This window comes from Sciurus vulgaris (genome assembly GCF_902686455.1).
Source record: "Sciurus vulgaris genome assembly, chromosome: 17".
Lineage (NCBI taxonomy): Eukaryota > Metazoa > Chordata > Mammalia > Rodentia > Sciuridae > Sciurus > Sciurus vulgaris.
Window position 1 is genome coordinate 73,375,588 of NC_136478.1, and position 71,591 is coordinate 73,447,178.

A 71,591-nucleotide genomic window follows, 5' to 3' on the forward strand; every position below is an offset into this window, starting at 1 on the left:
ACTATGAAACAACCCCAAGGCTTCCTTGCAGATGGCAGATCATTGGAATTGTCACCCTCCATAGTTGCATGAGCCAGTTCCTTATAATAAATAAACTTTCACAAACATACACAGAGTCTCACACATGATTGGCTCTGTTTCCCTTGGGAAGGTTGACTGATATGTACGCCTTTTCACTTGCTCCTTCCATTGTCTTTTTCTCCCCAAGTTAAAGCACAGCCTCTGGAACTGTTAATCATGGTGTATGAACAGTGTGCATTTCCCAGTGACATGTCCTATTGAAATAAGCAAAGCAGAAACTTTAGAGTGGATGAACCCAGGAAATAGCAGCTGAAGCAAGTGACCAAGGTAACGTCAGCAGTCCTACATATCAGCACCTTGTCTTTCCAAGATGGTCCACTGGGAAAGGTACATTTCTTCTGGGGCATTCTGAAAAATGTGCACAACATCAATATAACCATGAGAAAGTGTCATGTATCCCAACTTGAAGGACCTTCTACAAATTATTGAACCATTTTGCTTCAAAAGCATGAGAAGTGAAAGTGTCTTAAATTCAATGAAAATCAACAAACTGTCACAGACTTGAGACTAAGGAGTATGGCAACAAACACAGAATAGCATCCTGGTTGGATTCTGGACCAGAAAAAGGACATTAGTAGAAACCTGGGGAACTCCAAAGAGAGTTCAGAGTTTATGTCAAGTATGGTATCAAGACTAATTGCCTACTTCTGATGATCGTGTTATAGCACATAAAATATTATCTTTAGGGTAAACTGGTGATGTGCAGACAAAGTCTCTGCACTGTATCTTGCAACTTTTCTATGTCTAAAATTCTTTCAAATTGTAACAAATACCATAAAAAATGAGAGATAAGTAGGTGATGGATATAATAATTAGCTTGTTTTAAACATATGATATACATATATAGCAACAAATCATGTTGTAACCCATAAGTGTGTACACTGATTAGCCAATCAGTAGTGTCAATGATAAGATTTGTTTTCAAAATTCTAATTAATTTGAAAATGAGAAAATATAACATATAATGATCAACACACAGGTCATGGGAATAACATAGACAGTCCAGAAGTAGATCAGATCCATGCACACATGAACTCATGGATTATTAAGATATCAGCATAATTTATGTAAAAATGTGCTGAGATAATCTGAAATCCACAAGTGAAAACTGGACTTTTCCTTTAAAAATTAGAAGTATTCTAGACTTATTGTAAGAGCTATACTGTATGATAGTCAAAGAAAAACGAGGAGAAACTTTCTTATATCTTGGGTTAGTGATTCTTTCCTAGACAGAACTAGGAAATGGCACTATAAAATAATATTGATATACATTAAATTTTATGAGCAATTAAAATTTTTCTCTTCCTGAGAGTTTCAACACAATGATAAATTTAACCATTTTGGGGAGAAAAAATTTTCAAATCATACTACTGACAATTTGAGTTGTCTAAAGAATATGTAAAGAGCATGTGCACACACAGTTAACTTAAAATGGCAAAAGATGCAGATGCTCAGGAGGCTGAAGCAGGAGGATTCCAAGTTTCAGTCCAGCCTTAGCAATTTGGTGAGACCTTGTCTAAAGAAAAAAAACATTTTATAAAGTGCTAGTGCTGTAGCTCAGTGGTAGAGTTCAATCCCCACCAAATAGTAAAAGTTCAGGAGATAGGAACATATTCATATATTCATATCCAAGGATGTTCTTAAATTTCCAAATGGCAAATAGCACATGAATATATGCTCAACATCATTATTCAAGAATTCACATTAAAGCCACAGCAGGATACTATGATGTGCTCACCAGCACATGCAAAATGAGGGAAAAGACTGACAATACTAGCTGGTGCAGATGTGGGGAACTAAAGCAGTCAAACATTGCTGGCTGAAGAAAGAATCTATGCATCCAATTTACAAGAGGAACTGTGCCTTCCTTGCACAGGCAAATACATACCTACCATATGATGCTGCCGTTTCACCACTAGACTCTTACCCTTAAGAAATAACAATCATTAGTCAAGGCAAGTTGGTCCCAAGGTATTTCTTCAATTTTTGTAGAGAACCATATTTAATATTAATTGCTTTTGGTGCTTTGCACAATGTTGTTTTCCAAAGACGATCTCAAGTCCCTCTGCAGAAGTTTATTGCCATTGCAGTCACAGGTGAGATGCTAATTGCTTTTTTGGTAAGCAGAGATCATGGAGTCTCATTCGCTTATTACAGATTCAGAAGCCCCTCTCACTCCTTCAGGGACGCTGTGCTGGCACCCTCTGCCTAAACCTCCAATGCCATTCGGTAAGTATCTGTATTTTTTTCAGGTGTTCAATTTACAGGAGAATTATATCACAGAAAATCCCCAGGAATAAAGAACAAGTGTATGTGTGTGGTGTGGTGTGTATAGTGTGGTTTGTGGTTTGTTCATTGTGTGGCTTGGGCATTGGTGTGTGTGTAGTTTATGGTGTGTGGTGTGAGGTGTGTATGTGATAACTGTGTATAGTGTGTAGTTTGTGTATGCTCTGTTTTGTGGTGTGTTTCATGTGTGTGAGTTGTTCTGTGAGAGACACAGGCATATTTCTGTAAACAGTGAGAAAACTCTTTCCGAGGGTAGCTGGTGCTCACTGGTCCTTTCCTGCCTGCTTCATCCTGGTCTCTCCCATCTCCTCACTATCACTGCTTCTGAGTCTCAGTGCCCCTAGTGAAGAAGCTAGACCTCAACCCTGACTCTGAAGACCCCACACGGCAGACATTTGCTCAGCTGTTCAGTGCTGCTGAGAGCTCCCAGTTGGAAAGAGCTGCGTGGGGTGTGTGAGCTGCTCCTGTGCATACGTGGCTGCACTGCACTCCCTGAACCTGTGATGCTAAGGCGCATCTGTGAGGTTCCTCTGGAATCCCAAGATTGGCATCCTATTCAGAGAACGGATGGGGTCCTGTCATCCCCATCTCAGGAGAAGTCCTTATTAAAGGACAGCATGGCGAAGGAGGGTTCAGGAAGGAATGTTCAGGGACATCATGGCCTTAAGGTACTGGTCTGGGTATGTTACTACCCAGGCATGTAATCAGATCCAAGCTGCCTTGCTGTTCTCATTCTCCTGTGAACCTCCTGCTCTTTCTCCTCTCATCCCAAAACACATTAAGAAGAAAATCAAACCAAAAGGGTAAAGATAAAAACAACAAAAATTATGATTGGAGAACTTATTTGATGGATGTCACATTTCTCTCTGTGAAAGTAGAGTCACTTGATTTAAATCATCCCTGTTTCCAAATATTCTATGATAAAGGAGATAGGAGGCTTAATCTACGTTGTATTTCAAGCGGTTCTATGCTCATGCAATTCAGAGATTTGTAGGTTGCTATGTGTTTTAACCCTGAGAAACATGAATTTCCACACCAGGCCTTCATACTTGAGCAGACTTAAATTCATTTCATGAAGTCTTTTTCTCATTACTCCTATAGTTTACCTTTTACCCTTTTCTTAGTTTACTTTACTGTTCTAATTTCATTACCTATTTTTAATTCCATTTATTGCGTCCCAGATCTCTTTTCAATATGCACTTGAATTTCAAATGTTTTACAAAATGTTAAATTTGAATCTGCAAGCTAAGATTTTACTATAAAATTGTTGAGAAATCAACACAGGTATGAATGTGAGGTGCATGTTCATTCAAATACCTTTTCCCACCTCTGTACCTCTTGCTAGTCAGAGAGGTCACACTGCTTTTTTATTGGGGACCTTCCCCACAACTTCACGTTCACCATGAAGTCTGTTGTAGCTCCCATCTCCCTAGATGAATTTGGCAGACTGAATTTGGCTCTGTCTTCTCTTGTGAGATAAGCTAATCACTGTCCAGGGAGTATGAGAGATGATCACTCAAAGACGTGTTCTCTCAGTACCCATGCCTCCCCTGGTCCTATTATCACTAGTGTAGTCCTTGACCAAAAGTGATGTCTCCCTGACACTCACCCATAAACTCCACTCTCTATTCCAATTGTTGAGATGTGATTGTGATATTTTTGCAAAGGATTTAAATTTCTCAATTTTAAATTGCAGGATTTTCTGTAAACCAATTTAGCAAAATATATAAAATTTCATGTATTGGCATTCTGAGTGATCGTCAAAAAAAAACCCTCTAGTATGCAAATGTTTTATTTTTTTCCACAGGACAACCAGTTGCAGCCACAAGACAGGACACTGGAGAGGTACAAGTTAACTGTACTCACACAGGTCCTAGAGAGACAGTCACTGCATGCACAAGGGCCCACACTGGGTGAGTTCCATGGGAGGGGCATTGACTGAAGAGGTGGGAGAGGGAGGAGAAACTTTTGTATTAAAAAAAAAAAGTACAAATATCACCAGGTATGGTGGTGCATGCCTGTGATCCAAGCAATGGTGGAGGCTGAGGCAGGAGGATCGTAAGTTCCAGGCCAGTCTGGGCAACTCAGCAAGGCCTTAAGGAACTTAGCAAGACCCTGTCTGAAAATAAAAAATAAAAAGGATTGGGGATGTAGCCCAGTGGTAAAGCACCTCTGAGTTCAATTCCCAGTATCAAGGAAAAAAATTTACAAATACAAAAACACCAAAAAGTTTTGAGACAGCAGGTTTGATACACGGTTAGTAATACTTTGCTAAGACAAAATCATGAAAAAATACTGTGGCATTTTATCTAAGAGATTTAACATTATCTATATTTATATCAGGCATTTATTAGTTCTCTTCTAAGATTAAGGCAATAACTATATCTCTAAGATCTTAAAGCTCCACATACTTTAATGGGGCTTCTTGAACAAGCCATTTCTCCCAAGTCATCATTCACTTTAACCGTGTGTAAGTTCTTTCTGAAGCCCTCTTATGTAGATATCTGCAAGCATAAGTCATTTCAAGTTCAGTTACATTTTTCCAGTAGCAAACTATAACTATTATTATACTTTACATATAGGTAAGTTCTTTTCATTAAACTGATTTTTAAATTTTTTGTACTTTTGATATTAATAGAGGAAATTCAGAAATATCAACATTTTCATTGACATCTTATTCAATAAGATACGTATTAGTGTGCTTTGAATTACTATATTGGAAAGACTTCTACCTAGAACAAGTTTTCTTCGCTACTATTTAAGTTCTATGATTTTTTAAATACCATTTTTGGTTGTCAATGTTTCCTTTCCATTATTTTATCATTTCCCCCCAAAATCTCCTTTTTTTCACTGATGTATTGTTGTAAGTTTAAGATTGTTGCCTACACAGAAGAAAAATTTCAACTGTCTTGATTTGTGACTCTTCTAGATGATATTATTGACCTTAATAACATTTCCTGTTTCTAGAATGTTTCTCAAATGTGTATTTCAATTCTCAGTCATAGATGTGGACATTCATCTCACAGCTGTGGTTTCTGTGGTAGAAATGACCATTCCAGAAGATGACAACTCAACAAGGCACTGTCCAACATGGTAGTTTTGTTTCTTCTCAACTTCAAACATCCTCATACTTCACCACCCAACAATGAAGATTCAGAGCTTTTGGAAGAAGGGATTGTTCTGAGGAAGGCTCTCCTCAATGTTGTTGCTATTATTTTGATTTACATATGATAGTAAATGTTTTGAAGTGACAAATATCTCACCCAAATCAGAAATTTCTTAACATGAAATAGAATCTACACAGCTATAGATAGGATAAACCCTCCATTGGTTTTCAGAAGAATCTGTTTTCCAAACATCTTCCAGCATAAACCTTAGCAATTACTGTTACATCACTTCTACCATATACAACTAGGTTATATGCATTAATCCTTCAGAGTGATTGTTACATAATTTTCTGCAATGGTAGTTCCTTCCTGTGGCCCTGCAAGTGCTTCAGGTGAACTCAGCATTCTCTATTTCTTTGAATCCCTTATTTAACATTTTCCAAGAGAATCTTAGAAAGTTTCTGCTCTAGATCTGAAATAAACTACCTCCATCCCCAAAGACACTGCTTTCTTATACTGAGAAATTGTACTAAGACACCAAAACCTGGCTGCTAGAAATAGGCATCGATATTTGGTTGTCCATAATTTCTACAGTTTTTCAATGTAGAAAGGAAGTATATATTTTATGGATTTATTTACATATTGATATATGTGTGTGTGTTTGTGTGTTTTAGGGGCTGAGAGTGTAGCTCAGAGCAAATGAGAGTCCCTGAGTTTGCTCCCTAGTACCAAAACATTTTCTTAAATATCAAATAAGTTAATATTGATTGTTCCTCTCAAGTGGAGGTTTTAGAGTTTTATTTTAAATTATCTTTATATTATCACTCACTTTCTCTTACATAGAAAGTCTTATTTTCCACTTATATTAATATATGTTTCAAAAATATGTCAATACTTCATACAATATATAAACAAAGTTTAAGCTGTATTGACAGTTTTGCCTCTAGGGCACGCAGTTTCAATTCACTTGAAGAATTTCCTTTTCACACTCATTTTTTAACTTTAATTTTGAATTTTTAAAACACCTAATTTGATTCAACAATGTTTACTAATTATGTAAAATATTTGTATTTGTGAAAACAAAGCCACTATTTTAGAAGATTTTCTTCTAAAATCTATCTCTATGTATTTGGTTCCTGTATTTTTTTTCCTCTGCATACTTGGAAAAACTTTGGTATAGGCCATACAGTTCTTCACCTGGCTTTGCATTCCAGAAAGCAACCAGTTGGTAAATCAGTATAAAGATCTTCCTCACTCAGTTTATATGTATGGAACACAATGCTATGCAGATGAACAATAATTCATCTGCTTCCTGTGGGTAGACATTTTAAACTGTTTCCAACTTTCAAGAATACCTTCTGAATCCACAAGCACACAAACTTAATGTCCACTTAAACAGAGAAAATATGTATTAGGTTTAGAAGTAAAATTACTGGGCATGGTGATGGTAATTTTTTTTTTTTTTTGGTTGTTGAACTACCCATTCCTTTTGTTCCAATCAAATGACCCAGGAATGCTGATGTGATGGCTATTGTCAAGTTGGAAATTGGGGTTATCTTCCTTATTCAGATGGGAGTGGGAATCCTTGGAAATTTCTCCCTCCTTAGGCTTTATACATTCACTTTGCTCACTGGACAAAATGTGAGACCTACAGACATGGTCCTCAACCAGCTCGTCTTAGCCAATTCCTTTGTACTTCTCTCTAGAGGGATCCCTCAGACGCTGGCAGCTTTTGGACTGAACTACTTCCTGAATGAAGCTGAATGTAAACTTCTCTTCTATTTTCACAGAGTGGCCAGAGGAGTTTCCCTCAGCACCACCTGCTTCCTTAGTGGTTTCCAGGCCATAAAACTTTACCCCAATTTGTCTAAGTGGCTGGAGCTCAGAATGAGATCCCCAAAGTGCGTTAGCTTCAGTTGTTTCCTCTTCTGGATCCTGCATCTGTTGGTAAATATCTTTGTTCCTATGAAAGTGACTGGTCCAATGAACAGCAAAAATTTAAGCGTGAAAATAAATTATGGATACTGTTCCTCACTTAATCCAGATAGATTTAAAAGGTTTCTAGTTGCATTCTTATTCTTCACAATTGACTTCATGTGTTTGGGACTCATGGCCTGGGCCAGTGGCTTTATGGTCCTTTTCCTGCACAGACAACAAACAGCGAGTCCAACACATTTACATCAACAGTCATACCTCTAGACCTTCCCATGAAGGCAAAGCTACATGCACCATTTTGATCCTTGTGAGCTCCTTTGTCTCTTTTACTCATTCTCTTCTGTGTTGCATGTTTGGATGACTCTTTCTGTAATCCCAGGGCAGTGGCTGGTAAATACCTCTATGATTTTGTCTTCATGTTTCCCAGCACTCAGCCCCCTTGTGCTCATTCATAGTGATACTCGTTTCTCAAGTTTCATTTGACCTGCTAAAAAAAGGATGCAAATTTTCCCTAGTTTGGTGATGACCATATTCTCTCCAGCTATTTCAATCATTCCTTCTATCATATTTTAATATTTTAGATAAATTTCTCATTCTTGATAGAAATGTGTCACTCCATGTAGAATGGGATGGTTCAGTCCTAGACATAAGTCCTATACGAGGCCCTAAAATAACTTTGTGTGCGTAACAAACACTACTCAGACTGCTTTAGCTTCAAGAAGTGATTCATGAATGTGAAATAGTATGATAGAGGAAAAGTATTGTTTGGGATTTGGAGAAAATCTCCCACCTTGGCTTTTGTACACAGTGGTAAATGACATGTAAAATGCACCATTTTAATAAATTTCAGGTGTACAATTCAATAATGTTAAGTAAATGTGATGTTGTGAATCTACCATTACTATTTCCAAAACTTTTTTAAAATCAACCCAAACAGAAAAAGTATGTACGTTAAGCTATAACTTCTCATTCCCTCTGCCTCCAGCCTTGGGTATCCTCTGACTCACTGTCTCCATGAGTTAGCCTATTCGAGATATTTTGTAAAAGTGGAATAATAAAATATTTGTTATTTTGTATGTGGCTTACCTCATTACATTTTTCAAAGTTCATCTTTGTTAAGTGTAACTTTCTTTTATGACTGAATACTATTCCATTGTATGAATGTATCATTTTTTAAAATTCACAAATGTTTGATGGATATTTAGGTTGTTTCCACCTTTCAGACACTGAGACTAATGTTACCATGACCGTGAGTGTACAGGTACCTGAGTTCATGATTTCAGTTCTTTAGAATATGTAACCAGGAGTGGAACTGTGGTGTCAGATGGCAGGTTCTATACTGTGAGGAACTGCCAGACTCCTTTCCACAGTGAGTGTACTATTTCACATTCCCACTGCCAGTATACAAGCGTTCCACTTTCTCTGCATCCTTGCTGCTGTTGTTTTAGTACCATCCTGATAGATGTGCAGAGCACCACTGTGGTTTGATTATCCCTTAATGATTATGGTGACATTTTATGGTTACATGCTATTCTCAATATTCCCTTTCCTCTATCGATTTGCCCCTCTCTTCTCACCTCCCATCAGTGTACAAACATGGACTTACACCTACTTTCTCAAAAGGAAAACTTGCTTGCCTCCATCACCTTCTTAAGGCCTATTCCATTGCCAGAGGTGCCAGACTTGTGAGTCAGACTTGCAGCCCACCTGTTAACTCCCTTCTCCAACTGTCTCTCTTCTATTCCCTGGATGATGTTAGGGAAATCCAGATTTCTTTCAGTAAGCAAACTCCACATAGCAAGCTGAATCTTCAACAGGAAAATGGAAATATGCTAGTTTTTCAAAGTAATATATGACTTGAGTCTGTCACTGGAGGATTTTCTTCTCCCTTTATTCGGATCACAAAATAATTTCCCTAAACAGGTTTGACGTTAAGTGCTGTTTTGTCAATTTTCATGTATTGAGGGCTGAGAAGGAAGCTGGAATTCATCTGTCATGCTGATGATGTTGGCGATGCAGAGCAGCAACCTCAAAAAGCTGCAAGGGGTCACCAGGATGTTTGGCAGGAAACTGTTGGCAGGGGCTACTAGAGAATGGCTGTGGGCAGAAGACTGGCAGAAGCCAGGGGGACAGCATGGGCCTCTTTGCAGTGATGTCACAATCCCCACAGCCAGTGACAAGTCACCCTCTGACCAGCCTAGCAGTCAGTGGAGACCCCGGAAAGGCTCCCTCAGCAGCCCCAGGGCAGCGTGGAGAGCAGCATGGCAGGTTTAAGGCCCGGATGTAGCTCTCCTGGCCACTAGTGAGGCCAGGGCAAAAGGACAGTCAGTGTACATAGCGAATGACTGGTCAGGAAGATGGGAGCTGATTCAAAGGAAATAAAATGCTAATACCTCCAGACCACTTCCCCCTCCTCCAACCTGTTGCCACGGTCACCTGCCTCCAGGGATCCTTCCTCCCAACAAGGAGTTGCTAATGAGCAGCCCTGGGTGGCCCCCTTGCTGCTTTCCTGGGCAGCTCCTCTCCGGGCTTTTGGTCACTGGTCCAGTAGGCGAATAAGAGGAGGAGTGGGCATGAGAAGAAGGCAATGTTAAATTCTATAAAAGGGGCAGGCCGCCCCCACTCCCTCGGATACCAGCTCTGGATTCCCCTCTCCCTGGGGAGAAGCCAGTCTCTGTTCTGCGCTGGCCTCGCGCGTCTCCGTGTTCAATCTTGGCCAGCAGAACGGGCCGGCTCCTGATTTGTCCTCAACACCGGGCCCTCCCGGGGCTCACGGGGGCGTCTCCCAGTACTTCACAGCGTCCTCCTTGGTGTCTGCAGGCCAGCGTCTCAGGAGCAGGTCACTTCTGCCCCGGGATGAGCTTAGCAGTGCACGCCAGGCCTGCTGCACCACGAGCGGCCCCGGCCCTTGTCCCTACTCCTGGACCAAGTCGCCGAGACCCCCCAGGGGCGCCGCAGTGCCAGCTAACGGCCGCTCTTCCGAGCGCGAGGCGGACCCGCCTCTTGAGGATGGATCTGCGTCCACGTGCACAGATGACTCAGCCAGGGCGGCCGCGGTTCCTTTAAGAAGCGCGAAGCCCCGCCCCGCTCTCCTAGGGCGGTGACGCCATCTCCCAGCGCCCAGAGGGGCTGCTGGGCGGCAGTTCCCAGACGCCACGCCGGCGTCCCTGCGGCGCGTGGGAACTACACTACCCAGAAGTCCAGGCCAAGGCCCGACCAATGGGCGCTCGGCAGCGCGCGCTGAGGCGTTTGTTCCGTATTCGGGGCGGGACTTCCGGCGTCACTCCCAGGTCGGTCGCAGTGGTCGCCTCTCCAGTTCCGCACGCTCGGCTTTGGGGGTCCTGGGTGGTTCCCGCCGCTCAACGGCGGACCGAGGCGCGGCGGCTGCGGCCCGCCCGGCCCCGCGGCGCTCGCGGAGTCCGATGGCGGTGGCCGCGCCGCAGGACCCAGGCGGGGTAAGCGCCGCGCCGTCCGGGAGCCCGAGGGGCTACGCGCGGCCCCCTGTGTCACAGCCCGTTCCAGGTCCCTGTGCCCCGAGCCGCGCGGGGTGGGGGGGGTCCCCAGCCCGAAGCTGTCCGGGGCGCGGCCGCGTGGCCGCCGAAGGGACCGGTGGTTGGTTCTGTGGACGGGGCGCCGCAGCACCGAGGCCCGAACCCCGCAGAGGCACGAGGGGCCGCAGAGGCACGAGGGGCGTTCAGGGCCTCGGAGCTCGCGAACGCAGCGGGGACCGGAGCAGCTTGAGAGGGCCGGCGCCGAGGCGCAGCAGAGCCGCGGTCCCCGTGCAGGTTCGCGGAGTTACAGCACCGGGCTGGAGCACCGAGGCCGCCCAGCGTGCGGTCATCCGCCGGCCGCTCGCTCCGGGGCTGGGCCGGGGGGAAAGGAGGCCGAGTCCGCGGAGCCCCGCCGTGGTCACCTGTCTCTCCTCCTCTTCTCACAGGCCCGCCCGACTGCAGAAACCCGAGTGGACCTCGCACAGGTGAGTGGAGGGTGCGCCAGGACTCCGTAGTTCCGACCCCACCCTGGCACTCCGTATTTTTGTGTTCAGGGACTCTCCTCGTGTCACTGCCCCCGCTCTTGGACCCTGAGCAACAACACCAGGCCCAGGAATCACACCTCTGGACCAGGGGCTCTCTGAAGCGCTTTCTGTTGCTGGAAACTGGTGCAGTAAGGTGTGGAAGGTTGTCCCAAGTTTAGATCCTCGATGAGCAAATACTCAAAGGCAGGGCTGAGTGGTTGAGGAAAGCCTGGGTCTCCTTTCCCATGGGAGTTGAAAGCCAGAGAGCAGGAGTCACATCTGTGATTGTTTCATGGTTTTCTCTGTCTCTTCGGGAGTGAGATGAGCAATGGAAATTTTGGATTAGAAGATGGTGATCTGACCTAGGTCTCAGGCTCCCTGTGGCTGCAACATGGAGACCAGACCATGAGTGTGACCGGTGAGATAGGGCGAGCAAAGAGAAGGCTACTGTGGTAGTCGAGTGAATGCTAGGTGACTGGACCAGTGTGGTGGCCTTGCAGTTGGTAGCTGTTGGAGTTTAGATCGTTTTTTTTTTTTTTTTTTTAAGTAGGAAAGGCTGGATTTACATATATTGAGGGTGAGAGAGTCTTACTTAAGAATTTGTGGTTCATGAAAGTGGGATGTTTGGGTCTAACAGCTGGAAGTGTAGAAGCGCTGCTAACTGGGTTAAGTTGGTAGTAGGGTCAGTTTTTTGGTATATCAGCAATTTTGTTTTGGGACATCTTCAGAGGCTGAGATGTTTCAAAGAATGGTTAGTTTAGCCATCAAATGGATAGTTAACTACCCAGGACCACAGCTCTGGGGACAGATCCAGAACTCATCCAGAAGGTGATCAGTGTTTGTCCAGGGGTGTAACTTGGGTCACAATTAGGAGGGGAATTCTGGTTTTGCTGGTAATGCTATTAGTAGCCTGGGGAAGGGAAGGTGGGATCACAGTTGGGTCACAAGTGCTTGGGTCCTTGGGTGATTATTGTGGGAGTCACAAAGATGTGGACGAGAAGTAGCCATGGGGAAGGTATGAGAGAGAGGATGGTCTGGCCACTTGCCAAAGCTGTAAGGGATAAGTGGACATGAAATCCATGTGAAGGCCTAGGAGTAACTGAGGTAATGAAGCTGGGGCTACTTTTATTCAACACACTTTAGATCCACCAGGACTCTGTAGAACCTGTGGTGTGTCTGGTGAGTTTCAGTCAGGTACGTAAGTTTAGCAGTACAGGTTTTCACGAGGAGAGTTGGTGGTCCTGAGGTAAAAGGCTACTGTGGCAGGGCATTGAATGAAGTCAGGAGAAGAGGCAGGCAGTTGTAGAGAGGGCATGTCAAGTGCAGCACAAGTGGACGTGGGCTGTGGTTTCTGAGATCTCTAGGCTGTTCTGGGTGGCTGAGGCTGAAACAGGAGCTTGGGCAGAGAAGCTGCTGTTTTGGGAATGTGGCTTGAGTGTCCCCCAAGGCTTCGTGTCTTGAAGTGCAGTTCCCAGCTTGACTTATTAAGAGTAGAAACAGTCTGACTGTGAAGTTGAGAGGTGGAGCCTTTGGGAGGTCATCAGGGTCAGAGTCATCAGGGTGGAGCCCTGTGACAGAACCCCGCTGGCTCTGTGAGTAGAAGAGAGACCGCACACACATGTGTGCACTTCTCGTCTCTTGCCGTATTATGCCCTGAGCTGCCTGCAGACACTGCCAGGAAGAAAGCCATCCCAGGTGAAGCCTTTAGGCCTTTCATTTCCAGAACTGTGAGCCAGAACCTCTTCATAGTTTGCCTCGGATGTTTTGGGATGCTGGTGAGAATGGACTAAGGTGGGATGTGAACAGGTGGGGCTGCCTCTGGTGGTGGGGACTCTCAGAGCTCTGGGTATACTGGGTCATGTGTCACCTTGGCACGCTCTTTGGATGCCATGTTCTGAGTGACATGGAGAAAGAGAGATGCCTGTGGTCTGGACACAGGGTGAGGCGGCTGCAGGAGTGAGGCGATGTGAGAGGTGTAGCACAGAGTGAAGCCTGCGTGGTGGGCAGGGTGACAGTGTCTCACGGCCATGGCACTGAGGACAGCAAAGTGATGGTGAGCCCACATTTGTGTCTGAGAGGCACCGTCTTTGGACCCCAGGAAGATCACCTGGCTTATGGGGATCTGGCCCTACATTTTCAGGCCATTTAGATGCTTCTCCCAACCTACCTGCCTGGTGATGCTGAGGGAGGACAGTGACCATGAGACATGAGGAGAGGGTGGTGCTAAGGGAGGACACAGTGAAGGTGAGGGGAAGGTAAGCTAAGTACCACCAGGCGTCTGCCCTGGGTGGAAATCAGGAAGGAAGATGAGCAAGGGAGGCTGACTGGTGGGTGGAGGGGTGGACTAGGGTTCTCAGAAAAAAGCTGATTAAACTTTCCCCATCTTGGCAGGACTGTGTATCCTTTGAGGACGTGGCCATTTACTTCTCCCAGGAAGAGTGGGGGCTCCTTGATGAGGCTCAGAGGCTGCTGTACCTTGGTGTGATGCTGGAGAACTTTGCACTTGTAACCTCACTGGGTAAGACCCTCACCCCACCCCACTGTTTTCACCTGAATTCTGTTTACCCACTTTCTCCCTAGCGGCAGCTCTGCCTTTTCCAGAGCCTGTGGAAATCCTCTCCATTGTCTTGGCACATGTTCAGGGATGAGCCCAGTTCACTCCGTGAGAAGCCCTTGCTCCTGCTGTCCTGCAGTGTCAGGGAGGGTCTCGGAGTCAGGGGCCTCGAGGCAGCCTCACAGAGCTCATCTACTTTCTTCCACTTCGGGTCACTGTTTCCTCCCTCTGGATGGTGTTTCCTGTGCCTGTGTTGGGGACTGGGGCATTTTCCTGATGTTCATGTGAACCTCGGGATGTTGGCAGACCTTCCTCCAAGGACCTTGGTGGTCCTGACTTCCTTTCCTGTGGTCTGCAGTGTGCTGGGTGGCTCTGCGCCAGCTGTGGGAGCACCTGTCCTGTCTTTCCTTTAGGACTTGCACACAGGGAGAGCAGGTGAGCACCCTGGCTGCCTCGCAGCGTGGGCATGCCACGTGTCTCCGAGGACTCTGGCCTTGAGTGCCTCCAGGGGCGGCTGTCGTACCCCGCGCTCTGATCAGAGCCAGCAGCGTGCTTTGGATCTGTAGAGTTTTGGAGCTCTTGCCACCATCACCCTTCGTTTCTCCTGCCGACCTACCTTCTTTCCTTCCTCCCTTCTTCCCTTCCTTCCCTAGGGATTGAACTCAGTGGTACTTAACCACTGAACCACATCCCCAGACCTTTTTTCTGTTTTATTTAGAGACAGGGTCTCACTGAGTTGCTTAGGACCTTGCTAAGTTGCCGAGGCTGGCTTTGAACTTTCAGTGAAGACTGAAAGTGCTTCAGCTTCCTGAGCCACTTGGACCACAGGTGTGCAGCACCATTCCCGGCCCTTTTCATTATTTTTGTTGGTTCTTTACTGACTTTTTACTTCATGTGACCTCTGACCTTGTGCTGCTTCCTCCTTTCTGTCTTCCGTGTCTCACATCTTCTCCGCACTGCTCCCGTGATGGTATTTTCCAACATTGACCATTTGTAGTGAGGTATGTGCAAGCCATTAAATGTTCCTTGAATAGAATTGCTGCCTTGTACTCGATTCCAATTGAACTTTCCTGGTCCTGGACACTACTAGCCTTTGGAGTGGCATGCACATGTCACCAGATGACAAGGGCTTGCCAAAGGCAGTTGGTAAGGAATAGATTTGAGGCCTTGCCTCTCCTTCATGTGGTGCAACCCAACCTGTATCCTTTGTCTGGTGATGACCTCCCTTTTCTGATCTTTATAGGCTCAGTAGTTCCCAGCAGCCCCTTCTTCAAACTGCTTCCAGCTTCCTCATCCTTAGAACAATACAGTATGAACTCATTATTTGATATGTGGGTGATAGGACCTCCCTTTTCCTGTTTTAATGTATACCTGCAAGATTTTAACTAATTGAGTTGACTGAGAGTTTTAATGTCATTGATAGAAGAATTTGTTACTTACAGTAGCAAGAGAATGAGCACCATGCCATATAGGCCTACATGAGAAGTTGCCCAGTTGTGAGGAGGCTGAAGCAAAAGAGAAGGGAAAATATTAAGCCACAGCCTTTATTGGAGTTTCTGCCTAAGAGACAAGGCATGCTGAATAGCCCAGGATAGATACATTAATCATTGCCATGGACCCAGTGACTAAGGGGCATCCTGGCCTGACTTGTCTACTGCCTGTCTTGGGATGAATGGGGCAGGGGAATACAGCATCCTGAAGTGTCCAGGCCATACAGAAAATATAGTCGGCAACATGGGCTCTGAATTGGTTAATTTCATTTTAATGCTGTGCTTTCAGCTCAGCTCAGACTTTTGCTGGGAATTGCCTTGCTCTCTTCCCCAGCCAGCAAAGTTTTGTTTTTAAATGGAGTCTCACTGCTGCCTCAGCTTCCCAAGTAACTGGGACCACAGGGGTGTGCCATTGTGCATGGCTTTCAGCAAAGGGTTTTGTACTGGAGATTGAACTCAGTGGCACTCTGTTGTTGAGCTTCCTCCTCACCCCTTTTTATTATTTTAAGACAAGGTCTTGCTAAGTTGCTCAGGCCAGCCTTGAACTTGTAATCCTCCTGCCTAAGCTTCCCAAATAGCTAGGATTGTGGGCATGTGCCACTACTCCCTGTATTAGCAGTATTTTAAGGTAGAAAAATCAGACTGGGGCATAGCTCAGTGGTAGAGCACTAGCATTCATGAGATCCTGTATTTCATCCTTAGCACCACACACAAAAAAATCATATTATACAGAAAGTACTTTGAAACGTGAGCATTATACTCCCACTATGGTGTCAACATGTATTTTAGTAGAATTTGTTTGCTTTCAGTTTGTTGGCATGGAATAGAGGATGAAGAGATACCTTCTGAGCAATTTTCTGTAGGATTGTCGCAGGTCAAGACTTCAAAGGCGGACTCATCCACCCAGGAGACTTATCCCTGTGAAATGTATGTCCCAGTCCTGAAGGACATTTTGCACCTGACTGATCAACCTGGGCAGGAACCCTACTTGACTGGGACATGTGCAAACCTTCACCAGGAGCAGAATTGTCACAGCTCAGAGATGTCGTTGACAAGAGACTTGGAAAAGGCCTCATATATGAAGAGCTGCAGAATCCAAGAGAAACTCATTAGCTGTGGTGAGGTTGGAAAGGACTTTCTGGCCAAATTGGACTTTATCCAGCCCCAGGCTGTTCCCAACTGTGAGAGGCCAAACACAATAACTGAGCGTGGGGAGGCCCTTCATATTGGAATAAACCATTACAAGTGGAGTGAATGCAGAAAAACTTCCAGCCACAAACACAGTCTTGTTCACCATCCAGGAGTTTACACTGGAAAAAGGCTTTATGAATCTACCAAATATGGGAAAGCCTACCACTGCAAGTACTCACTTATTCAGCTCCAGAGAGTCCATAATGGAGAAAGACCTTATGAGTGCAGTGAATGTGGGAAATCTTTCAGCCAAACCTCGCACTTGAATGACCACCGCAGAATCCACACTGGAGAAAGACCTTATGAGTGCGGTCAGTGTGGGAAATCATTTAGCCAAAGAGCCACACTCATTAAACATTACAGAGTACACACTGGAGAAAGGCCTTATGAGTGCGGTGAATGTGGGAAATCCTTTAGCCAAAGTTCCAACCTCATTGAACACTGCAGAATTCATACTGGAGAAAGGCCTTATGAGTGTGATGAGTGTGGGAAAGCATTTGGGTCCAAATCCACTCTTGTTCGGCACCAGAGAACTCACACGGGAGAAAAGCCTTATGAATGTAGCGAGTGCGGGAAATTCTTTACACAGAGCCACAGCCTGCTTGAACATCAGATAATTCATACCGGAGCAAGGCCCTTTGAGTGTGGCCAATGTGGTAAGTCATTTAGCCTAAAGTATGGCCTCATTCAACATCAGTTAATCCACAGTGGGGCTAGGCCTTTTGAGTGTGACCAGTGTGGAAAATCTTTTAGCCAAAGAGCCACCCTCAATAAACACCACAAAGTACACACTGCAGAAAAACCTTATGAGTGTGGGGAATGTGGGAAAGCCTTTATGTTCAAATCTAAACTCCTTCGGCACCAGAGAACTCACACTGGAGAAAGGCCTTTTGAGTGCAGTGAGTGTGGGAAGTTCTTTAGACAAAGCTACACCCTTGTTGAACACCAGAAAATTCACACTGGATTGAGGCCCTATGAGTGTGGCCAGTGTGGAAAATCCTTTATCCAGAAGTCTGGCCTCATTCAGCACCAGGTCGTTCACACTGGAGAGAGACCATACGAGTGTGGCAAATGTGGGAAATCTTTTACACAACACTCTGGCCTCATTCTTCACCGAAAATCTCACATCATGGAGGGGCCTCACAAAAGCAACAAATGTGAGGAAGCCTTCAACCCAGGGTTTAACATCACTTAGCTCCTGGAAGTCCACACTTGAGAAACACCTTATACCAGCAAGAATGGTGCTATTTCTTTGGTCAGTGTTAGACTCTCTGAGGGAACTGCCTGCCTGAAGTAAATCTTACTTCCTAACGCCTACTGGGTAAGAGTCCCCTGCATCCAGGCATGGATGAGGCTCACAGGGACCTTTGTCAGAGTGAGATCGCTGCCAGAGGCACCTTCTACCAACTCACAGTGTTCTTTGATTACGAGCTTGTAAAGGAGGACTCGTGTCTGCTTATTCCCTGGAGAAAGCCTTGAACAACCTGGGCTTCCAAGGAGAACTCTTTCCCTTTTCTGACTGATGAAAACACATATGACTAGTTTTTATGAGGAGGAGCTTGTCTGCAGTTTGCTGGAGTCTTCCAGGAATGGCTTACCTTCATGGAAAAGTTTTATCAGTCTCCCATTCACCAACAGAAAATTTTCTTCATATCCTTCTGGTTTATGCATTAATAAATGCTTTATTGTTTAATCTACCCGTAGTCTTTGTGTTTCTCTTCACAGTTTCTGATGGGAGGGAACAAAATTGAGCTCTGTAGGAAGTGATCAACAGTCTTCACAAAGCCCCCATTTTTAATGACTTAATAGGGATAGTATTATGAATAAAACTAATGGTCATTTCTTACCCTAATGTGCTTTGCTGCCTAGGACCTAGAAAAACCTGGAGGACTTTATAGTCGTGTGTAACCTTCATGTCTCTTTTTGGTGAAAACAGGTCACTATGAAGAGGGGTGTCATGAATTTGTTCAGTTCCCACAGACTCTTGCATAGTGCCCAACACTGTTGAAGAGATGCATTTTCTAGTTTCTACAAGGGCAAAGTGCCCTTGTGTTTATAATTCCATAGTGTTAGACAACCTTGCAGGAGCCAGGTGTGCGCCATAATTGGTGCATAAATACTAGGTGAGATTAATTGGAAGTGGAAGATCCAGTAGCAGAACAAGTGGACTGCCACTCGTAGAAGCGCGTGCACAGTGACTGTCTTTGTTTAACTTGGTGACACGATCACTGTGTACTAAGAGTGACAGTGCATTCGCAGCTGGCTTAGACAGGATGACGCCACACCCTGCAGGCATGATAATGAACTAATGTGTCAGAGCCTGGGGCTGGGTGCACACCTTGGCATAACCTGGTGGCATATGGAGGGTTCCACGTGAGTGCAGGGCAGGCTGCAATAGATCATCTGAAGGAGCTTGGGTTGGAGGAGGGTTGACTCAAATGACACGCTCCACCATGCACCCAGGCACAATCTCATCCTGAAGCACTGTCCACCTCCTTGTTCCTGTGTAGGACTTAGCCCTCAGAAGTCCTGGCTTTCTGCTCCTTTCTCAGTGACAACAGATTCTAATGTCCAACAGCCCAAAGCCAACTTCCTGCCTCTCACTTGCCAGACCTGGCACCCTTCAAGGTAGTGGCCATGACCTTCACCTGGTAGAAACTTGAACCTGGCTGAGAAGATGCGCCAGTGTGTGAGGCTGGAGAACTCTGGGCTCTTGGTCTTGGTTGGTCAGACTGTGCCTCTGTCTCATGTGAGTGACTTTTTTCTTTCATTCCACACCCCTGTTCATGCCTGCCTTTCTCCACCCACAGTCCCTGCTGTGTTCTGAACATGCTCGGGTTTTTCTGGTTTCCCTGTGTTATTGGACAAGAAACACTGCCTTATCAACCCTCACCTCAGTGCAGCACTCAGGCCTGTGTTCAAGGTCTTTCCAGAATCAAGAGAACCTGATCGATCCGGCCTGATGAGCCAGATGTCACCACGGCCCACTGTGCAGGAATTGGGTGAAGGGCTATTCTCAGAGAAAGTTCTGAGTCATCCAGGTCTCAGAGACCTTCCACAAATCAATTCTGGTGAAAAAGTTGTTTGCTGGCAAGAAGTGTAGGATATATTCCTCCTGTGGTATAGATGATCTCAAGGGCCCAGAGGTGTGTCTACAGCCCTTTTCCCTCCCCTCCTGAATGTTTCAAGAGGAGCACTGTGCTCCTGCAGCCTTGGACTCACCCCTCAGCAGGTGCCATAAGCTTACTGGAACTCAGGGGAAGTATTTTGATTTCTTTATTGTCCTTTGAGGATGGTTTTCCATTGCTGACAAACTGCTTTCCCCAGAGCAATTCATTTCCCTTTAAAAATAAGTTGAAAGTACAAAGCAGGCTCGTTGGATTTGAAACCACTAGTAACAATGACCACAGCGGATGTCAGGCCTGCTCCAGGCACTGTTTGTGATCACCCATTTAATGCTCATGACACCCCTGTTCCCTCAAATTTAGGAAAAGAACAATGCAATGAAAGCTTCATAAAGACTAAGTTTACTTAGAAATCGCTCCTTCATTGCAAGGTGCTGTACTCTGCCACTGTTGGTGGTAAAGTCCTTTTATGAAATGTGGGTGAGAGTAGATGGTTGATGTTTGAAATGTCCTTTTTGGACCAGATCACTGTGTGAACTTCTAATGTTTAAGATTCTCAGTGATTCATGAAATGCTGATAACTAGAAATCATGAAATTATCACCTCCAATAGGTTCCTCTTCCCCTCTCCCCCATGTTAAATCCTCCCAATCACATTCCTTCCTTACCTCTACGTTCCACTTCTGCAAGACTTCTAGCTCCACACAGTGGCTGTGAGACATTTCCTGGAGCTCATCTCTGGAGCCAGACACATGGTGTTGAATTCAAGAGCTACTTCTAGTGAGTTATGTGACCTTATGTCCAGGAACGTATTTCCCATGCTGTGCACAGACTTATAATTTATATGGGTCGATGCACTGAATGTACCACCACAAGCCATATAGGAAAAGATAATATTTATTAAGTCATATAAAGTATACACAAAAGGAAAACCATCCCAGGTAGCACACCAACTCAGCACGGGAGAGACATCACGGGCGTTTCACAGCCTACATAACCAAAGAAGGCAGTCTTGTCACCGTTGAGTTCTTCTCATCTCTTGAATACACCGGAGTAAACATGTAAAGTTGTTGTCTGGAGCCACTGGGCTCAGTGCCGTCAGTACGTTTGGTCTCCAGACCTGGATCTGGCCAGCAGCCAGGCCTTGAGAGCAGAAAACAGATGTCTTTAAGTTTGTTTTTTTTTTAATGTTCCCGGGCAGAGAGCTTACCTGTCCTTGAACAGGGGCACTGCCAGACCACTAAGTTTCTCAAGCAAGCTGTTTACTCCTTGCCCCGGTTTCACTTTTTGAAAGCACTCTTAAGGTTCTGTTTTTCTCTACACCTTAGGAAAGGTAGTAAAATTCTTGTATGTCAGTGCCCTTCTTGGTAAAATGGGGAATTGTGGTATCAACTACACAGGACTACTAGGGTGAATAGATTATGAAAAGGCACCAAACAAGACCCAGTGCTCCCCAGTCCTGTGTCATTGGTTATGATCCCTGCGGCCACAATCCCTGTCACCACTGTTGCTGCTGGCTTCTCTGTCACCACCCTCATTCTGACCATCTGGCCTGAAATCAGCATGTTCTGGAGTTCTATGCCATTTTCATTGAGAAAGGCGCTTTACGTGTCTGACTGCAGGTTAGTGACATCCTCAGCATTCACTTGGTTAGTTTGCTTGTCTGACCAGCATCCCTGGGAGCACCTGTCCTGGCATACGTGCAAGGAAGTAGCTTTCTACAAATACACTGACTTGCCCTAGTTCCCAGAGGCCATGAGAGAGCTCCAGTATCCTTCAAGATGATACGCATCTGGACATTCTGGCCCAGGCTTTCTCTATCTTTGTTCACAAAATACTTGGTTAAGTATTTGGGAACAGAAAGAGCATTCAAGATATAGTGTTTTACTGTCTCCCTTTTCTTTAAGAAAGATACATCATTCCATTAGTTGTTACCAATTTCTCTTTTCAATGTTTACTAGTGTTTTAATTATTAAAAAAATGTTACATTTGAATCAAATATACAAATTCACCATGACATTCTTGAGAAATCAACTTATGTACAAATGTGAGATGGATATGCATTCTGACAGACCTCCAAACTTGTACTAGTCAACTTTTCATCAAAGTGATCAAAACATCTGATAAGAGAGAGGAAAAAGTTTATTTTGACTAATGGTTTCAAAGGTCTCAGTTCATGGTTGACTGACTCCTTTGCTCTGGGCCTGTGGTGAGGGAGAACATCATAGTGGAAGGGCATGGTGGAGGAAATTTGCTCAGACCATGGCTGCTGGGAAATAGAGACAGGAAAGTGCCAGGAAAGACTTAATCCCAAATCAAGCCACCAGCGACCTTCTTCCAACCATGCCCCATCTGCCTACTGTTCCTAGTAGTTCATTAAAATGATTAATTCACCAAATGGATGATTTCATTGAGAGATTGTAACTTGGATGATCTAATCATTGCATAGTACATGAGGATTTTGTGGGACATCCCAGATCCAAATCTTTGTGCCATATCCTTTCCTCTTCCCACTCATAGAGGTCACACTACTTTATTGTTGGGGATCTTCCCCACCACATCATACCCATGTGTGAAGTTCTGCCTTAACACACATCTCCCTGCATTTCTGTGGACTGAATTCATCTTTTGTTTTTTCTTATGAGATGTGCTAAGTATTATCCAGGGGTATGAGAAATGATCACCCAAAGACATGTTCTCCCACTACCCATGCCTCCCCTGGTACTGTTTCACTAGGGTAATCCTTGACCAAAAGAGATGTCTCCCCCACACTCACACACAAATTATTCTCTTTATTCTAATTGTTGTGATGTGATTGCAATATTTTTGCAAAGGTTTTAAATTTCTCAATATAAAATCATGCAAATTTTCTAGAAAACAATATCAGAAAAAATAGACTTTTATCTATTGGCACTCTGAATGATTTTCAAAAGCACATCAGCCTGAAGCAGGCAGGAAAGTGACCAGTATACACCAGATGCTCTCACAAAGGGTCATCTTGCACTGTCTACAGAAAATGCCTGTGTCTAGTCCATGAACACACCATGAGCCACACACTGCACAAAACACACTGCACACAAACACACCACACAGCACACAACAGTCACTGCACACACATCACACATTACACATAAACCACTACCCAAACCACACCATAATCACACCACAACTTCACACTATACACACCACACCACACACATACAAATGACAGACACACACATACACTTGTCCTTTGTTCCTGGGGATTTCCTCCACTATAATTCTCCTGTAAATCAAATACTTATCTGAAAAAATACAGATACATACCAAATGGCATTGGAGGTTCAGCTGGTAGCAGTTGCAGCCTTTGTGCAGGAGTGGAGAGGGGCTTCTGAATCCCAGATGAATGACAGACTCCTTGATCTCATCTCCTTATCAGGAAAGCAATAAGTACTTCACCTGCGACTGCAATGACAATAAACTTCTGCAGAGGGACTTGAGATCCACTTTGGAAAACAACACTGTGTAAAGCACCAAAAGCAATTAATATTGAAATACATTCTCTACAAAAATTGAGGGATAATCTGGGAACAACTTATCTTGACTAGTGATTATTATTTCTTTAGGGTAAGAATCTAGTGGTGAGACTGCAGTATCATATCATAGGTATGTACTTGCCTACACAAGGAAGGCCCAGGTGCTTTTGTAAATTGGGTGCATAGATTCTTTCTTGTGCCAACAATGTTTGACTGCTTTAGTTCCCCACATCTGCACCAGCTAGTATTACCAGTCTTTTCCCTAAGTTTGCATGTGCTGGTGATCATATAGTAGTATCCTGCTGTGGCTTTAATGTGGATTCTTAAATAATGATGTTGAGCATATAATCTTGTGCAATTTGCCATTTGGAGATATAAGAATATACTTGGTCCACAGTGCCCAAGGTTCAGATGTGGTACATTTAGGCAATGATTTATTTCATCATGAGGGCTCTGAACAAAACAGTGGATTAATCCATTTTTTAAAAAAATGGATGGATTAGTGGGTTAATACCTGGATGGACTACTAGGAGGTGGGACCTGGTTGGATGAAGTTGGTCACTGAGGGCATACCCTAGAAGGGTTTGTCTTTTCTCTGGTCCTTCTTTCTGCTATCCAACTGCATGAGCTAAGAAAATTTCCTACTCCACATATTTCTGCCATGAATTCCTGTTTCACATTAGGCCCAGAACAATGAAGTTACCAATCATGGCTCATGGATAAAACAGGAACCCAAATAAACTGTTTCTCCTCTTAAGTTGTTCTTGACAGTTTTTGGTCACAGTGATGACAAACTGACTAACATCAGCATTGTGCATTTCAAAAGGGAAGTGTGTTTCTTGGTTCTTACATCATTGAATCCAAAGCCAGAAAACGCTGTCCTGGAAGGGCTTTGTTTTCTGACCTTATTACACGGGGAGGTATGTAGGATGTGGGTGTATTTCCAGGGTGTCTGTGAGGGAGGAGTTGTCCAAAGTTCTTCACCTGAGGAGGAAAACTTTTAGGTAGTGGCCTAATCTTTTATACTAAATGTGAAGTTGGTGATTTTTGTTAGTCAAGGCATTCAGCGTTAACATGATTGCCTCCAGTTTGGTCAAATATTTTGACTTTTGGATTCTGTCCTGTCAGGGACATTCTGACTGAGGAATGGAAAGTCACAATATTTAAGGGAGCTCCCTAATGTTGGCAGTTATTTTGTGTGATCCATGGACTCACAGTGCTGCTCATCAGTGAATCACAAGGTCTCATCAGGGACCTGTGGGATACAAAGGAAGGGTGACATTTACCACCATGGAATCTAGCAAGGCACTGAAGTCAGGTGAGTTCACACTTGCCTACAGTTAGATTATGATATAATATACTATACTATACTATACTATACTATAATATAATATAATATAGTATATAATAGCTGGGATTGCAGGCATGCATCAATGTCCCAGCTCATTTGTTGTTTTTAAAAAATTTTTATTTGTTCTAATTTGTTGTATGTGACAGTAGAATTAATTTATACATTTTTTAGATCATACATAAATGGAGTGTAATTTCTCATTTTTCTGATTATACATATTGTAGGATCACAAAAGTCATGCAGTCATACATGTACATGAGGTAAGAATGTCTGTTTCACTCTACTATCTTTTCTACCTCCACTCCTCTTCCCTTCCCTTCACTCCCCTCTACTTAATATAATGTAACTCTATTCTTTCATTTCACGTCCTTATTGTGAAATATCATCTGCATATCAGAGAAACTGTACAGCCTTTGGTTTTGGGGGATTGATTTATTTTGCTTATCATGATATTCCCTAACTCCATCCATTACCAGCAAATGACATAATTTAATTCTTCATAAAGCTGCGTAATATTTCACCACATTTTCTTTATCCATTCAGCAGTTGAGGGCACCTAGGTTGGTTCCATCTTTTAGCTATTGTGAGTTGAACTGCTATAAACAATGATGTGGTTGCATCACTGTAGTATGCTTATTTTAAGTCCTTTGGGTATAAACGAAGGAGTGGGATAGCTGGGCCAAATGGTTCCATTCCAAGCTTTTTGAGGAATCTCCATACTGCTTTCCATAATGGTTGTGCCAGTTTGCATTCCCATCAGCAATGTCTGAGTGTACGTTTCCCCCACATCCTTGCCAACCTTTATTGTTGCTTATATTCTTCATAATTACCATTCTGGTTGGAATGAAATGAAATCTTAGAGTGGTTTTGATTTGCATTTCTCTAATTGCTAGAGATGTTGAACTTTTTTCTTATGTTTGTTGGTCAGTGTATATCTTCTGCTGTGAAGGGTCTGCCCAGTTCCTTAGCCCGTTTGTTGATTGGGTTATTTTTGTTTGTTTGTTTCCATGTATAACACAGCAGTAAGAATGGTAGTTTCTTGACCCCCAGCCCTTGGGTGTCTTGTAGTCATCCTAGGTGGTCCAGAATTTCATGAGACATGAGAGGAGACTGCCAAAGTTTCTATGGGAAGGCGTTTCCAGGATTATTAATGGTAGTGCCTATTGATTAAATGTGGTAATAAATTTGGTAAATAAACTTGTAAATGTGGAATACATTGCCTCATGAGCACCTAGAAAATTAAAAGATATTGGATATTGAACTTGCATATCTTCATGTTGTCACAGTTTGTTCACTTCCCTTAATACACATGCTGCTGTAAAAACCATTTATCTTTGGTAATGGTTTTGCTTGTGCTTTAGCTGGGATGGGATTTGTGAACCTGATTTCAACAGATTCTGAGAGACAGTTAAGACCTGGCTCACTAAGAGCATCAAACCTACAGCCTGGACCATAGCTTCTCAATACCATCCTGCAATAAAAGGTAGCAAAATCATGTGGGAAAAAAGGCAGATTCCTGCTCAGATCAAGGACCTTACAAGATGCCTCTGCGATGTTTGCTTGTCTGTTTTGCTCCAGAGGAAGTGCCCAAGGAAAATGGTGAAATGGTCAAACACAAGCCGATTGGGAGAAACTCACTGTCCTGATCTGGAAAAACATGATCATCAGAGCAAATAAGACAAATGCAATTACACCAAATGAAACACTGAAGAATTCACAAATACACATTGATACATCAGTGAAACGTACAAGAAAGTGAAGTGACGACTCTAGGATGGGAAGGTCCACCCCGTTGTAGACTGTCTATTCATGAGTATGGGCTGAACTCAGACAGTTATCGGAGGTGGGTGTCTAAAACTGTGGGAGAAACACCGGCATGGATCAGGATCTTCACATAGTTCAAAATAGGCGCAGACTCATCACTAAAGAGAAACTAGTAAGGATCAAGTCGAGATGTGAAAAATTAACATGAGCAGAGATGACATAGCTGCCATTCTCACACACAGATGTCACACTGCTCCTGCTGGAGTGCCAGAAGTGGTCACATTACCCTTTTTGTGGATTCCCTGAAAATATTCAAATTTTAATAAATCTTTCAGAAACAGAGGAGACCCAGAGGGAAATTTTACAAAAGAATTGGACTGCAACATTGAAAAAGATAATTCCAAGGTGCTGAATGGAAGGCTGAGGAGTCATCTCTCAGAGGAATGCAAAGAGACACAGAAACTAAATGAAATGTGAGAATTTGGCTTTGGGCTCACACAAGGAAAATTGCTACTGGCAATTAGGGGTGAAGGATGGCAATGTATTATGTACTGTTCTTGTATTGTTTTTAATATTACTATTGTGTAATAATGGCATTTTGACAAAATATAAATTCTTGATTTTTATAATAGAACTCCAATAGCATAAGAAACTTTCTGAGCTCTTAGGCATTATGCAATGAAATACAGTCAACCTTCTGCATTCACGGATTCAATCAACCATGGGTTGAAAATACTTTTGAGAAAATAATTTTGTCCATATGGATCAAATACACAGTTTTTTCTTGGCATGTTCCCCTAAGCAGTACAGTACAGTGGATACTGCATAGATTTTACACTGCATTGGGTATTATGAGTGATATGGGTGATTCCAAGTACACAGGAGGTTGTGTTTAAGATTTATGTAAGTGTTACTGCATTTTATATTAGGGACTTGAGCATCTGTCAACTTTGGTATCCACAGGGGTTCTGGAACCAAAGCCCTAAGGGTACTGATGGATGACTCTATACACTGATGAATTGGAAAAATACTTCCTATTAAGTCCAGTTGTTCAGGAAATAATATTAACATATATTTACATATTATAATCATAATACATATTCTATATTATTATAATATCACCTTTTCAATGTATGGAAACAAACTAAAAGTGAAAAGGTCTCCATTAATTTCTAGTAAGTCTCACCAAGAAAAAGAAAGAAAATCTACAAAACATAATGGAGTGGGATCCATTATTAAGGTATTTCACCTAAGTCAGGAATGGAGGACGGACCATCCGTATTGGCCTTTAACATTAGGCTGTAAGAACTACTTATCGAGTTATGAATAAAAGTAACCAGGAGTGTGAATGGGAATGGAATATGCCTCCATCTCCTGAACTCACTAAAGCAACTCCTGGGGCAGCACCATCACCATGGGCACCCCATGAATGCCCTGCTCAGTGTGGGACCTACTCCTGAGCCATCTTCACCAAATATACTTCCTGCCCTTCTCTCTCCAGTGGGACCACTGGCTTCTGACATGAGGCTGTGAAACCTAATTTGTTGGGTGCATCTGAGTAAGAAAAGCAGACAAAATGTGGAGAAAAAACTTTTACCATGTCTCCTGTACTGATATATCCCAGGTACCCAGAAAAGCGCCTGACCTGTGTGGCTTAGGAAATATTCTTGAAACAGAAAATGGATATGTCCTTGTGATACTCTTGCCCACTTGAACCACTCTGGCTTCTCTTTCCACTTTATTCACATGCTGTCTACTGTCTAGTTTGGGTTCCTAGAAGTCCCCAGGTATTTGCACAATCATACTTTGAAGCCCAAGTTTTCCACAAGGTTGAAATCCAGCAGAGTCATGATCTCTGTGTCCCCTCTCACTAGGCAGGTCCCTGTGTTCTCTGCTCAGCCTCCCCTGGGACCTTTGCTGATGCCAATGTGAGGTCTGTCCCACCTGCTTCTGCCCCTGAGGGGCTTCTCATGGGGAAGGGCTTGCAGAGATGTGCACAATCACATGTGCTCCCCAGATGACCTCCAGTCCCCATGCAGGCGCTCACATCTGCAAAATGTTGCCTGAGAGCACCAGTCAGGTAAGTAGTGACCTTTTATGCACGGTCGTACAGTTTTTGTGTATCTTGATGCTTCTAATTAGTTGTAAAACTAACCCACAACAGTTTACCAGATTAGTCTTTCATTATTTTCCTTCAGCCTAAGGGTTTTACATTGGTTAGAATCCTGGGTTCTCCATGTTGGAAAGTAGGGAACTCACTCACATCTGCTTTCCATACATGTGTTTCTTGCCAGCTCTTGATGTGCTCTGGGCCACCATCAGCAGTTCCTCCGTGCCTCTTGGGTAGGTTTGTGTTCTCTTAGGTAGTCTACAGGAGTCTGTGAGCAGGAAACTTTTCCTTGTTTAATGCCCCTGCTGTGACACCAGTGTCCCCACTAATGGAATGTCTGCTAATGGAGTGTCAGAGGAGACCCTGCAGAGCCTCTGAGGGGCTGTCACTATATGTCACTGGCACTCAGTGCCCAGCTTCCAGGTCCATGCTGCTGCCACTGTGCTGAGCCCAAGGGAGTCTGCAACAGTATATTTAGAATTATGTTCTTTAGGGTCATGTTAACGTTCACTTAGATAAAAGGTCTGATTGTGTTTTCCATTTGGGGGATGAAAAGGCTATTCAGGGAATTGTGTGGCTTACTGTGATGAGGAAGAGAAACTGGAGAGACAGAGAGAAACCAGGAATGCTGAAGTCTTTTTTAATTTATCTTTTAAGTTTTTACAGACTGCATTTTGATTCATTGTGCACAAGTGGGGTACATCATTTCATTTCTATGGTTGTACACGATGTAGATTCATGCCATTCATGTAATCATACGTGTACACAGGGTAATGATGTCTGTCTCATTCCACCATTTTTCATACCCCCTCCCTCTCATTTCCTTCTGCATAATCTAAAGCTCCCCCATTCTTTTGTCACTCCCCAACTCTGAGTTTCCAAGTCTGGTACCCCAGCTTTAACCAGATTGTGAATGTGCTATGCTGCTATTTTCATCCCACTATTAATCTGTTACTCTGAATAACCCCCACCATTTTTTGTGAAGCAGAATACAAATGTCCGTTCTCACCAGGAACATTGTTCATGGGTAGGTGGGCACCTTTCACTGAGGGCTCAGGGCATCCATTTAGGTCCCCTGTGTCTCCACACATCTCCAGGATTGTTAGAAACTGTGAGCCTTTCTTGCCCTGTAAATTTCTGCAGCTATTTATAAGCCAGAATGTTTAAAGCTCACCACAGCCTCAAGTTCCCCAGGCTCTTGCAGCAGACTGACCCCCTCCTCCTTCTGTATTCACTGAAGGCTTGGTCTTCTGAACCATCCCTGTTCTTCCCCTATGTGTAGTTTACCTTATAGCTTTAGATACATCATGTGTCTGTAGTACATTGGTGAGTTTTAATCTGCCTTTGCTATCCTGCATGATGTTTTAAAGTGTTCAATTGTGAAAATTCTCCACATACCACAGTGCCCAAAGAAGATGTGGGTGTGCACTCTGACTGCACTTCCCACCCAGCTGGCAAAATATCTCTTCCTATATTTCTATTTTCTTTTTTATGCAAATAAATCACTCTGCACATGTCTGTATCTTGCCTTTGCCTTGTAAAATGTGTGCTTGAGAATAACCCATGTTACTGCACAGGACTTTCCTTCACTCTCACTTTCACCTTGGAGGTAGATACTGAGGTTTTGTGCAGTTCAGGTTTTTATTGTGTTGTCTTTGAGCAGGTGGGCAGAAAGTCATTCCAATTCATGTGAGAGATTATTGTAAGTATTTAAAAGGGGGTTGTATTGATGGTGACACTTTACTCTCATTTGTTTATCCCCTGACTTTAGGTACCACCCACCCTCTGGTTGCTGATGTGATCCTTTCAGCATGGATTATTTTCCTCACTCAGACAGGAGTAGGATTCGTGGGAAATTTCTCCCTCCTTTGCCTCTATAACTTCATCTTTCTCACCAGACATTCCTTTAGACCACGGATTTGATTCTCAATCAGCTGGTGCTGGCCAATTCCATTGTTCTTTTCTCTCAAGGTGTACCTCAGACTCTGGCAAGTTTGGGATGGAAACATTTCCTGGAGCACTTGTGTGTCCTTCTGCACTTTGTGCCTGTTCAATGATTTCCAGGCCATTAAGCTCAACCCCAGAATCTGTAGGTAGATCACACTCAAGATTATATCCCCAATGTTCATAACTTTCTGCTCTTTCCTCTGCTGGATTCTGAAGCTCTAATGCATTCATTTATGCCTTTAAAAATTTATTTCTGCCTTTACTTGTGAATGGCCAATTTAATAAGAAAAATGTCAGTGTAGATGTGTTTATTGGTATTGTTTCTGCATAAGCATGGGAATAATTGCTCATTTTATACCGTTCTATACTTTCCCCCTGTCTTGATGAATCTGACCTTCAATGCTTGGGCCAGTGGCTCCATTGTCCTCATCCTGCACAGGCACAAGCAGCAAGTCCAACACATTTACAGTCATGTCCTGTGCCCCAGATCATCTCACAAGGCCAGAGCTACACACAGCACTCTGATCCTAGTCAGCTCTTTAATTTCCTTTTATTAAGTTTACATTTTTTTGACCATTTGATGACTCTAGCTGTAAATTGAGTCCATTGGGTTGCAAACAGCTCTGTGCTCATGGTCTCATATTTCCCAGTGCTCAGGCCCTTTGTGTTAATTATGAATGACCCTTGCATCTCTCAGTTTTGCTATGCCTGCAGAATGAGGAAAATTGTGTTTCCTAATCTGGGTACAGTGCAATGAGTCTATTCTCTTGGCATCCAGTCAACCATTATTAATAGTTGAAGCCTTCTGAAATTTAAGGAATATGTGATATTATTTTGAATAAAAGTAGCGAATTCCCTACCTGGAGTGATATTATAATAGAAATGAAATTTACATCATATACTCAAAGATTCCTCATTACATACCATTGGGCATTTCATTTTTAAATTTCAGTACCTGGGATTGAATCCTAGGTCTCACACACGGTAGCCAAGTGCTCTACCATGAACTGCATCCCAGCCATTTTCATATCATTTAGATATAGGGTCTCACTATGTTATCCTGGCTGTCCTCGACCTGGCCATCCACAACTCCTCTGAAATCACTTCAATCACAAGTATGCGTCCCATGACCTGTCCTAGATTTTGGAGTTTTTAGTGGATAATTTACCACACTTGAAATGGTATAATAGAGTAAAATATAGGACACCATGATCAAGTGGGGTTCATCCCAGGGATGCAAGGTTGCTTCAACATACAGAGATCAACAAACATAATTCATCACATCAATAGGCTTAAAGATAAGAATCATAGGATCATCTTGATAGATGCAGAAAAAAACATTTGACAAAGTACTGCACCTCTTCATGTTTCAAATACTAGAAAAACTAGGAATAACAGAAACACAGATCAACATTATAAAAGCTTTCTATGCTTAGCCAAGGCCAATACAATTCTAAATGGAGAAAAATTGAAAGCATTTTCCTCTGAAAACTGGAACAAGACAGCGATATCCTCTTTCACCACTTCTCTTCAACATAGTCATTGAAACTCTAATGAGCAATTAGAAGAAATAAATTTAAAGGAATATGAATAGGAAAAGAAGAACTCAAACTATCACTATTTGCCAACAACATGATGCTGTACTTAGAGGATCCAAAAAATCCACCAGAAAACATCTAGAACTAACAAATAAATTAAGCAAAGTAGCAGAATATGAAATCAACACTCACAATAAAATACATTTCTGTACATCAATGATGAGTCCTTTGAAAGAGAAATTGGAAAATGACCCTATTAACAATAGCCTCAAAAATACTTGGAAATCAACCTAACCAAAGAGGTAAAAGATCTCTACAATGAAAAGTACAGAATGCTAAAGAAAGAAATTAAAGAAGACCTTAGAAGATGAAAAGATCTTCCTTGTTCTTTGATAGGCAGATTAATATTGTCAAAATGGTCATACTACCGAAAGTGTTATACAGATTCAATGCAATTCCAACTAAAATATCAATGACATTCTTCATAGAAATAGAAAAAGCAATCATGAAATTCATTTAGAAAAATAAGAGAGCCAGAATAGCAAAAACAATCCTTGGCAAGAAGAGTGAAGCAGGAAGCCTCACACTACCAGAACTTAAACTATACTACAATACTATAGTAATAAAAATGGAATGGTATTGGTACCAAAATAGACATGTAGACGAATGGTACAGATTAGAGGACACAGAGACAAACCCACATAAATGCAGTTATCTCATATTAGACAAAGATACCAAAAACATACATTGGAGAAAAGATAACTGCTTCAACAAATGGTGCTGGGAAAACTGGAAATCCACATGCAGCAAAATGAAATTAAATCCCTCTCACCCTGCACAAAGCTCAACTCAATGTGGATCAATGACCTAGGAATTAGACCAGAGACCCTGCACCTAATAAAAGAAAAAGCAGATCCAAATCTTCATCATGTTGGCTTAGGACCTGACTTCCTCAGTAAGACTCCTAAAACTCAAGAAATAAAATCAAGAATCAATAAATGGAATGAATTCAAACTTAAGAACTTCTTCTCATCAGAGGAAACAATCAATAACCCATAGACAGAGCCTACAGACAGGAAAAAATCTTTGTCACATGCATGTCAGATAGAGCACTAATCTTCAGGATATATGAGGAACTCAAAAAACTTAACACCTCCCCAAAATGAACAACTTATTAAAAAATTAATAAATGGGCTAAGGAACTGAGTAGATACTTCATAGAAGATATACATTCAATCAACAAATATATGAAAAATGTTCAACAACTCTAGGAATTATAGAAATGTAAATCAAAACTACTTTAAAATTTTATCTACTCTAGTCAGAATGGCAGTTATCAAGAATACAAGCAATAAGTGTTGACAAGAATGTGGGGGCAAAGGTATACTCATTCATCGTTGATGCGATTGAAAATTGGTGCAATCACTCTGGAAAGCAGCATGGAGACTCCTTAGAAAATTTGGAATGGAACCACCATTAGCCCCAACTATTCACTCCTTGGTTTATACCCAATGGACTACAGTGACACAGCATACTACACAGCATACTACAGTGACACAGCATACTACAGTGACACAGCCATAACAATGTTTATAGAAGCTCAATTCACAATAGCTCAACTGTGGAACCAGTCTAGATGCCCTTCAATAGATGAATGGATAAAAAACTATGATATACATATGCAATGGAATATTACTCAACCTTAAAGAAGAATGAAATTATGGCATTTGCAAGTAAATGGGTGGAGTTGGAGAATATCATGCTAAGTGAAGAAAGCCAATCCCCAAAAGGCAAAGGCCAAATGTTTTCTCTGATAAGTGAATGCTGATCCATAGGAGGGGGGCAATGGAAGAATGGAGAAACTTTAGATAGGGCAGAGGGGAGGGAGTGAAGTGGCAAGGTAATGGGGGTGGGAAAGATGGTGGAATGAGGTTGACATTATGAACCTGTATATCTGTATGATTGCATGAATGGTATAACTCTCCATCATGTACAACCAGAGAAATGAAAAGCTGTGCTCCATTTGTGTACAATGACTCAAAATGCATTCTATTGTCATGAATAACTAATTAGAACAAATAATTTAAAAAATAAATAAAAACAAATATGTGTAGTCAAATAACTTTTGTATGAGTTTTTTCATCAAGTGTAGAGAAAAATGGAGTCTCATTTAAGAGTGCTTTCAAAAAGTGAAACCAGGGCAAGGAGTAAACAACTTGCATGAGAAATTTAGTGGTCTGGCAGTGCCCCTGTTCAAGGACAGATAAGCTCTCTGCCCCAGAACATTTAAAAAAAAAAAAAGAAAACTTAAAGATATCTGGTTTCTGCTCTCAAGGCCTGGCTGCTGGCCAGATCCAGGTCTGGAGACCAAACATATTGATGGCACTGAGCCCAGTGGCTCCAGACAATAACTTTATATGTTTACTCCAGTGTATTCAAGAGATGAGAAGAACTTAAATGTGACAAGACTGCTTTCTTTGGTTATGTAGGCTGCAGAATGCCTGTGATGTCTCTCCGATACTGAGTTGGTATGCTACCTGGGATGGTTTTCCTTTTGTATATACTTTATATATCTTACCAAGTGTTTTTTTCCTATATGGCTTGTGGTGGTACATTCAGTGGATCAACCCACATAAATTATAAGTCTTGTGCACAGCCATGGGAATACATTCCCAGACATCAGGGGAAAATCAACTATAAAGATTCATGTAAAGAATTTATGTGCTCTCGTGGGAGTGGGCTGAGTCCCATATGTTTGGTGTGTAGAGAGAGGAGAAGTCAGCAGAAAAGGAGGGATAGAGAAGATTCTGGGCAATCACTTAGTACAGCTGAAGAAATCTGTTATTTAAGATAAATGATGGATAATGAAGGAATTTGATCAAGGTATGACAATATCAGTATGCCTTAATATTTAGTAACTATTCATTTACAATAATTTTATTTACTTTTACAAATAATCATTTTACTTTTATTATTATAGTTTAAATGAAAAGTATGGAATTTTTTTTTTTTTGGGTGCTGGGGATCGAACCCAGGGCCTTGTGCTTATAAGGCAAGCACTCTACCGACTGAGCTGTCTCCCCAGCCCCTGGAATATTAATTAGTCCAAGAAAATACTAATGACCAAAATTAAGCACCCTAAACAATTTTTAAATTACCTTTTTCAGCTATTTTCACCATAATGAAAAAATTCAAAACACTGAATTTCACAGAATAAAAGCTGTTTTTCAAAGTTCTTCCTAATTTATTGAACATGCTTTATGTTTTTTTTAAATTTTTTATTATTTTTAATTTTTTTATTGTAAATAAATGGGATACATGTTGTTTCTCTATTTGTACATGGAGTCAAGGCATACCATTTGTGTAATCATAAATTTACATAGTGTTAGGGTTAGGGTTAGGGTTAGAGTTAAAGAGGGTAGTAAGAATGGAGGAAAGAAGGACTGTATAGAGGACTTTATGTTTAAAAAATGTTATTTGGGAGGCATGGTAGCACATGCCTGTAATCCCAGTGGCTCAGGAAGTTGAGGCAGGAGGATCATGAGTTCAAAGCCAGCCTCAGAAATTTAGTGAGACCCTGTCTCTAAAAACATTATAAAAAAGGACTAGGGATGTGGTTCAGTGATTAAGCTTCCCTTGGTTTAATCTGCTGTAACAACAAAAAATAATATTTAATCTTCTATTATTGGAAATTTCTATTACTTTTAGTTTTTTATATTTCTTTACAAATATCCAGCATTGTAGTAGATATTGAAATGTCAATAGCATTTGTTCATTTGCTATCAAAATTATAATACTTCATATCTTATTAAATTCCAACATTATCACATGAATATTTTACTTACTGCTTTTGACGATTTTTAAAATACACACATTCTATATATTTTGGTTTTTGAAATATTTTTTGCTTCTTTGAAAAATTATCTATGAGAAATTATCTATTAATATTACTTTAATTATTACAAGATTTAAAGTGAGTTTAATTTTATCACTGTGCATATCATATTTCCAAAATTTAAAAAATGATCTGCATTAAATATTAATCTGTTGGTAAATTAATATTGGCTTTTATTTTGATACTTAATTTTAATTCAACTTTCTGATAATCTGAGTTGGTATATCAGGAGGGAGTCTACCTCTTAGGATCAATGGCTTGCAACTAAGCCTCTGTCACCTTACCTTAGGTGCATACTTTTATAAGTGTATTTTAAAAGCTACCTCGGGAAACCCATAACACCTACAATATTTTCATGGTTTGTTGTTGGTTTTGTAGTAGTTAGGATTGAACCTAGGACCTTATGCTTGACAAATGCTCTAGCATTGGGCTACATCCCCAGTCCCTTTTCATGGGTCAATTTCATCATTAGAGAGCTTGATATTTTACAGCATTATTTTTTCCATAGCTTTATTGAGGTAAAACTGAAGTATAATAAAATGCACATATTTGAATCATGCAATTTGATCAGATTTGACATGCATGCAACCAATACGATTAATATAAAAGCATTTCATTACTGTTTTCTTCATGATTTATTACATTAGAAATAAATCACCTTAAGATATGTAGAACCCTACCCCCACATGTCAATTATTTCAAAATTAAAGACACACTTAGAAATATCTCAGGGGCCAAGGAAGAAAGCACAAGAAAAGTAAATAAAAATGACTTTGAACCAAGTAACAATAAAAGCTTAAAATATCAGGATCTCTGGGATGAAACAGTACTCAGATGAACATTTATAACTTAAAGTTCTTGTATCAGAAAGCTAGAATAAAAATGAAATAATTTTCAAATTATATAGTAGGAAGGAATAAATAAGAGTAGGAGCAGAAATATATGAAATAGAGAAGAAATACTACAGCTAAAATTTGATAAAAATCAAACAAATCTAATCAAGGAAAAAGAAAGAACAAAAAATTATCATCAATGGAAAGAGAGCCATCAAATTAACCCTACAGATGCTAAAATATATTAAAGTATTATTACAATTGTATGCCAACTTATGTGATAGCTTACATATGTCTATATTAGAGAAGGATCTGTGTACTGCTGAGAGGGAAGTGCATTCAGACACTGAGAAATGAAATAGTCTATATATGTATGATAAGTCTAAATTATCAATTGTATTTTTTTACTTCTATAGCTTCTTTATTTAGTTTTTTCTTGGAAGATCTATCCAGTGGTGACAGAATCATGTTAAAATCACTAAATATTATTATGTTGTAGCATATTTGATTCTTGAAATTGAGAAGGGTTTGTTTTTTCAAATTTATTTATTTAGATTCATTGTACACAAATGGGGTACAACTGTTGTTTTCCTGGTTGTACAGAAGGGTTTGTTTGATGTACATAGATGCTCCATTGTTTGGGGCATAAATATCCATTATTGTTATGTCTTGTTGATATATAATTCTCTTAAGCAATATGAAATGGCCTTCTTTGTCCCTTCTGATTAACTTTGGCTTGAAGTCCACTTCATCTGATATGAGAATAGAAAACCCTGATTGTTTTGATTGTTTACATAGTCCACGTGTGTGATGTTTTTTCCAAACTTTTCACTTTCAGTTCATAAGTGTCTTTGCCTATAAGGTGAGTCTCTTGGAGACAGCATATTGCTAGGTCTTGCTTTTTAATCCAATTTGCCAGTTTGTGTCTTTTAATTGATGAGTTTAGGCCATTAATGTTCAAGGATTTTAATAAGATATTATTTGTATTCCCAGTCATTTGGATTTATTTCTAGTTTTTAATTTGATTTAATTTATCCTTTGATTGTTTATGCCTTTAGTGTAGTTACTCCCGTTGCTTGTTTTCACTTTTTTTTTCCATTTCCTCTTCATGGACTATTTTGTTAATAATATTCTGTAGTGCAGACTTTCTAGTCACAAATTCCTTTAACTTTTGTTTATCATGGAAGGATTTAATTTCATCTTCAAATATGAGGCCTAAATTTGCTGGCTGTAGAATTCTTGGTTGGCATCCATTTTTTCTTGCAGAGCTTGGTATATTATTCCAGGACCTCATAGTTTTGAGGGTCTGGGTTGGGAAATCAACTTCTCAGTTGGCTCAGTTGGCTTCTCAAATTGGCTTTCCCCATACATGATCTGATATTTTTCTCTTGCAGATTTTAAAACTCTATTCATATCCTGTATGTTAGGCATTTTTATTATAATGTAACTTGGTGTAGTTCTGTTGTAATTTTGGATATTTGGAGTCGTGTAAGTCTCTTGTATTTGATTTTCCATTTCATTCTTTAGGTTTGGGAAAATTTCTGGTATTATTTCATTGATAAGATTGAGTATTCCTTTGGTTTGTATCTCTGTGCCTTCATCCATCTCAATAAATCTTTAATTTGGTCTTTTCATATTATCCCATAGTTCTTGGAAGTTCTGTTCATGGTTTCTTAATATCTCTGTGTGGTCAACTTTACTTTCAAGATTATGTATTTTATCTTTATTTTGTATTTTTATTTTGTATTGTCAAGATTTTGTATTTTTGCCTTTATTATCTTCCAAATGGTCTTGTCTGTTGGTGATGATTTCCATTGACTTTTTAATTTGGTGCTTCCAGCCAGGTTATTATGTCCATGGCAGTGGATGTGCCACTGGGTATTTCTTCCTTTTTATTTTATATCCAGCCTCCTGAGTCCCTGATCTGCTTTGAATGTTTGGTTTTAAATTCCAGTAAATTCCCCCACGTTTTTTGTTCACCCATCTTGCTGAGAAGCTGCCTGTTGACCTTCTTGGTTTCATTCCATGGAGCAGCCAAGAAGGCAACCTCCTCTATTCCACAATCTTGAAAAAAGTCCTCATACCAATCTTAATACATATGCAATTACTAATAGTGGGGCCAGTAATATCTTAAATAGATATTAATTCCTATTCATTTGTTTTTTTTTCTGTTTATGCAATATTTCATTGGCATCTTACAAGATGACCATTACAGCCTCACTTTACTCCCTGACATTACACACCTTGAATGCATTCCATGTCTCATATATACTCAGGAGGGAGAAGCAGGAGCGGGGGAGGGAAGTGAAGCTACATTCTCTAGTGTGAATTCTTCAGGATAGGCAGAGTAATATTTTAGAATTGAAAGGTTTTAACTATTTTGCAGACTTTGGGATTTGAGGCTGTCTGTAGTTGTCTGGTTCTTGGCCCTGGGTTGATTCAGAACAGGACAATACTGGCTTGCTGTGTGATAATTAGATAAGGATATGGATGGAGACATGGTCCTGGATCCTCAGTCTGCACATGAAAGCAGCTCCAGGATAGCTGACCCGCAGAAGTCAGGAAAGTAGGCTTCAGTCGTTCCATGTGATTAATGAGCACCAAACAGAAAGGCAAAGAACTTAAGGAAATACTGAACATTTGTTTGTGTGACTGTTTAGAATCATTTTATGGAAACACTGGGAAGATGCTAAGGGGGACTTCTAACAATTAGGTCATAATTTCTCTAAAGAGCATAGAAAACACTTTCCTTTGAGTGGAAAGAGAGAAACACTAAAAGTATGTGGAGTCCTTGTAGATTACCCTGTAACTAGAGTCACCATTGATATGGCATTATCAAATAAAATGCATCTAGAATCACTGAAATCTCTATCAGTATGTTGGTGGAGTTGTAGAGTTTGTTAAAAGAATGAGATATATAATAGTTCCTTGCTGCATCTCTAGGATCAAGCTGGCAGGTCCATCTTATATGTAGTCAGACAATATAAATTGAAAATTTAAGGAAATATATATAAAGATTATTGGAATTTGTGTGTAACCAAGGGTTAAGGAGTGATCATGATTACTAATAGTGGGGGAGAGGCAGGCAAGGGGTCATTGTGCAATTCTGGAGGACTGTAGACACAGAAAAAATACAATCAGAGTACTGCTGAGCACACAGTAAGCTCAGAAACATAATAGAATCCCTGGTATCAAAGACAGCAAAAATTTCTTGTGTCCAATTTGTGCATAGAAAGGGAGACCAGGAACATCCCTAGGGTGGAGGTTTTAGTGTCCAGGGTAATATTATTTATAGTGTAGAAGGCTGAATGATTGTGGTGCCCTTCAGGTCATATAAACCATCCCTTATTTTCTGATACCTAGCAATTTTGATTAAAGGAAATCCCTCCCTTACGTGTAAGGTATGCACATTAAAGGTAAACCTCAGACAAATTGACTTGAAAGGGATTTAAGATTTTTGGCTACGGCTATCTATCCCTCTAAAGATGGCCTACCTTCTCCCTTGAATGTGTGTTTCTTACTTCGTTTCAAAATCTGTCTCTCCCCTGATATAACCCACATCCTCCATTGAATACATATCCACTTTCTTAAATAAATCTGTGTCTCTGAAAAAAAATACAAACCTTTGCTATTAATTTGGTCCTGTGACTAAGAGCCAAACAGAGAAATGTAGAAAACCCAAAACAATTGGTTTACCTCCTAGGACCTTCACTTTTCTTTAACACTATCTTTAATGTTCTCAACTTTCTTGTGTGGTAGTTGTTTGCTACCTTACGTTTTATGACCACTTTGTGGCCCTGCTGGCCTTCCAGTCTGTGGCAGGACCGCTCTACAAAGTGCTGAACCCTAGGTCCTGTAGGCACCTCACAGAGTGGGTTTTCTGAAAGAGGTATCCTGCTCCCCTGTGTTATCCAAGAAATTCTGTTAGTTCTTCACCTGTGTCACTGGACTCAATGGTTCTGTCTCTCCTTGGGATCTGAATCAGAATGGAAAAACCCAAATCATCACAGGGTCAAGTTTATTTGCCACAGGTAAGAATACCCCAGAAAATCACCTGAGGGTGAGCTGCAATTTATTTGGGCAGGGAATACTTATTCAGAAAAGGGAAAGTGCTCATCATGTGCATAGGGCAGGAACAATTCTGCTTCAGTTCGTCTGACAACATGCCCCTTCCTATGTTCCATGTTATGAAAATGAGACTCCAGCTCTTGCTAAGTGTAGATTTTGGTATTATAATGAAGTAAATTTTCACTTCTTGGTGTATGTTCCTTAGGTTATCTTATGGACTATCATCTCTGAAAAACAAATTTAAGCAGATGTATTGGAACAACTTACTTGAGGGGCTCAAGGTACAGGAATGGGAGAGGGTCTGTCTTCTGCTTTTCCTGGCTATAAATGGTAGAGACAGACTGCATCCTGTTTTCTCAGGCTGCTGGTGGGGAAAAGCTGGCACTCTGCTTTGTCAGGCTGCCCTGCTGCTAACGGTGTACAGACGTGCTTGCTGTGTGAGGAGCCATGTGTGATTGAGTTAGCACGTCCAAGGGAACAGAGAGGAAGGGGCAAGTCAGGTTCCATGAACAGTGTGGGAACGGGCGTTAGCAAGGCACGCAGACGCACAAGCGTCTCGGAACGGAAGGCAGGCCGGCAGCACGGGAACACCTAGGGGCCTAGCGGGAGAGGCCCCTACGGGCTGTCTCCAGCGGTGACCACAGAGGACAAGCCCCACGGTTACGCTGTCCTGCTGCTGCGTCGGTGTTCAAGTCCTCCCTGCGGTACAGGCCTGGTTTCCACCTGCGGAGCGGCTGCCTGGATGCACAACACCGCAGCTCGGGCTCTTGCTGGTCTCCCCGGAGCGGTGGGCACTACGTTACCCAGAAGGCCCTGCCCCGGGGCGCTAAGCCAATGAGCGTCCTGGGCGGGCTGTTTCCGGCGTGGTCGCTCGTGTGGGCGGGACTTCCGGCGTCGCCCGCGCCGCTGCTGTTAGCGGTCCTTGGGTCTGTCCGCCTGGCTGTCGGAGCTTTGTCCCGCGCGAGTCGGCAAGGCTGGGAGGGCGCTCGGAAGGGCGGCCCTCGCGTGACCGCGGGCCCGAAGGCGGCGGCTGCTTTGTCCGTGTCCCCACGGCGCGCGCAGAGGCCATGGCAGAGGCCGGCTCGGCTCGGGTAAGTGCGTCCTCTGGGCCGCGCTGTCCTTGCCCAGACCCTAACGCCCGAGTGAGGGGCTCTGCCCAGGTGGCTGAAGCCCAGGGCTGTGGGCAGCACGCCCGGGCTCGTGATGCACCCCCTTCCCAAGGCCCGCGCGATGAAGTGGGAGACGGCCTGAGGTCCCGGCGTGTGTCAGTCCTCGGAGGAGCGCTTGATCGGGCAGTGTTAGCGCCTGCAGTGGCAGCGTGGAGAGGTGGATGATGGCCATGAGAATTGCACACAGAAGAGGTACATAGTCTGAGTTAGACTTCAAGGCTTTCCAGGAACTTCTACTAATAGGACAGAAGGAGCGGTGACAACACTGCAGCTCTGGGTGACTGAGGCAGGTTTCCAGGCCTGACAGCTGCTACCGCCATCACTGAAGCTCCAATATGATGACAGCCCCTCAGGTCACTGGCTTCAGGCTGGAAATGGGTACAGGGGGGCCTGAGCCGCTGGATCCCTGCTGTGGTCTCCTGCCTCTCATGACCTCACTTCCTAAAGGTGTCCCTGAGTGCAGAAGCCCTCAGGTGAGGGGTGCATGACCAAAGGCTGCTGGTGGTCCTGACAACACCCTTCCCCCAGGATTCTTTACAGTGCATCTCTTCTCTTGACACTCATCATTCCTTGGACCAGAGGACCTTTAACAAACCCAAGCCTGTGATCACAATTGTAGTTTGGGGGTTATTTTGAGTAGTTCCTATGGATGGCAGACAGTAGACTGAGGTATGAAAAGCTGTCCCATGCAGGTACCAGAACGTGTATGTCCTTGGAGGGGAGGCTGAGCTGGTTCATGGAACTCTGGGTCTCCTTTCTATTTTGCAGGATCTAAAAGTAGCAGAGCAGGATTCAGACCTGGAATGACTCAGAATTTATCTATTCTGGAGGTGATGGGAGCTGTGGGAGTTTTAGAGGAGGGAAGATGATGACCCGAGGATGATCTGGTGCTGGTCTCATCAGCCTCCATGTCACTATAACATGGAGAACTCTGTTTGGTATAAGGGAGGCAATAGGAAGCTTTTTTAGCTACTTACATCTGAGATATTGGATGAACAGTTAGTAGAGACATCAAGTGGGTGACTGGCCATATAGGTTTGGAATTTGGGGAGTAGTTTAAGATGGAGACATCTAAAAGATATGGTCAGTGTTTGGCCCATAATTAGGAGGAGTTATATTTGTCATAATACCAGAACTATCAGCAGCCCAGGTAAAGGAAAATGGGACCGTGCCTGGGTCTTGTACTTGGATACCTGAGTAGATATGATGGGCATCATAGACAGATGTGGAGAGGTAAGTGGCCATGGAAGGGCATGACAAAGTGGATTGTCTGGCAGGTTGCTAAGGCTTCTAAGACAGAAGGGAGATAGGATAGTTACAGAGACATAAGAATAATTAGGAGAAGATGACACCAAGGCCAGGACTTAATTTTTTGTCCCCTTCATATTTCATACAGTGAAATCATAATCCCACAGGGATATAATCCTAGTCCTAGAGGTGGGGTAATTAAATCAGGAGGATGGAGTTCTTGTGTATGGGATTATTGAATGCCCTTTAAGGGGAGGTCAGAGAATAGCTAATGCTCTTTTCACTCTGTGGAAAGATACAAGGGGAAGTCGGCAGTCTACATCTTGGAAGAGGGTCCTCACCAGAACCTGACCATGATGGCACCCTAACCTCAGACTTACAGCCTCCTTATCTGTGAGAAATTCCTGTCGTTAGTAAGACACCCAGTGTATGGTATTTTGTTATAGCAGCCCAAACAAAGGTACTCAGGATAGTGCTTATTCACTATGCTACAGGATTTTGTTTTGACACTAGATTTGTCTGTAGAGTTTCATTAAAGCAGATGGATAAGTTTGGAGACACAGTGTTCTTCTGTGAGAGTCACTGGATCTGGAGAAGAATGTCATTGAGGCTCTGAGATACTTTGGTCACTGAGTTTGAGGATTAAGAGTGAAAGAAAGCTGTGACTGGTGAGGGGACATCAAAATCAGCAGAAATAGAGGACAATAGGTGTTTGAGACCCATAAGTGATCCTGGGTAGCTGAAATTGAAGCAAGGAACAGAATAAGACAGGCAGGCCTTCAGAGCAGGATCCTGGGCTGCTTGTGTCTGGGAGGCACCAGCTGGAGGACCACTGGGGAATTGTCTAACAAAAGGAATACAGCACTACATGCCAAGTCCACAGTAAAGAGGGTTTCTGTGTCTCCCTGCCTTCCTGCCTGATGATGCTATGGGAGGACACAGTGATACTGGGACCATGACAATGAACTTCAGAGGCTTTAGGGTCTGGTATTCCTCTGAGATAGGAATGTGGGAAGAAGAGCAAACAGGATGGACAAGCAAGTGGATGAACTTGGGATTCTAGAGGAGAAGTCGATTGTGGAGTGACCTTTCCTTATTATGGCAGGACTGTGTGACCTTTGAGGACGTGGCCATTTACTTCTCACAGGAAGAATGGAGACTCCTTGATGAGGCTCAGAGGCTCTTGTACCTCAATGTGATGCTGCAGAACTTTGTACTTACAAGTTCTCTGGGTAAGGCTCTTACACTCACCCTAGTGTCTCTGTCCTTTTCCCCAGGCCTTACAGTTTGTTAAATGCTTTCTTGACATATGTGCTACAGGTGGCAGCACTGAGCTGTGTGCACTGCTTGTACCCTAACACATCTGCCCTGTGTGGCCTGGGGGTTGGGTATCCTGCAGTCAGCCTAATGGATCTCAACTTCTTGCCGTCTCACGGGCTGTGTCCAGATTCATAACACCTTTTATCACAGCTCCCCTACCCCTCACCTTTTGCTAGTTAGCCTTTTCTTGTGACTGCCTGTGGCATGATAACAGGTAGTTGTAGTCCATACTTATAGAACCATGGGCTATTTTTATCAACCCCCCCTTTTTTTTAAATAATTTAGTAATCTTTAAAATAATTTATTTCTCTTTCCTGTGGTCTCTTCTATGCTGAGATGCTCTGTATCACTGTTGGTCACTTTGTCTCTGGTCTTTCCTGTGGACCTTGCTTCACACAGGTCCCATGTAGTGACGGTACTCAGGGTGTTCGGAGAAACCTGGTACATTCATAGAGTGAACATGGTTTCAATGGAGGCCTGGGCCTGATGAGTGGCACATAGAAAGCAGCATGACATCCAGGCCATTTTCAATCATAAAAGGATCCTGTCCTCTGTGTACCACTGTTTTGGAGCAAATACCACTAGCCAAACTTCATTTCCACATTTTCTTCCCCATACATGATACTTTTTGATTTCTTATTTCATGTAACTTCCAGCACCCAGCCATCCACATCTTTCTGGTCTTCATGCCTCATCTGTTCCTTTATACTGCTCTCTACAGTGTTTTCCAGCACTGCCTCACACGTACTATCTGGTAAAGTATACACATACATTACATTAACCTGAACAGTTGCTACTCAATTTTGTGTGGATTTTCATGGACTTGGACCCAATCAACCTTCTATACAGCATGTACCTGTTACTAGCAAATAGCTTCCTGCTGAAGGTTATGTGGTGAGTTCTAGGGATATGACCACAGCATCAAAGCAGCTTAAGCTTAAGCAGCTTCTCTTTTGTCAGAGAAATGAGTTGAACACTGCCTCTCCTTATGGCCCATACATCTTTGTGATCTTCATTTGGTAAGGCCTTCCCAATTCTGTGACCTTGAGAGACACCATATTGCCATACACCCTCTTCTTCAACCTCTCCCCATATCCCTTATCCATAGGGGAAAAAAAAAATTCTTGAAATCACTTGTATAGTGTGGATGGGGCCTCTTACTTCATGCATAGTCACCATACATTTCATCAGCAATTCTCTGCTTTCAGGTTGTGGGCATGGAACAGAAGATGAAGAGATACCTTCTGAGCAGAGGGTTTCTGTAGCAGTTTCACAGGTCAGGACTTCTAAGACAGGTTCATCCACACAGAAGACTTACCTCTGTGGAAAATGTTTCCCAATTCTACAGGACATTTTGCCCCTGGATGATCTACCTGGGCAGAAACCCAGAATTGGGGCATGTGCAGAACTTCACCAGCACCAAAAACATCAGAGTACAAAGAAGCCCTTGACAAGGGACATTGACAGATCCTCATATTTGAAGCACTTCGTGTTCCGCATGTCAAGGAAGCCCTTTCCCAGTTGGGAGATTGAGAAGGACCTCCCCGCCATGTTGAGCCTTGTTAAGTCCGCAGCACTTCCCAGTAGTAAAAAGCCCAATAATACAACCAAGGGTGGGGAGGACAGTAATAGTCATGAAAGTCCTAAGTTGAGAGAATGTGGAAATCCTTTCAACCACAAGCACACTCTTACTCACCGCCCAAAAGTTACCACTGGTAAAAAGCTTTATGAGTGCAGCAAATGTGGGAAAACCTTCCGTGGCAAGTACTCACTTGATCAGCACCAGAGGGTCCATACTGGAGAAAGGCCTTGGGAATGCAGTGAATGTGGGAAATTCTTTAGCCAAACCTCCCACCTGAATGATCACCGGAGAATTCACACTGGAGAAAGGCCTTATGAGTGCAGTGAATGTGGAAAATTATTTAGACAGAACTCCAGCCTTGTTGACCATCAGAAAATTCACACTGGAGCAAGGCCTTATGAGTGCAGCCAGTGTGGGAAATCCTTTAGCCAAAAAGCCACCCTTGTTAAACACCAGAGAGTTCACACTGGAGAAAGACCTTATAAGTGTGGTGAATGTGGGAATTCCTTTAGTCAAAGTGCCATTCTTAACCAACACCGGAGAATTCACACTGGAGCAAAGCCTTATGAGTGTGGCCAATGTGGAAAATCCTTTAGCCAAAAAGCCACACTCATTAAGCACCAGAGAGTTCACACTGGAGAAAGGCCTTATAAGTGTAGTGAATGTGGGAAATCCTTTAGTCAAAGTTCCATCCTTATTCAACACCGGAGAATTCACACTGGAGCAAGACCCTATGAGTGTAACCAGTGTGGAAAATCCTTTAGTCAAAAGTCTGGTCTCATTCAACACCAGGTAGTTCACACTGGAGAGAGACCTTATGAGTGTGACACATGTGGGAATTCCTTTAGTCAGTGCTCTAGCCTCATTCACCACCAAAAATGTCACAACATGTAAGGGTATCATGAGAGCAACAAATGTGGAGAAGTCTTCAGCCCAAGGTTTAACAGCTCCTGAAAGTCCACACTTGAGAAAGGCCTTAGACCTGTAGAGAATGTCCTCTTTTTCAGAGAGGCTTTGTGAAAGAACCACCTGCCAAACATTATACTTCTAACACCGACTGTGGCAAGAATCCCCATGTTTTCAGGCATGGATGAGACAGGAGCTGCCATGCACATTGTCAACTGAGTGGGGCCTTGTCAGAGTTAACTGCCACTTTCTCTGGTACAAGGCATCTTCCTCTACCACCTGGCACAATGTTCATGTGCACTGGAACTCAGTCACTGGAGCATGTAAGGGAAGGCAAATGCTTATTCCCTGGAGGAAGTCTTGAACAATCTTCAAGGAGAAGTGTTTCCCTTTTCTGACTGATTAAAGCATACATATAACCTAGTTTTCACCAGGAAAATCTAGTCTGCAGTCTGGTGGAGGCTTCCAGGAATGACGTACTTTCTTCATGGAAAAGTTGTTTTATCAATCTAACATGATGGGTTAATTTTTCCAGCCCCTTATTTACCAACTGGTAACTGCCTGCCTTGCATTGCTCTTGATTGTGCGCTAATAAATGCCTTATTGTTAAAGCTACCTTTAACCTTGGGGTTGAGTTACTATGTGGGAGGCTGGAAAACACTTTGTGGTGTTTGTCTGAAAGGATGAACAGCTTTCATTGGTCAACTTTGTGTTCCTTTTCAGGAACAGTAAAATAACAGTTCTCATTTCACTTTCAGTCCAATTTGTATTGCTGCCCTAGACAACATGGGAAACAAAGCAGGGATTCTGCCCTGATTTGTGGCTTGGATGCTCACACTTTTCTGTGAGACTGTAGGTCATCCTGGGGAGAGGCCAGCTGTCATGACAAGTTTCTGTGATTGGGTGAATGGAATAAACTTGCTCCTTTGTTCCCAGAGGATGTAATTTTATACTGCCCAGTATGTAGAGGAGAAATTGTTCACATGGCCTTACAAAAAGCGATGTGCCCTGATACCAATCAGTTTCATAGATTGGTGTCACTCATAAGATGACTGGAGCCAGCTGTGAACCATAATTGGTTAAGAAAACAGACATACTGGGTGTGGAGGAGGAACTCACAGTAAACCACACTGAATGTGCCTCTTTCCAAAGTGCAGCCACATATCTTCCAGTGACTAACTGTGAGCATTCACAGGACCTAGAGATCCATGTTTGCCCAATAGCTGTGGTCATCATCAAAGAAAAGAAAGGTTTTGTGGATTTCTGTTGTCTTTCTAGGTTGTCTACCTGAAGTGCATTGCTGTAAGAAGCAGGAAAATAAGGAGATCATGGTGGTCCTACAGTCCAGGGTTATAGCTTTGGCAATCCTGTCAGTGTTCCTATTGCTCGATATCACAGCAGCACTCATTGCTTCACTGAGGTAGAGCTGCCCTTCCCCATGCATGAGGACAGAGAGAGTGGAATCAACATGGGCTTATTACCAAACTTTCTGGTTTCCAGAAAAATAGTTCAGGCTTTGAATTTTGTTTTTGAATTATTTTTTTATAAACTTTTTGATATATGATTACTTGGAATAATCTAGGTTTATGGTATATAATTTGTGAAGTTTTGTCTCATAAATTCCTGAAACCATTGTAGTGATCATGAATATATCTATGATTTACCTCATGCCTTTTTATCTCCCCATATTCCCCAAGTTTGCAAGTATCCAGTAATTTACTTTTATTAACAAGACTGTACCTCATGAATGAAATATTTTATGAATGAAATTAAATATTTTTACACTACATGATTATTTTGAGAATCATCACTACTGCTTATATGAATAGTTCATCCTTTTTGTTGCTGAGTAGTATTCAGTTCTATGGATATGCTGTTGTTTATTCTCCCATCTCTTAATGGGCAGTTGGATTATTTCCTATTTTGGGATCTTAAAAACAATGCTATTATGAACACAGGCATAGGATTTTTAATGTGCATACATATTTTACTTTTCCTGTGCCAGTAATTCAAAGTATGTATTTCATATTTTTTAAAAAACTGTCAAACTGATCGAGACTGATTGTATTTATTGCATTCCCACCAACAGTATATTAACATTTTTGTTCTTCCACTTTCTAGCCAGTACTTGGAATGGTTAGTCTTTTTAATTTGAGCTGTTTTAATGTATTATAATAGCATCTCACTGTAGTTTTAATTGCATTTTTCTGGTATTTCATAATGTTGGGCATGTTTTGTTTGCCACTATTGTATCTTCTTTGAAAAAAATTTGCTCTTTTTTGCCTATTTTTAAATGTATGTTGGTGATGTGGTTTTCATTAATAAACAAACATGTATAACAAAGACATGTTGGAACTTACTCATTATTCACTAAATTACAGACTTTTTTGTTAAGTGGGAAATTGTTTTTGAATACTGGAAAAATATTTCCTCAATTTTTTTTTTGCCTATTCATAGTGCAACATAGACACTATGTGTTTTTAGCATTTTTCTGCATTATTAATAAGAGCAAACCCTCTTTTTAGTATTTGTTGATTACCCTGGTAAAATACTCCCATCATGGTCAATTCCAAGTTCTAAAATGATGTCATTGAACGTGGAGTTGGGGAAAGATATGCAGTAGCACATAATTGTGTTTTATTCTCACCATACTGATACAGTAGTCACAAACGACCTCAAGAATATAAATATGTAAAACAGTAAAATAGGAAGTGACAACTTTTGAGTATCACCTTAGATTTTTTTAGATAGCTTGATGTGTAACTGTCATATAAAAAAAACTGTACATTTAAAACGTATAATTCATGGATTTAAAAAAATTATTAGTCATCCATGAACCTTTATTTAACTTATTTATTTATATGTCATGCTGGGCTTCACACATGCCAGGCAAGCTCCCCACCACTGAGCCCCAGCCCAGCCCCATGATTCCTGTTTTGATGTCAGTGCTCATTTTTTTTTTCAGTTGTCTACAAAATCTACTTGTTCCTTAAAAGATATATAACTGAGTTCAGTTAATTATATATGCCTTTTATATATATAACTTTTAGTAGTTTTGTTTGATAAATCCCTACTATCCTACAAATACCATTTAGGGTTTAAAATATTCATTTGTTGAGGTTTTGGGGTCATTTATTCACCAAAATTTGTCACATTCTGGGTCTGGTTATTTTTCAGTTCTCTGATGTAACTAAACATGCCCTGTATACCCTTTGCACTAGACATTTTTTTAGATGAACAGAACCAAAATGATGTACATAGTGATAAGAGGGAATTTATTAGATTGGCTTACATGAGAGGTGCTGGATTATCCCACAGTGGTTGTTTACAGACTGGAGAGGTGGGGAAAACAGCAGCTGCTCAGTCCAAGAAGCTGGAACCCTCACAAGAGGGATGAGTGTTGCAGACCCAGCCAGAAAGTGAAGGCCTGAAAGCTCCCTGGAGAGTCACTGAGTTCGAGTTCAAAGACTGAAGAATCGTAATCTGATGTTCACAGGTGATGGCAGCAGCCAAAAATGATCATTTAAAAAGCACGTGCTTAAGGAAGCATGAGTCTGTACATGTGGGGACTTCCCCTTTCTCTACTTTTTGTTCTATCTGGTCTCCCAGCCTATTAGATGGTGCTTTTCATATCAGGGTGGGTCTTCCCCGCTCAGTGTGCTGACCCACAAGGCAATTGTGTCTGGAAAAACTCACACAAACACACTCAGAAGTGTGCTTTACTAATTTTCTAAGCATCTCTCAATTTGGTCAAGGTGAATTAACCATCATAGATTTTGAACCAAAATTAGCCATCATAAGATTTTGTTTGTTTGTTACTAGGTATTGAATCCAGGGGTGCACTACCACTCACTGACATCTCAAGCCCTTTTTAATTTTATTTGGAGACAGGATCCCACTAAATTGCTCAGGCTGATCTTGAACTTGCAATCCTGCCTCAGCCTCATGAGTTAATGGCATTACAGTCTCGTGAAAGTATATGAAATTGACAAACATATCCAGGTGTGCTGTTGCATACCTGAAATCCCAGTTGCTCAGGAGGCTGAGGCAGGAGGAGTGCATGTTCAAGACCAGCATGGGCAATACAATGAGACCCCTGTCTCAAAAGGAAATTAAAACGGGGTCTTGGGATGTATCTGTTAGATAAGACCCTAGGTTCAGTCTCCAGTATGGGAGGGGGATGACACAACTGAGCACAGTCTGAATATGAATGTACATGTATCACACACACAACCAAATCAAGTGTGAGGCATGGGACTAACAACTGGTGTTTCAAAGTGGGCCAGAGACCTGTAAGACACAATTTCAGGACTTGGTGAATAACTTCCAGCTTTCCTAAATTTTTTCCACAGATCCAATGGAGAAAGACAGTTATGCTCCCCTAATCAATGATATTGGATTCTTTGCTTCTTGTCAATCACCAACCGCTTCCCTGTACCAACAGCTTCCAATCAGAACACTCACATGGTCTTCCTTGATTTCCATCAGAAAGCTTTTCCCCTTCTTACCTATCCTTGCTTTTCTGACATATGTGGTGATTGACTCCTCACTATGACAATCTGAATAAATAGCCTTTTCTTGTTTTCATATTCAGTACATAAGCACACAATCCACATTAACCATGTCTTTGTTTTTCAGTATGTTTTGATGGTGCCCTCTTCGTGGAAGCTATGGTACAATGATATACTGGCCTAAATGTTGCTCTAACACTAAATATCCTTATTGCTTTTCATACAGCTGATTTCTCCCACAAGTCGTCAGTGGCATGTAAGGGATTCCATCCTTGAAGACAGAAGACATCATGAAAAAGCAAAATGGGAAGAAGCACCTTGTGGTTTCTCCCTCTAAAACACTTGAGATTTTTTAAACTGATTTGAAATTTGAAACGATGCCAAAAATGTTTAACAAAGAATGTCAAAGCAATTACTATGGAATCAGTAATAGTGCTCCTTGGTTTTCCCCAGATGGATTGAAGACTTCCATCCACATGCAAAAAACCTGGACAGGAATATTTAGAGCATCAAAACTATTCTTTATATTATAATAGTATGTACATACCATTATACATTTGTGAAAACACATGGAATGGCTAAGAGCAAGAATGAACCTTCATGAATAATATGTACTTGGGTGATGATGATGTGTCCATGTATAATCAATCATACCTTTTCAGTGGGGGATATTAACAGTAGGGATGTCTATTCATGGTTGGGAATAGTGGATATGTGGGAACCCCATAGTTTTTGCTCAATTTATCTGTGAACCTAAATCTACTCTAAATATTAATTTATTTAAAATAGTCTATTTTAAAATAAAATAGCTAAAAATGTGGCATGTTTTTATTCTCAATATGTTTGTATAATTCAAACAGAGATCCATTTTAACAAGCTGAAAATGACAAACCAGTTTCCTCTAATAGCACTTTACCTACCTAACAAAAACAAGTAGATATGGAGAATTTCTAGAATTCCCAAGTTTGGCATTTCCATAATTTTTTTTGACTACCAGCTGGTTTAGTCACCTTTTTTGCTGCTGTGACTAAGTAATCTGACCAGCACAATTATAGAGGAGGAAAGGTTTGAGGGCTCACAATTTCAGAGGTCTTAGTCCATAAAAGGCTGGCAGCATACTCAAGGTGAGGCAGAATGTCATGGCAGAAGAGCCTAGTAGAGGGAAGCAGCTTGCATCATCAGGAAGCAAAGAGAGAAAGAGACTCCACTCTCCAGATTCAAAATGTATACCCATTAGCCACACCCAATTCCCACCTTCTCCAGCCACACGCTACCACATCAGTGAATCCCATCAGGGATTAATTCACGGATGGGGTTAAGACTCTTACAACTCAATCATTTCTCCTCTGAAACTTTCTGCCTTGTCTCACAGGTGAGTTTTTTGGGGGACAACTCAAATCCAAACCATAACACTAGCCTAAGAATTTACCATAAGACACCTAAATATGCAGGGAAAATGATCCGTCAGTGGGGTCCCTCCTTCTATAAGGAATCAGGCTGAAGATGGTAGTCAGGGACCATCCCTTAGGACTAAGGGATAAAAGCCTCTCAGGAAATAATTACACTAGCTCTTAGTCATATGGGATTAACACTCATACCAAAAAGTTGGAAGTTAAAAGGTAAACTGTTGGGGGCTGTGCCATGTTGGCGGCGCCGGGATGGCGCCTGATCACATCAGCAGGGAGGAGGTTAATTGACATATGCACACTCAGGTGATTTTCTCGTCCATGCACACAATGTATGCGCATGTGTTCTCGAGCACTAATTGCCTGCTCCGATTGTCTTGCCTAATCTTTGCGTGAGAGGCGTGGCCCTGCTCTCCGCCTCCTGGAGGTGATATAAGTGTAGGCAGAGCGAGACATACACACAGCAGCCATTAGAAGCAGCCAGAGGGAAAAACACGGACAGCAGCCATTAGCAGAAGAAAAGCAGCAGCAGAAGAAAAGCAGCAGCAGAAGACACGCGGCGCGGTAGCCATTAGCAAAAAAGCCAGAAGAAAGAACAAAGCAGCGAGTAGGGGCAGCAGCGGAAGGCAGATTGCGAAACAGAGAACTGAGACGCATCACTAGGGCACCTTGGGTGGACGTACCCTTAGTTCACAGGATGCAGGACTTTAAGGCGTAGCAAGTTTCTCTCTTAAGCAAAGTCTCTCTCTCTGATAAGCAAAGTCTCTCTCCTCTCAAAGCAAGTAAACCTCATTTCCTCTATCCTCTCCTCATTTCCTCTATCCTCTATAAACAAGCAAGAAAGCAGTGCACTAAAGGGAAAGATAGAAGTGCCTCAGTTTCCACTCCACCACCCATAAAACCTGTGCAAGTTGTTGCTGCAGGCGATGACAAATACCCACGGATTTTGGAACCGCAAAGAGCCAGCGACAGTAAACTAGTTTTCAAGGCTATAGAAATGGGATAACATACCAGGTGATGGGAGGGTGGGAAAGTGAGCTCAACCTCCTAAGATTATGTGGTCAGCAAAATGCTAGCTAAAATCAGACAAAGTAGGATCTGCCCTGCTCTGAAAATAATAGACTTCCCAGATGATAAAGGTAGAAACTCCAGGTGGAATAGTTTCTAAAGTAAAAATCAGTTACCTTTACATTTTTCATATAGTAAAAAGCACTTGCCTAATTGGAAACATAAGATGGCAATAAGACAAGGAAGATATGAAGAAGTATGGATAAGAACACAAGCATAACTGAAGTCCCACCTCTACATATGACATCAGATGACCAAGTTCCTGCCTGCCCCACAGATGTCATAAAAGTTGTACACATTTGTTCTTTGCTTGAGTCAGCCTGGGATTTCTGCTCCACATGTGCTGTATCCCTTCTGACTCAAACAGAAGTCCCTAATAAAAGTTTGCCTATGCCTAAATATTTTTGGAGTCCATTTTTTTGTTTCTTCAACTCTGGATCCAAGAACCAGAGTTCAGTAATAGAGCCAGGTCTTCCCTCTTTCCTACCTGAATAGGACGCTAATTTAGTAACTTTGGAGCTGTCTGCTCTAAATATCCTCATGCAAACTTTTCAGAATACTAATGATTAAGTACTGCTTCCTTCATATTTCCTGGCTGTTTTCCTTAAATAGCCTAAGACTCATGAGGACAGGCTTGTCTTTCTTGTTTCCTGATTTGTTTCATTTACCTTCAATAGTGCCTAATGTTAGTGAACATGACACCCCAAATTTCACCTTCCTTCCCTCATTTATTTTTGCGGTATTGGGGTTTGAACCCAAGGTTTCACACATGCTAGGCAGATGCTCTACCACTGAGCTTCATCCACCCAATTCTTTTTATTTTGAAATAGAGAATCCCTCAGTTGCCAGGATGGTCCTGTACTTGTGGTCCACTTGCTTCAGTCTGTCATGTAGCTGAGATTTCAGGCTTATACTACCATGCCTGGTCACCATTTTCACTTTTATGACCACTTCAACATGGAGTTCAGAGACATGGCAATGTGGTATAAGTAAAAAAAATTAAGACCTGATATTTATGCTGCCTTGACATCTGGCTAAAACAGTAAGTAAGCTGAGTGCAAATTCCTTTTCCTAGTCTACTGTGAATAAACTCTCTTAGCCCAATAAACTTTTCTTTTCAAGGAAACTAGAACAATTCTTTTTTTTTTTTAATTATTTTCAAGTAGTGGGTTTCAGTTTTCTGACAATCTTTATTCAAACAATCAGTCCCACCCTCCTCTGGGCACTGTACAGGGGATTCTCCTCTCTTTTTCTTTTCTTCTTCTTCTTTTTTTTAAAGTACTGGGGATTAAACCCTTAGGGAGTACTCTATGACTGAGCAACATCCCAGCCCTTTTTATTTCTTTGAGACAAGGTCCTCCTGAGTTGCCTTGGCTTGCTTGAAATTTTTATCCTCCTGCCACAACCTCCCTATTGATGTGCCCCACTACACCCAAATTGGCTTTTCCTTCTTGATACTATGAAATTCACATCCCAGCTCTAAGCTGTTCATTCCTTCCTGGAGTACTGGCCCCATATGTGGAGTGTGGTATCACTTATTAACTTAAGTGTACATGGTTAATAAACTGCTCTAGATCTCTGGTCATCACAACTATAGGTCATCCACTCTTTCACAACAGAGTGATGAAGAGATGATCAAGGCCTAAATATCATGTAGGGAGGCCAGAGAGATTGTGGTATGTGGTCAAGGGGGTGGTGGTCACAGTCATGTGCTATCAGATCTGGCGGTGTAAGGAGTATGTAGTTTAAATGATGATTTGCATTTGAGGTGGGAATATGCCCATGCCTACAGGGCCCCAGTATTGAGACTTCAGTAGGCTTGGTCATAACAGGGAATATTTTAGAATGAGCAGATTGATTCTCTCAGGTTCACAGCTTAGGTGTACATTTGTTTATGTTACTGATGATTATACCCCAGGACCAGTGGGCCCACAAGTAACAGTAGCCCTACTGGCCTGGTTTCTCCTCTGAGTTGGATAACTTTGAAGGAATATGGGCATGGGGTAGACATATCAGGAGATGAATTGGGGGCCTCTTTGAAAGGAGCTGTTTGATTCCATCTTTCTTCATCTTGGCAGGTAACTGTGACTTTTGAAGATGTGGCCGTGTACTTGTCTTGGAGGGAATGTAATCTCCTTGATGAAACTCAGAAACATATGTACCATGATGTGATGCTAGAGAATTTGGCACTTGTAACCTGCCTGGGTAAGATCCTTGTATCCACCTCTGTGCCTTTACCTCATTTATCTACTTCCTTTTCTCCAGGGTTGGTCTATCCTCACATCAGCACCATGAGCAGAGTTTCCTTCCTCTATTCCCTGGGAAGGGCTGTGGTTGGTGGGGCTGAGTTTCTACATTGCCATGTCTCTGAACTCCATGGCAACTACAGGCCTCACCCATTCTTTTTATCACTTTATCTACAGTGTTTCCCAACATTGCTCTCCACATATTGTGTCATAAGGTCTGCATACATTCTTAAGCAGTCCTTGATGGTCAGCTGCTCTTCTGCTCTCACATTTTCTTGGGTGTAGACATGCCTCTACTTAATTCATATGTCAGCAGAAGACAAAAATCCCACTAAAAGTTGTAGAGGAACAAGCTGTAGACTTTGCCACTTTCTGTGTTCTCATGGTATATTTTTCAATTTATGAGTGTCCTCTGTCCTTTGATCTTTTAGAGCAGTTCTGTTAGGCATCCCTATCCTTAATCTGAACTCAATCCACTGACTCTAAAAACAAAATCTCACCAAAGTCAACATGGCCTTCATCAGCATTTTCTTTCAGGTTGTTGGTGTGAACGAGAGGATGAGGAGACAACTTCTCAGCAGTGTTTCTGCACAAAGAGTGTCACAGATTAGGTCTCTCAAGACCCATGCTGCCCAAAAGGCCCCTTCCTGTGAGATATGTGGCCCAGTCTTGAGAGATATTTTTTTACTTGGTTGAGCAGCACCATGAACAGAAACCATATGTGGGTGAGTCATGTGGGCAACAATTACAGTTCACAGCATACCTTCATCAGCACCAAAAGCAGCACATTGAGGAGAAACCCTTCAGAAGCAGTGTGAGTGGAGATTCACTTCTGAACAGCTGCAGATTCCTGGTGTCCAAGAAACTATTTACCTGCAGAGAAGTTGGGAAATACTTGCTGGTGAGCTCAGGATTTCTCCAGCAACAGGCCACTCAAACTGGAGAGAAGTCCAACAGAACTGAGTACACAATGGCTTTTCACAATGTAAAAAGTTATTACAGCTGGGAAAAATACATGAGAACTTCAAACTACAAACAAGAACTTGTTAAGCACCAGAGTGTTCTCAATAGGGAAAGATGTTACCTATGCGGTGAATGTGGGAAATCCTTCAGTACCAGCTGTAACCTCAGTTATCATTCAAGATTTCAGACCTTAGAAAAGCCATTCAAATATGTGGAATGTGGGAAATCCTACCAGCAAACCTCTAACCTGATCACACACCGAAGAGTTCACACTGGAATAAGACCTTAGCAATGTAGTGAATGTGGAAAGCTATTTATTAGGAAGTATAACCTCTTTATACACCAAAGGGTTCACATTGGTGAAAGGCCGTATGAGTGTAGTGAATGTGGGAAAGCTTTTAGCCATAGCTCAGCCTTGTTACACATCTGAGAATTCACACTGGAAAAAGGCCTTATGAGTGCAGTGATTATGGAAAATCTTTTAGCCATAGCTCTAGCCTCATTACACACCAGAGAGTTCACACTGGAACAAGGCCTTATGAGTGCCAGAAATGTGGGAAGTCATTTACTCATAGCTCCATACTCCTTCAACACCAGAGAGTACATACTGGAGAAAGGCCTTATGAGTGCAGTAAATGTGGGAAAGCCTTTAGCCAGAGAGCTAGCCTTATGAGACACCAGAGAAGTCACACAGGAGAAAGGCCTTATGAGTGCACTGAGTGTAGGAAAGCCTTCAGCCATCTCTCTAACCTCATTAAACACCAAAGAATTCACACTGGAGAAAAGCCTTTAACCAGAGCTCCAACCTGAAGGAACACCTGAGTTCACAGGGAATGGCTTTATGAATGCAGTGAATGTGGAAAGTCCTTTACCTTGAGCGCCAATCTCCTAAAACTCCAGAATGTTCACAAGAGTTAAAGGCCTTTCAGTCATACAAGTAGGGCTGTTACAGACTGAATTGTATCCCTGCAAAGTGTTCAATGCCTTATCTCCATGTGGATGTTTATAGAAAGGGCCTTTAAGATGGTAATTAAGGTTAAATGAAGTCAAGGATAGGACCCCAATCCAGTATGAGTGGTGTTCTTTGAAGAAGAGTAAGCAATACCATGAACTCTCTGCAAGATGTCCACAAGTCAGGGAACCCAGCACTGTCAGGGTCCTGACTGGAATTTCAATACCCTGGATTGTGATCAAATAGTCTTTTTCAAGCTGCCCAATCTGAGGCTTTGCTATGGCAGACTAAACTAATGGATATTTTGGTTTATGAGTGATTAGGAATTCACAGTTGCATTTGGGGTGCCCAGAAAGAGAGGAGAGGAACATTTGCCCAGTTGGAGCTATGAGTTGGTTATCCATTTTGTGTGGAAGAATAAGTATCCCAAGATGACTATATCCATACCAATTTCATGTTAGTCAAATTTCTAACATATTGTGGGCTCAGCTAAGTTCTTACTTCTTAGAACTGTGTTCCTTACTTCCCATTCATGAAGACTCATGTACTTAGGGTTCTTAGCTACCTTTCTGAGTATTTGTGTCATTCTCACTATGTAACCCTATTAATCTACATTAGTCGCAATTCACCTCACTCCACAACTTCTCATGTAGTCTCCAGACCTCTTGTAGACAGTCACTGCACTTAAGAGGTGATATAATGACTTCCCAGCAAGGTGAGATAATTGAGTCCAAACTCTGTGTTCATCTGCCCACATTCCACACTTGCAAATCCAACATCTCAGCTGGTATCCTTGCAGCAAATGCCAGTTCAGTGAGTGAATACTATTCCTAGGTAAGTATCACATACTAAGGGGAAAAGATTCCACTTCCTAGGGTGTTTTGTGATATCCCCGTGGACTGGAATTGTTGATTGTCAGCTTTGGAAAGAAAGTGAATTGCAAGTTGAGATGAAAGTCACAACACCTCATGCCAAATTGACAAGTCTCTACAAGAAGAAAAACAAATACACTAAATTATCTAAAATGATTATTTTCTTCTTAAATAAACAAGCGTAAGTCATTACAAATGGGGCTCCAGTTTAAAAAATGTATTTTTGATGGGTCTTCAAAAATTAAAAGCAAAACAAGATCACAACTAAAATAGTCACAAAGAACTTTATTACAGGAATTTCCCTAATGTTTCTGTACTCCTACAAATCACATGAAGTCATAAGGTATAGGGCAAACAGTTTTGAGAAAGCAGTTCATTGTATAGAATTAAGTACAATGAGAGAACTTTGAAATGGAAAAAAATGATAATCTTTTTGTATAAATTTCTTAAATTATATAAGCAGGCCATTTGACATCACGTAAAAAGTAAAAGTCCTATTAGAGAAGACCTACAAATTGAAATTTTGCCCACAGTCCTCGATCCCCACATAGGTCGCCTTCTCCACTAGCCAATAAAGGCGAGGCATGGGGTGCTTCCTGAAGCGTCGTGCTGGGTGGAATTTCCAGTGGTTGTGGTGTAGCCAGGGTTTGGACTTCAGTTGATTGGTCTTGGTTTAGGAGATCAGAGGTGATGGCCCTGGACAGGGGCCACAGGGACAAGAAGGGTTATTATTAACCATTTATCAAGTTATTCTATAAAGTTTGTTTTAAAAGAGGTATTTATGTAAAAGTAAAACATACTCATGACACTAAATCAAAAGTCCCTGGGTGGGAGTGTTTATATTTTAAGCATAAGGACATGAAAATTTTGGTCACATTAACCAAGACAGTGATGAAGAGAGAGCCCAGTGTGGACAAGGTCCTCTGGAAGGTGGCTTGTCAGAGGGTGGCAAGAAGGTTGTGGTCATGTTCTAAGGGAGTGATGGGAGAGGGTAGGACTCCAGACTGAAGTAATGACAATGGAAATGTTCAAAGAATAGTACATTCCACAAAATAGTCACAGGAGTAGTGCCAAAGCTGTCTCACAGGTAACTTATGCTTGTAACAAACCAAGCAGGTTTAGAAGTATGACCAACTGTAGCAATTCAATGGACTTTAGTCACTATGAAATCTTTCAGTCAAATGTTCAGCAAAGTACATTGGAGGCCTGGTTTTTCACCACTTAGTTGAGCAATCCTAAGTTACTTCATTCTGGGTTTTCATTTTTCCTCACTATTTGCAAAATTTTAGAGTCTGACTTTTGAGATTTCAATTTTCTATGAGTCTATTTCATTGTTTGTGACTGTTAAGGTTAGATGCAGGTGACCAGATAGAAGTCAGACCAAAAGGGGCTGAACAAGGTTTTATTGGGGGTGGCTCAGCAAGATTCACCAGTCCTCCAGGGTGAAGACCAGGACAGAGGGGCTGGGGAATCCGTGCATGGCTCCAGCAGGCTGGGGCCTTTATAGTCCAGAATTGGTGGGGGAAGGCTTGAGGGTTTAGTGTCCACCTGAGGTTGGCTGGAGACTTCGTTGATTGATGGGCAGATGCAAGACACCACTAGGGTTTATCTGTCAGCATCTGACTGGTTGTTCTTTGGCACATGGGCTACTTGATGCCCCGCCCCCATGCAGCTGCTCAGACCTCCCTAACAGTACCATGTTAACATGTACCAGCACATTCTTGAGTCTCCTCACACATCCGGCATGGGTGAGGGAAAGGTTTTCTGTTGGAAGGATGGGCCAGCTGTAAATTAATCACTAAGAAACTTATTTAATAGGAAAGTCACAGGAGACAATTATCTCTTTTGAATCAAGGGGGTGTGATGTATTGAATCATGCTAATATCTGGCTCTAATAAGAAATGGAGCCGGGCTTGGTTTATTTATAGCTGTACAGATCAAAGGGGATTGGTAGGGGCTTCTTTCATGGGAAACAGGATGGGGTGGAGTTTAAGGAAATCATTTTGCTCTAGCGGGTCATGTGACACATCCAGCACATGCAAATTCTGGTGGTGAGCCACTCTGCATGGAAGCCACATACTTCAGGTTATCTTAAACAATCTCTCATGACTGTCAATTCCTGAAAGCCAGATTTCCATGTCTGATGGTTGGACAAAGCCTGATTTTGCTAGTAATACAGGGCTCCCTGCAGCACACGTTCCCCTTTTCTCTGCTACAAAATTTAAATATGTCCTTCCTCCCAGCAATGCACACACACATACCACTTACCAAATCAATGGATGAAAGGATGCTGGAAGGCATGGAAAATGACAGGTGAAAAAACTGAAAAGGTAGGAGGTAAATTAGCAGAGTAAGAAATTGATTAGAAAGCATTTATGAGAATGAGAGACACCCACCCCAGGACACATTATAATCACTTACCTGATAAAAGACTCCAGGTGGCCTTTATAAGGTCACCCCCTCCTTAGGTGCCAACATGGTGCTGGCCGAGCTTCTCTTCCTGATTTTACTCCTCATAACTTCTTCCCACCAGTGCAAACTTGCACCCAATCGGTGCTCAACACCCTACCCAGACCCCTAGCAACAAGTCTCACCCAATTACCTTCTCCCGCGGGCGCGAACTCGCACCCAATCGGTGTTTGACACTCCGCCCAGAACCCTAGCAACAAGGCTCTCCCAATCAACTCTCACCCCATTTCATGCCCCAACCAATCAGCCTCTTCCCAGCCCTATATAAGTGTGCATTTTAAAAATAAAACGGAACTTATCAGGTGATTTGATTTGGTCTGTGGCTCTGTGCGTTTCTTTCAGCCTTACTTTCTGAAAACTTCACTCAGAAAATCACCCATCCGTCCCTCCAAGAGGGAGAAGTACTTTTGAGGACCACAATGTCTATAGAGAGGAAATTTTTGTTTAGTAACTTTAGACACTTGTCACAGTGATAAAAGTTCATACTCTCAAATGCCAGTCAAGTGCACAGTGACTGCTCATGAACTGAGAATGTAGATTTCATGTCCTTGCTCATCACACATTGGAAATAACAGAGATGGGACTCCCACCATTCCTGCAAGTAGAGCCTGGAATTTAACTACAGAATGATCTCCTGAAGCAATTAAAAAGTCAGGTCTTCTCATGGCTATGTATAACACCACCAACCAGTGTCTTTGATGATCACATCAATGGAAATAGGAAAAATGAGAGATGAATGTGGAGCTTCTTACCTGCTGCTTTTCTTTCAAAATTCAGGTTTTGTGCTGGAATACCTCCCTCTCCCTGGAATGGAGCTCTTGTCATTGTACCAGCACCAATTTGGTCCAGAAGAGTCACTTTCCAGGTGTTACCACCACTTACCATTTGTACCTCTATCCCCACACTGTCATGTAGTCACTTAGAAGTTGTCTTTTGCTGGGAGGGTAGAACTGTGGGGATACTCAAAGGATGAGTGGTGAGGAGGTAGCAATTTCCTACAAGATTATCTGGAGCTCTCTAACCCCACTTCTCTCCACAGATGTGAGTATCCAATCACCTGATGCCACAACAATGGTGTCTGCTTGGGGAGTTGAAAACAACACTGAAAAATTTTCGTCTTTTCTACCAGTTACCAAAAATGATTACTGGTGGTTAATTATGCTTTCCCAAGGAGCAACAAAAAACAATAGTGAGACTTGATGTGGTGGTGTAGGCTTATAATTTGAAAGGCTCAGGAAGCTGAGACAGGAGGATCCCAAGTTCAAAGCCAACCTAGCAGGGCTGTAAGCAACTTATTGACACCCTGTCTCAAAACAAAAAATAAAAAGGGCTGGGGATGTTGCTAGGGGTTAGGCACCCCTGGGTTCAATACCTGGCACCAAAAAAGAGTCCAATTAATAAATGGACAAATGAACTAAAGAGGCACTTGGCACTTTTCAATAAAAGAAATACAAATGGACGACAAACACAAGAAAAGATGTTCAATATAACTAGCAATTGGGGAAATGCAAATCAAAAATACCCTGACATTTCATTTCATCCCATTCTGAATGGCAGCCATCAAGAATACAAACAATAATAAGAGATGGAGAGGTTGTGACAATAAAGGAATACTTTAAAATTGTTAGTGAGATTGTAAATTATTACAACCACTGTAGTAATCAGGATAGTTTTATCAAAAGGTTGGGCATAGAACCACCATATTACCCAGCTATACCTCAGTATTTATCCTACAGTGTTACATGCACACCCATGTTTATAGCAGTACAGTTCACAATAGCCAAACTGTGGAACCAGCTAGGTGTCCACAAATGGTTGAATGGCTAGAGAGAATATGGCATATAGGCACAATGGAGTTTCACTGAGCCATAAAACAATTAAATTGTATCATTCACAGGAAAATGGATAGAACTTGAGAACATTGTTAAGCAAAATAAGACAAAGTCAGAAGGTCCAGGGTTTGTAAACTGTCTCATGTGGAAACTAGAAAGAAAGAAAAGAAAGGTGGGGGTGGTCTCATGAAAATTGAAGGGAGATCAGTAGAATAGAAGAAAGGAACTGGATGAAAGAGGAAGGAAGGCTAATAGGAAATACTAGGGAATGATACTGACCCAATTATACTGTTACATTGTGTGCATGTACAAAAATATAACAACAATTCCCACCATTATGTACAACCATAATGTACAACCAATAAAAATGTGGGATAAAAGGTTACTGGCGGAATTTAGAAATGATTGCAGATACAACTCCCAAAGATTTGGCTTATTGAATAACAGGGAAAAGAAAAACAAGTATGCAAAAAATAGAATATTGGTTGTTGCTATCTGTAATAGCTATAATGAAAGTTAAAGAGTTCCGAGTGAGCTCTCAGTGTTTGACCAAGTACAGACTTTGGTTGGTCTGAGCTTTGGCTGTTAGGCTCAGCATCCCTCAAAGGACAGAGTTCTGCCAGGACAAGAGAGAGCACTCCTGAGACCTCACTGTTCAGAAGGCAGTCCATGGGGTGAAGGTGAAGCCAAGAAACTGCCTAAGGGCACTGCAAAGGGTCTGTCACATCTCGTGGTCAGTGTCATCAGCCTGGCACCTTTACTTGGAGATTGAAAATGACTAATTAGCATCTTTGGTTCTGATTGATGAAAGCAGAAGAGTTCAAGTGGTACAGGACCACTACTGACTAGTTATAGGAAGTTTGAGATCACAGTGAATACGATGATGTGTGATCCACACAGTGGACTGTCCTGAGGGAGCAGCCTCCTGAAGGACTGGGACAGAGTGTGTTTGTTTACTCAGAAAGGACTGTCTGCCCTCCTGGACATGCCAGCTGGAGCAGCCCAGGGCAAGTAGCAGACGTGCTTTGCAGGCAAGTTTTATGAACTGGTTTTATGATGACTGGGATATTTGCCTGCTGAATTTGACCACTGCCCATTTTATGGTAAATACTATGGTTAAAGGGGCCCCTTCTCCATGACACTCCAAGTGGACTTACTTCCACAAAATTGTCCATGGGTGGAGGGGTAGTTCAGTGGTAGAGCACTTGCCTGTCATGCACCAGGTCCATGATTTGACCCCAGCACTACTAAAAATAAATAAATTGACCAGTCCAAGGATCCTTGTAGGATTTGTTGTCCCACCTTCCCTGTATTGATCTGTAGGTCTATACAGAGGATGTTGGCAAGGGACTTGTCCCAGCACAGTGGAAATTTTAGATGGGTTGGGGAATGAGATGAACACAGTGGATTTGATGATGGTGAAATGCAAGTGTTGACACAGCACTATGGAAGTCTGGGAGGACCCACATGGGCTCTGCACTGACTCCAGCTGGTGTTAGGGTTGAATTGTAGGACACCAGTTAGTGTAGAGAATTGGAGAACTGGTGTTGTAACAGTGTGGTCTAAGAAAAAGTCACGTGCCACAGGCCTTGTAGGAAAGATGTCAGGCCTTGGCACCAGGGTGTTTTGTAGACCCAAAGACCACCCTGAGGAGGGTGAAGTTCTGGCAAGCTGCAGTGCCCTGAGAGAAGCATGAGCCAGTCCTTATTCCTGGGGATGCTGAAGAGAAGACTTCCCCAGGTCCTGAAGGTATTAACATTTTATTTCCTTTCCTTTCAAACCAGACCCCACCTTTGATCTGATGGATCACTAGCCCTCAAGAGAGAATCTCATCCCTGCTCTTCTCATGCCTTCATCTCCTCTTTTCCATTGTGCTGACCACATTCTAACATTACATATGATTTAGCACTTCAGTTTATATTTCCTCCTCTGTTTGCCTTGAATAACCGGCAAGCTCCTTGATAGCTGGAGTCTTTGTTTTCAGGTTTCATGCATGCAAGAGTGCCTGAGATGCAGATGTGCACTGAGCATCCATCGGAGCCATGTATAAGCACAGTACCCCAGCACCCCATTCATCTTCACCATCCAGGCAATGTGTCCAAAATGCTTTAATTCTCCCTCCAAGCAGGTAGTACTCAAGTGTTTCAATAATGGAAAAAAATTCTACTTTGGTAACTAAATCCTGCTGTGGGCAAAGGTCCAGCACAGCCCTGTGCGTCTCACTTCTCAGACTTCAGTGTCTGCTACTCACATTTTGTTGACATCTTAACTGTTCTCACCTGTCACAGATTCATTTAACTAAAGGCGTTTCTGTGAAAACTATGGAATTAAGATTAACTTTAAGTAATTTAAACAATTCACAAATCTCTTTCTCTTACCCTTAAATAATCTCAACTTTCAACTCAAACACTGTCCCTGTAATTGCAGATGAGTCAGGAATCACCTCCCAGCAAACTAATGAGAGAATGGCATTCCCAAATTGCACTTCAGGGTTCAGGCCTCATCTCTAAAATGTGCTGCCTCTAAGACCACATCAGCTGTCTCGGCACAGGGGACCTTTATCATTGTTTTCCTTTTTAAGATGGTAACATATTCCTAAAAGAAAATGCCTGTACCTCAGGCTAGGAAATACTGGTCCCTTGGTCGGACACTGTTAGGTGGAAAAAAAGGTGCAGTTATGGTTCATTGCTAGCTCCCAGAAACGCTCCACAGATACAGGTCTCATACAAGGAACCCTTTATTTTGTGGAGATGAGTTCACGTCTGCAAGGGGGAAGGGGGAAAAGAAAGGGAGAAAAAATGGCGCACAGTTTCTTTCAGACATAGGAATTTCGCGGGCTGAGAGGAACCAATCGTGGAGGAGAATTCTTACAGACTGACTGATGGGCCAATGACATATTAGGACGTAATGCTGAAGGCAGGAAGATTACAGCAATGTAAGTGGGAAATTCCTGTAACGTGAGAGGCGGGCTAACGCAGATTGACAGGTGGTGGGGGAAGCCAGGAATTCCTTACAGACACTATCCTGACTCTGCAAGCAAGAAATGTGATGGGCTGACAGATCTGGTGCCATGAGACTATTATAGGCCAGACTCTAAGGGAAATGACTAAACAGACTCCATTTTGCTCTGAGACTCCATGTTATGTAGGAAATAAGCTTCTCCCATGGGAACACCCTGCCTCTATGCCCATCATCAGTTACTTGGTGTGACATTTAATAATATACAATGGCAACTCCTATTGAAGCCAGAATTAAGGACAGGTAGTTAGTGTAGAAATAGGGAATCGGGTCAATTCGAGGAAATGAAGCCATGAAGCCATCTGCCTCTGGAAGTTGGAGACTGCCTCTGGAAGAATGGAATGTCAAGGATCCCTGGAGCCCATTGATTACCAAATTTACCTGCCTTTATCAAGGACTACAAGCAAGGAGCTGCTAATTAAAGCCCACTGGGCCCTTACCTGCCTGAGTCACCTTGGCCCTCCCCCTGCCCATGGCTTTTCACTTAATGTAAAACCAGGCCTAGTCACTAGGCAGGAAGGAGAGATAAGTGGGGAGAGAACTGGAGAACAAAAGAGAATTTAACCTATAAAAGATGTAGGGTGTGCTCACTTCTTGGGACTTTAGAACATCAGCCATGGCCCCCTTCTTCCTGCCGGGAGAAGTCTGTATTATTACCTTAAAATAAAACCTGCTTAATATGCTTGCCTTGGCATGCTTCTCTAGTGTTCAATCTTCAACATTAGAAGGAGCAGAACTCGTCACTGGTAAATGGCGGTATCACTATGTAGTAAAGAATTGTTCTCTTTTGGTCCCTATTGCTCCTAAACAATGTACCATGTGAACTGTGATTGTGTCGATGTTAGTAACCATTCTTTAGTTTGTACCTAGGTAAGGGTCATTCTGACCCACTTCCCCTCTGTGATGATCTCAGAATGTTAGTTTGTAATTTCGAATCATAGCAACAGACACTTATGATTGATGTCATTTTTGGTATAAGAACCCCTACAACCCTGTGGTCAGGGCTGTTCTCCCAATAGCCATTTTTTTGGGGCATCGTGTGAGACAGTCAGCTGGCCGGCTTAATAAAGACTCTCAGATTTGGACTTCTCAGTGGTGCTTGGGCTGTGCTTAGGTTGCACCCCGTAACAGAAAGGCCCTCCTGCACCCTGCTCCAGGGCAGCCCAGTGTTCCCTCCCTGTCAGGATTCTCTTCTGAGGAACCAGTGGCAGAGCTCCACTTTAGTCCACAGGCCTCCGCTCAGCGGCCCCACGCAGCCCATTCCTCCACTTTATGGCCCTGTCTGGGTACAATTCTCTCACTCTAACAAAAAATGACTGAAAACTTTCTTCTTCATGTATTTTCACAAAAATATGGACTCCGAATGGACTCCGAGTTACATTTGATGTGCTGTGCCCATTTGGGGAACATCTGAAAGAATATGCCTCCCAAAATTTCTGGGACCCCTTGGCTTCCCCTGCGGGCCCTTTAATGGCGACTGGCCCGCTAACTCCTGGAGACTACATTACCCAGGAGGCGCTGCGGCCGCGGCGCTGCCTACGAGGCTTCCGAGCGAGCGCGGGGCGTGTGGGCGGGACATCCGGCGTCTTCCTCCCGGCGGACATCTTGTCGGGCCCAGGGCCGAACCGAGGGAGCGGCGGCTCCGGAGCGCCGGGTCAGTTCCGCGCTCACCGACGCGGGGGAACCAGGAGGGACGCGCGGGTGGGAGCTGCGCGTCCCTGCGACGTCTCCGGGCGCCGGAGCCGCGAACCCCGGGAGGCGGGCGGCGGGGCGGGCTCGCCGCTGCGCCCGCAGCGCCCGTGGGCAGAGCGAAGCCCCGGCCCGCGCCTCCTGCGGCTCCTGAGGGGCGGCAAGCGGCGGGGCAGCGAGCGGGGGCGGCGGCCCGGCGGCGCCGGCGTCCGGCCGGCGGTCTGGGCCCGCACTGCCTTGGCCGGGGGCGCCGCCGTCCCCAGCCCTCGCGGAGGCGGCCTGCGGCGCCCAGCTCCTCCGAGCGTCCCCGCGGGGTCTGAGCGCAGCCCGGGGTCGCCCCGGGAGTCCCGCCCGCTCTCGGCCGGGCGGCCCGCCACCTCTCCCCGGCCGACCGTGGGCCGGGCCCGGTGGCGTCGAGAGTTCGGGCGACCTGGCCGCCTTCCGTGGAGCCCGCTGGGTGTGCCCGCAGGGCCGTCTTCCCGGTCGCGTTTCCTTCTCGTGACTTTGCATCGGGTGGGCCACTCTGGGCCCGCGCCCCACCTCCCTGCCCACCTTTCCCCAGTGACCGGCACTGTCCCATTCTTAGGGCTGCTGATAGCCCCTGGTGCACAGGGCTGGGCAAGGCGGCTTCGTGCTGTGCTCCCTTGCTGCCAGGAATTTGCCTTGGGCCCACCACGGTTTGATTTCAAAGCTGGAGGCCGTTCTTCATTTCAGTCTTCGCCTTCCTGTTCTGGACTCTTGTCTTATTTCAGACCCAGGGTCGTCTCTGCCACCCCCTCTGCAGTACTTTCCAGTGTTGGACTGGGTGGTGTGCACACACCCTTCAGTGCCTTAGCACACCCATCCTTTGTTTCTAATAAATTTCTTGGGCGTAGGCATGCATTTCTACATAGTGTTTATCGGTCACCAACAAGCAGCCAAGGCTCTGCCGAAAGCAGAGGATGAGGTTGTAGACTGCCTACCTTTTCTTCCTGTGCTGCGTCATTGTATCTTTGTCCCTTGTGGGGCCTTCTCCATTCTGTGACTTAGGTTCCCACACAGCAGACTTTCACACCAATCCTAGCCCCATCCTGCCAACAATCCCATAGACTTAACCCCGAGTATACTAGACACACGTTTGTGATGCATTACCCCCTCCCATCAAAGTCAGCTTGTGTGTCAACAATATTTTTCTGCCTTCAGGTTGTTGATGCAGGGGAAGGATGAAGAGGTACCTTCAAAGCAGAGCTTTTCTGTAGAACTGTAGCATAGTAGGACTTCTACAGCCACTCCATCCATCCAGGTGGCTCACCCTTGTGATGTATGTGACCCCATCTTGAAAGATATTTTGCTACTGGAGGGAGCACACCGTGGACTTAAAACTTACACATGTAGGGCATGTGGGAGACAATTCTGGTTCATTGCAGATTTTAACCAGAACTTAGAGCATTACAGTGGAGAGAAACCTTCACAGAGAGATGAAGGCAAGACTTCACTGGTGAAGAATTGCAGTTTGTGAAGAACCTCACTTCTTAGAAAACCTCTTTACCTGTGAGGAGGAGCAAAACTTTCATGTAGCTTGGGCTGTTGCCATCAAAAGATCATCCGTAACAAGAGAAAGACAGCCCAGAGAACTGCAAGCAGGGAGATCCTGCATGTTGGACAGATGCATTACAAGTGCAGTGAATGTGGGAAAGCTTTTAGTCGCAAAGATACACTTGTCCAGCACCAGAGGATCCATAGCGGGGAAAAGCCTTATGAGTGCGGTGAGTGTGGGAAAGCCTTTAGTCGTAAAGCTACACTTGTCCAGCACCAGAGGATCCACACTGGAGAAAGGCCTTATGAGTGCAATGAATGTGGAAAAGCCTTCAGTCGAAAAGACAACCTTACTCAGCACAAGAGAATCCACACAGGAGAAATGCCTTATAAGTGTGGTGAATGTGGAAAGTATTTCAGCCATCACTCTAACCTAATCGTACACCAGAGAGTACACAATGGAGCAAGGCCTTACAAGTGCAATGACTGTGGGAAAGTCTTCAGACACAAATCCACACTTGTTCAGCATGAAAGCATCCACACTGGAGAAAATCCTTATGATTGCAGTGATTGTGGGAAATCCTTTGGCCACAAATATACTCTCATTAAACACCAGAGAATTCACACTGAGACAAAGCCTTTTGAATGCACTGAATGTGGGAGATTCTTTAGTCGAAGCTCTGACTTTATCGCACACCAGAGGGTTCACACAGGTGAAAGGCCTTTTGTGTGCAGTAAGTGTGGGAAAGACTTCATCAGAACCTCCCATCTTGTTCGGCATCAGAGGGTGCACACAGGGGAAAGGCCCTATGAGTGCAGTGAGTGTGGGAAGGCCTACAGCTTAAGCTCCCACCTCGTTCGGCATCAGAAGATTCATGCTGCAGGGAACTTTAGCTGAGCTGTCCACATGGCAGGATTCATCAGTGAGATGTCAGGCCTGCCTTGCACTTCCTGACCTCCTCAAGTTGCTGTCAAGTTGTTGAGATGGCTAAAGCCATCTCAGCTTCTCCAGCTTGGTTACCCAGCATCTTCAGGAACAGCACGACTTGAACTCTCTCCAAGGCCCAGGGTGAGCCAGGGGACACCTGAGTTCACAGGGTCCTCATTCCTTTCTGTGACTAGTGCAGTTATGAATATGACCCATCTTCAGCCAAGAGGACCTGAGATGTGTTCTGCTGGTAACTTACAGAGGTTTTCTTTCTTCATGGACATTGTTGATCTTACATAAAATTTGGTTTTTGTTTGAGACAGTGTCTTGCTATGTTGCCAAAGCTGGCCTTGAACTCATGGGCTCAAATGATTCTCAGACTGCAGCCCTCAAGTAGTTGGGATTGCAAGCACTTGCCACTGTGCCCAGCTTTTACGTGAAATTTCAGCAGATGTTTTCACACTCCCAGGTCACCTAGCCTGGAAGAGTACTTGCCTCATGTTGCTCTGGTTTATAATAATAAAAGGCTTTATAATTTAAGCCACCTTTAATCTTGGGGGTTCTTTTCATTTTCTGAAGTGGATTGAGAAAAGAATTAGTCCCTGCCTCTGTGGGGACTTCCAGCTTTCTGTGGGACAAGGGCTGGGCAGAGAACAGTTCTCCATTCAGTGTTTGTGTTATTTCTTTCTTCTCAATTTGAGTTTCTCAGACATTGGTTTTTCCATGGGTTGAACTTCTGAATATGGGTTTGGTAAGAAAGGGACACTTGCACATTGGGACAGTTTTATTCTCTGGTGTCCAACTTCTCTATAGGGAAAAAGTATTTATTTATTTGTTCCTTCGTCAGTTCAATCCTTTTGGTCTTTATTTCCTGCACTTCAGTGGTGGTTCCGCATACCTCTGACATCTGATGTCCCTCATGCAACATCTGCATTGAAGTATTAACGTGCTGTGTCCTTGACCCCCCTGAAGCACTTCGGGTCTTCCAGGCAGACGTCCCTACCCAGAATACCTATATATAACTTATGGGTGCCACATGTGTGTATTGGGTGGGAGGACAGGAGCAGCAGTAAATTGGAAAGGCACTGGACAG

At 42.8% G+C, this 71,591-nt stretch overlaps 3 protein-coding genes and 1 long non-coding RNA gene across 9 annotated transcripts; all 4 read left to right on the forward strand.

The window, feature by feature from the left end:
• Window positions 1-6,479: 6,479 nt before the first annotated feature.
• LOC306647933 (vomeronasal type-1 receptor 1-like) lies at window positions 6,480-7,820 on the forward strand. Its single transcript, XM_079117556.1, has one exon. The coding sequence runs from the start codon at window positions 6,999-7,001 to the stop codon at window positions 7,671-7,673; it is 675 nt and encodes a 224-aa protein (XP_078973682.1). The 5' UTR covers window positions 6,480-6,998; the 3' UTR covers window positions 7,674-7,820.
• A 2,876-nt stretch (window positions 7,821-10,696) lies between these two features.
• On the forward strand, window positions 10,697-52,333 carry LOC306647918 (zinc finger protein interacting with ribonucleoprotein K-like). 5 transcript variants are annotated; one of them, XM_079117528.1, is made up of 4 exons: window positions 10,697-10,864; window positions 11,347-11,385; window positions 13,816-13,942; window positions 51,767-52,333. In XM_079117528.1, the coding sequence occupies exons 1-4, from the start codon at window positions 10,832-10,834 to the stop codon at window positions 51,814-51,816; spliced, it is 249 nt and encodes an 82-aa protein (XP_078973654.1). In that variant the 5' UTR covers window positions 10,697-10,831; the 3' UTR covers window positions 51,817-52,333. The 5 variants fall into 5 exon arrangements, 4 of the variants coding, with proteins under 4 accessions (XP_078973654.1, XP_078973651.1, XP_078973652.1 ...); XM_079117525.1 differs by lacking the exon at window positions 51,767-52,333 and adding an exon at window positions 16,278-18,356; XR_013760213.1 differs by lacking the exons at window positions 10,697-10,864; window positions 51,767-52,333 and adding exons at window positions 13,565-13,679; window positions 16,278-18,356 and having other exon boundaries at window positions 11,139-11,385.
• ZIK1 (zinc finger protein interacting with K protein 1) lies at window positions 41,722-49,374 on the forward strand. Of its 2 annotated transcripts, none has more exons than XM_079117549.1 (3): window positions 41,722-41,895; window positions 44,327-44,453; window positions 45,750-49,374. In XM_079117549.1, exons 1-3 carry the CDS (start codon window positions 41,872-41,874, stop codon window positions 47,015-47,017), a joined length of 1,419 nt encoding a protein of 472 aa, XP_078973675.1. In that variant the 5' UTR covers window positions 41,722-41,871; the 3' UTR covers window positions 47,018-49,374. The 2 variants fall into 2 exon arrangements, with proteins under 2 accessions (XP_078973675.1, XP_078973676.1); XM_079117550.1 differs by lacking the exon at window positions 41,722-41,895 and adding an exon at window positions 42,147-42,165.
• A 15,624-nt stretch (window positions 52,334-67,957) lies between the features above and the next one.
• On the forward strand, window positions 67,958-71,043 carry LOC306647943. Its single transcript, XR_013760222.1, has 2 exons — window positions 67,958-68,165; window positions 69,238-71,043. It is a non-coding gene; the product is annotated as an uncharacterized lncRNA (long non-coding RNA).
• Window positions 71,044-71,591: the final 548 nt, after the last annotated feature.

Bases quoted from the DNA above. Each gene is read 5' to 3' on its own strand.
- LOC306647918 (XM_079117525.1), top strand. From the start codon at position 10,832: ATGGCGGTGGCCGCGCCGCAGGACCCAGGCGGG. The intron at 11,386-13,815 runs GTGAGTGGAGGG...CCATCTTGGCAG, and splicing joins CCCGAGTGGACCTCGCACAG to GACTGTGTATCCTTTGAGGA. The intron at 13,943-16,277 runs GTAAGACCCTCA...GTTTGCTTTCAG, and splicing joins TGCACTTGTAACCTCACTGG to TTTGTTGGCATGGAATAGAG.
- LOC306647933 (XM_079117556.1), top strand. From the start codon at position 6,999: ATGGCTATTGTCAAGTTGGAAATTGGGGTTATCTTCCTTATTCAGATG.
- ZIK1 (XM_079117549.1), top strand. From the start codon at position 41,872: ATGGCAGAGGCCGGCTCGGCTCGG. The intron at 41,896-44,326 runs GTAAGTGCGTCC...TTATTATGGCAG, and splicing joins CAGAGGCCGGCTCGGCTCGG to GACTGTGTGACCTTTGAGGA. The intron at 44,454-45,749 runs GTAAGGCTCTTA...CTCTGCTTTCAG, and splicing joins TGTACTTACAAGTTCTCTGG to GTTGTGGGCATGGAACAGAA.